Genomic DNA, 71,514 nt, shown 5'->3' with positions numbered 1-71,514 from the left:
GAAATCCTGCCGTGGTGCAGGTGTCTTCTCTCTACCCCCGAGCCGCAGCCACAGGTGGCTCTCCAGCACTGAATGTGACGGTGTGATTGAGGAACTGCCTTCCTTCATGTCAGCTAAACTTGGGCGGCTATCAAATCGAGCAGTACAGACTTATCCGCTAGTGAGCCTACCTGCCTGACTTCAGTGGGCATTGCCACTGGACCCTGAGGGATAGGATGGAGATAGGCAGACGTCGAGATGAACATTTTGAGGGCTTGTCCTGTGCCAGAATGCAGAAGCAGCAGGTTGTCGCTGAATAAACTTGGACACGGTTTGGGATTGGGGTCAGTAGATGCTGGATGCAGCATTTTTTCTAGGCTTTGTTTTATATGATGATTAATCTTTGATAAAAATGGATAAGGAACAGCAACGACAAACTAATGAAGACTTGACCATTACTTGGCTGTGGAATTACAAGAAAGACGCCAGGCATGACCTTAAGCTTCGAACCTCTGGCTGGGAACTGGTGCAACCATGCCATGGTAGTGAGGGACAAAGCTTGTGCAGGTGGCAGATTAGGAGTGGTGTGTTGGATTTCCATTGGGATACCTGGTTAGGTTTTGTAGGTAAGCTAGAGATGCAGAACTCAGAATTTGTGTGGGATCTCTTTATGTAGGATGAGGGGAGTGGTGGCGTCTCTCTAGCTGCCTGCTGTGCACCCAGAGAGAACCAGGACAAGGAGACACAGCACGTAAGTCCACTTTTCCATCCGAGCTCACACCTAGGAATCCGGACGAGGCATGTCAGAAGAAGCAACTGTAAGAAAGATGTAGCACTGGAGGAGTGGACAGACCAGGACTCCGTGAGCAGAGAGTCCAAAGGAGGGTCAGAGCAAGGGCGTGCCTGTCACTTGGCCTACAGGGGGAAAGCCATACTTAAGTGAATGCAGTTGTGGAGAGGATGAGCATAATAAGAAATGAGAAATAGATTCTCATACTCCTGCTAGTCCCCTATTTTTTTTTTTAAATATGAGACTTTACATGGAAAGGTTGAAGAGACGAAGGGACAGCAATTAAAGACGGTGCGCTCATGATCTGCAGCCCGGATGACAAAGTGCTGGCCGCTGTACTGTCTGAGTGGGAATCAGGTTGTAGAGGAAAGCAAGCGCCTCGGCGGCAGAGTGCACACCAGCCTGTGCTGACCCTCCCCGCGTTGCAGGGAGCTGGTTACCTGTGTTTAAGATCATACCCCAAACTTGCTCACACCGTAAATTTTGGAAAACTACCGTGACCTCGTGGTTCTTCCTCCCTAGGAGGAAAATGGCGCTGACAGCACAGCCAAGGATTGCTGTGAACATGAAAGAGGCGTGCTTTTGTATTTCATCCAGTTTAAGGTGTTACTTCATGTTCTACTGCAAGAAAAACGCCTGTCTCGTTAAACACGGTGGCCTAGGAATCACGCTCTGTGTGGCTTTAGAGATATTACACTAGTGTTACAATGTAGGAGTTGCATCTTTCTTCTTTGTGGGACCAGCCGCCCGGTGAGCATTATCCAGCTGTGCTGACTGTTCACACAAATCAGTGTGTTTTACAGGAGAGAATGTCGGGCAGTGAGGGCAGTGCTGCGTCTCGTCCAGATAAAGGGGTGCCGCTGGGATGAGGGGCTAAAGGACTGAGTGGTTGCAGAAGAGCGAGCAGAGGAATCTTGAAGAAAAGCCGTGTGACCGCCAATTCTAAAGCACTTCCCGGGCACTTGTTGTTGATGGCAGTGTTTAGAAAGTATGGTCACTGAACTCGGGCGAATCCCTTTAAAGACCTAGGTACGATTTTTAATTGTTCAGAGCCTTTAAAAATCGGTATTCTGAATTTATCCGTGCCCTTTCCCGTTGACCTCCCGCCCCAGTACAGGGATTAATATCCGCATCTTCGGTCTTTTGCGTCGTTCCTTAGGGTTAATTTCTGTCCCGCTCTGACAACATGTACTTAGGTGCTAGCAAGGGTCCTTACCACGTTTAGATGGAAAGGTTGGTGTGTGACAGCCTGGAGGAACTGCAGAGCCTCCAGATGTGGCTCCACGGGACAAAAAGAAAAGCTTCATAGATATGACGAACACCACGTCCGTAGTGTGTACCAAATATTCCGGCAGCCTGACAGCGGGTCTCGGCAGGGTTACTGTGGCCTGCAGGAACCTTCCCAGTGCAGCAGGAGGCAATGCCCCGAGAGAAGAATTTAGGGAAAACTGAGCAGCAAGCACTTCACAAACAGATGAAACACCGGCCAATGAAGGGGTCCTGCACCGTCTCGTCCCTGGGAGGGAGGGGAACGGTGTCTTGTCTTGGGCCTTAGTGAGTTTCTCACTGAGATCGGAATGCATCTGTCTGGCAACACTGGGAACGAAGAAAAGGGGTCCAGTATTTCAGAGCAACCTGTGAGAACCAGGAGTTGCAGGGGGTGTGAGACAGATACATGTAAACTCCGCGTGTTTCCTCCACATTAGCCTGCTTCCCTCCACCCCTCCACGACAAGATCGGGGTCAGGGGTCACCGAAGTAGAACTTAGCATTTCTGGCCCTGTTAGGGCTCTGGCACATGCGCCTTGCCGTCAGCTGGCAGGACTAATGAGCCTTGAAGATGCTGGTCTTCCCTAGGACACTGAAATCCCCTCCCCCATCTCCTGCCTGCCCTGTATTAGATCCACAGTGGCGTTTGCTCGTGTATATGAGATACAGTGTTGGCTTGGAATATGCCTTTGATTATCCAGACAAACTGGCTTACGGAGAAGAATCAAAGTGAGAAAAGTTGGCCCTGTGCAGTAAAACCTCTTCTAAAGTTAAAAAGGCATTCAGAGTTAATCCCCCTGATTTTCTGTTAGGGATAGTAGTTAGTGGTCAGGGGTTTTAAAAAAGACTTTCCGTACACTGCGCAGAGGAGGTTTGCTGATGGTGGGTGAGATTCTGACCCAGCTGAATCAAATTCCGTCTTGCTCAGCATTCGGTGCAAGTCTGTCTGAAAGCTGCTGGACCGACTTTGTCTGTTTTCTCAGCCTCGCCTGTCCTCTGAGTTGCCTGAAAATACTTTCGAGGTGGAGGGGAATCGCACATCTCACCTGTAGGCTCCATGGTGGCCTGCAGTCATCCCTCAGCATCCTTTAGGTTTCCTCTGAATGGTGAGTAACCAGGAGGAGGGCCCCTGAGTGGGCATGCCCTTGGTCACATGTGCCACTCAGACACTCTGAGCTAAGTTGGACAGGAAGAATGAATGTCGAGATGTTAATTTTATTAAATGTAGTGGCTTTTTAAAGTGTGTGTGCGCGCGCGTGTGTGTGTGTGTGTGTGTCGGGGAGAGTTGGGGGAGGGCCTGTGGACAGCTTTTGGGAATCAGCCCTCACCTCCACCTTCTTTGAGGCACTGCTGTTTCTGGTTTTGCACTACTTACTCTAATATAGCCTGCGAGCCTCCAGGCAATTCTGTCTCCGCTCTCACCTCACCCTCTGAGTGCTGGGATTATAGGTGCACACTGCCACATCTGACTTCTTTACTTGGTTCTGGGGATCGGACTCAAATCATCAAGCCTGCCAGGCAAGCACTTTTACCCACTGAGCCATCTCCCTGGCCCAGTGACTTTTCTTGATGGGAAATAAAATAGCTTTGTAGAAATCAGGCATGACCCCTTTTAAAAGCTCAGGACAGTTGGTGTGTGCTTGAACTCTCGTGTGTTAGAGCTTCCTGTTTTGTTGCTGGCTCTTGCTGGCTCTGCAGTCCCTAGTGATTAATAACAACCTCGTTGTGTTCCCTGTTGTGTTTAGTTTCTGTTTAGTTTGTTCAAGCTTGAGAGAACGTTTGATAGGTTTTTAATGGTTTTGCTCCCTGAAAAAATTGAGCCTATCATCTAGATGATTGGCACAAAAACTTGATGGCATTTATTTGTGCTTAAACAGGGAGTCATCAGACTGTAGGAGGCGAGATGTTTGTGTTCCAGGAAAGCCTCCTCCTCAGAGGGCACATCTGCTGTTGGGATTTTGGGATTGAAGTTAGTATTAGCCAACTCAACAAACACTCTGGGCATCCTGCACAGGACTGTGTGGCTTGCGAGGGAAGGAAGTGTGTCGTTTGTACCTAAGCGGGCAATCTAGTTGGCACGTAGTAGTACGGAGCTTGTTAGCCAACCTCGGGTAGCCGAGTTTAAAGGCAGTTCACGCATGCTTGGGGTGATCTCTCAAAATCAAGGGATTGGGACGGAAGTTTGATACAATTAGTAAGGCGTTCTAGATTTATTATTTAGTGTGTGTGTGTGTGTGTGTGTGTGTATTTTCATGCATGTGTGCATACCATGCTGTGCCTATGTCAGAGGACAACATGGTCTCTCCTTCAACTGTCTGGCTCCGGTCTTCTGGTGCTGAGGCAAGCACCTAACCCATTTGAGCTCTCTTGCCTGTCTGGGAAAGTGGCTCCTGCCAGCCTCCTTTTCTCCCTTAGCTGATTCTCCAGCAAGTTTCTGAATGCTCCAAATGTATATTTATACTTAGTGCATATCTTATACAGTTTGATAAAGTTGGGATAAAGGATCATAAATATAGGACTTGGACTAAGGAGCTTGTAACCCTGCGGAACAGCGCAAACCTGCTTGTCTGGTCTGGCTTCTGTTGTAATGCCTAACATGAACTCAGTTATCATGTTAACTGAGTTCCTTGAGGGTGTGCAGGGTGTCTTCATGATCTCTGTGTGAAAGCACACTAGTTCCCACCTGGCCTGTTCCTCAGAGTCCCATTCACATCAAGAGCACAGAAAACCTGGCCGTCCAGGGAACACTATGATAATCAGAGTAGGCCTGGCACACTGCACGTGTGCTGAGTGCATTTTTCTGTGTTGATGTTTTTGAAAACATGTTAGGAAATCTGCCATGTTATGTTGTAAGTGCCTTGTGGGTATGGACCGTGAGTGGCTTTTGTGCTTGGGGGTCTGTGGTAGGATGTGGGACCGGTTTAAGTGTTGAAGCACACCAGTGAAACACGCAGGACTATTGCTCTGTTTTTCTTGGAGGAGAGAAGAGCTGGGTGTGAGCTGGAGAGATGGTTCAGCTGTTAAGAGCACTTACTGCTCTTGCAGAGGATTTACATTTGGTTCTAGCACCTGCAATCAGGTAATTCAGTCCCATGTAACTTGTACTCCAGGGGATCCAGTGCCCCGCCCTCTACTGGCCTATTCAGGGAGTGCACTCATTGTGTACATACACACACACACACACACACACACACACAAAGAGAAAGGGTATGTGTTTTGGACATCATTCCTTCTATCCTGGCAGGAACCAGAGACTCCTCACGTTGAAGAGTTAGCAATGCAGCAAAACAAAGCCGCTGAGACCTGAGGTGCTGCTGGCCGAGAGAAAAGGAGGCAAGGTGCAGTAGAACAGCGTGGTCACCTGGCAGTGTCCTTAGTTGTCACAGTCTGGAGGCCAAGCATGGGGACAACAGCTGGCTTAGGGGAGCCAGAGGCCGCGGTGCATCTGTGTCACTGTCAGGCTGCTGAGGCGGGGAAGGGAGGGTCAGGAAGCAACAGGATAACAGAAGTGATGTCACCCACATGCGTCTGCCACACCTGCTTTGTCTTTCCCGCCACGCTGCCCCCCACCACTTCTTCAGAGTCCAGACAGCGCTGGGACTTGCAGCTGTGTGCTAGGTCGTACAGTGACTGTTGTAGTATTTTTATCTCTATTAAAATAAGATGTCTGAAGAGTTCTTGGCTAAATCTTCATTACCTCTATGCTTGCTCAGTTGGAAAAGTATTGTCCCAAGAATGGGGAATGAGCCTCGTAGTTTGTTTTTGCACTGTTTTATATTTTTAATAAAAACGTTGAAAATAAAAAAAAATCTTTAATCGCATGTATTCGTTTATGTGTGCATATGTGTGTCCGTGGGTAGGTGCATTGTGCCATGGTGCACATTTGGAGGTCAGAGGACAACTGTCAGGAGCCCGTTTTCTCCTTCTACCGTGTGGGTCCTAGGGATGGAACTCAGGCCCACATAATTGGCTGCAAGCCCCTCTACCTGCCGACTCATACTGTCAGTCTGGAAAATGAATTTCTAAAGGGGATGTTAGTATTCCACAGACAGCTAAGAAAGGGGTACCAAGAGTGGAGCCTCTGTGTGGGCTGTTGGTGTGACGTCCTGCTCCACTTTATTCAAAGCTCTGTAGGGTCAAGTGAACCGAATTTTGTTACGGCCACCCTGATAAAACTTATGATTTGTCCATGTTCTAAGATGGGGACATACCAAGAAGGAAAACAATAGCAACAGAAGTAAATTAGAAGGGAAAGAGGCGGAGGAATCGAAATGCTAAACAAATCCTTACGCTTTCTGCTTCAAACAAAAAGGGGGTATCGTTCAGAAAGCAGGGGGTGGCTGGGTAGACTCTGTGAGTTCCGTTGGCTCACTGGCCATTTTTGGGTCTTGGTTTTACAGCTTCTGAAGTAATGCAGACCTTACAAGATTCCCACTGGGGTGAAGGGCATGGTGCCTGTGGCTGGTTCGGGGTTCGTTGACTTCCTGTGGCTTTCCATTGTAAGGGAGCCACATAGCCTAGGATACACAGGAGGGGTATGACAACGAAGACAGTGTGGGCCATTCGGCTTGCACGTGTGTGTTCCTTAGCAGGTAAATAGACAATGCCCGGTGCCCGTCTCTAGTCTCCTATGGTGTGTGGCTCACTCTTCCTTCCCTCTGCACATCCTTGCAAGCTCGGTGGAGGTGGGAACTCTCGTGCATACTTGTTTCCTTTCTTTTGTGTTTTTGGGGTGCTGATGAGACCTTCAGGAATTTGTTCTGGAATAGTGGGCACTAAAGCTGTCCGGTAATTGAGCAGGTACTAGAGGGGAAATGGGTTCTCAAGCCTTCTGAGAGCATTGCCTTGACTCTTGTCTTTCTGATGGGTAAGTTTTTCAGGGGTTACTGGGTAGGACCGGATATGATCCGAGGCAGAAGGTCCTCGATTGTGGGACAGGCAGACCTTTTGGTCTATGCTTGCCTTTATCTACAGCTTAGTTTTTCTAAATATAGTGGGAAAAGGTTTCTTTCAGCTCTCAGGTAGAGGGAACTCTTACTGACTGGACAAAAGCTACCACTCTGATTTCTCCAAAGCAGCTACAAGTGCAATGGGTCAGTCCATCCATGGTCAAAGGGTTGCCTGTGGGCTGCCATTGGTTCTGTGGGAGAAGGGTTCTGTCTGGCTCGCTCAGCACTGGTTTCAGGGGTTCTCCAAAGTTCCTCTCCACAAACTGGTTCTCTCAACTCACCTTTAGTCCAGAAAAGAGGCAGAGACAGTTTGCTGTTGGGAGATGTTCAGGTAATAGAGAACATTCCCCCCTTCCCTTGGTAATACTGCATGTGTTGAAATACTGGTGTTGATAGGCTGCTGATGGAAAGGGGACTCTTACGGGAAACAAATGTACTTTCCATAATAGGATACCATTTCGTAAAATTGAATTTTTGATCATTTAGCCGGATTGCTTAAAAAAAAAAAAAAAGAATTCATTTGTGCCCGTGTTCTGTTTCTCTAGGCAAGTCCTTGTTTCTAAACTGGGCACAGGGATGCAGTGTGCTCCCCTGAAGATGCCCATTAGTGGTTCCCGTCTGCACAAATGCTCCCTTGGTCGTTTTCCCTTTTCTATATGTAAAAAGGCAATTGTAACACCTGTTGGTCACAAATGCTGCCTTTTGAAGCTATGCAGAATGAACCTGGCACCTACTTTCAGCTTTTATTGTTGGGATTTTAGACCCGAAAACAAGAATCTGTTTTTTTTTTTTTTTTTTTTTTTTTTTTTTTTTTTTTTTTTAAAAGTGGTTGACTCCAGCACCCCCAGCTCCCAGCTCATTCCTGAAGGTGACTGGCCACCAGCATTCAGTTTTATTTGGTTCTGATGAGGTTTGCAAAACACCTGGTAAAGAACGCTATTGTGCAAATAGAGAAGACAGTTAAACAGAGGGTGGAGAAACCTGCCTCTGCACAGAGACAGGCTTTTGTTTCTTTCAGAGGTTTGAAGAGGGTTCATGGGAGAGACACTGGTTTGTAGCATCTTTTAATTGAAAACCGAAGGTTTATTTCATGTGAGTCTTGAATGTCTCTCTTCTTGCTGCACGTTTAGCAATAGCCATGTTACCCTGCAGGCTTGTGTGTGGTATTGTTAGATGTGTGCACTCTGGAGCCGGATAGGAGCAGGTATCCCAGTCTCCTGTCTATGTGGGGACATTACTCTCCTCCAGCTCTCTCTACTCCCGGCTGATCGCTCCCTCGCTCTCTGCACCCTCCCGTTCTTTGCTGCCCCAAGCCAAGTCTCCTGGAAGGCACTGGTTTTGAAGGCTGTCCCTTCCCTCCCCTGTCAGCCTTCTGTGGTCTCACTGCACGCTGGTCACCTCCCTCCTGTCTGAGATCTGAGACTACCCCTCCAGTACTCAGTCTCGGTCACCATAACACTGGGTTTCATACTTCTGAAAATGAAGTAGGTTTCTCGATCCTATATGTAACCGTTTTCTCTGCACAAGTAGTGTTATCTACTCATGGCTTTCTTATCAGGATACAGCTGGAATCTGAGCACCTCTGCTATACCATGCTGACCTAGGCCTTTAACACCTATGTTCTAGTGGCCGCCACCTTTCCCACTCAGAATCCCTCCTTGGGCCCCTTCAGTCTGTCACAGCCCAGCAGGCTGCAGTAATCCTGTTAACTGCAAGTCAGATGCGTTTCCATTGAGATCCAGTCTTCAGCAGTTTCCGCCTCAGCCTGGTTCCCTGCTTGCCTCTGTCCCCTTGCCCAGGCTCCACACCAGCCAAACTGGACTCCCAGCTTCCCCGGAACATGCGGGCACTTCTGGACAGTGGCCTTTGCTCTTGCTTCTCTGTTTACCGTGCTTCCTGGGTCTCTGTTCAGGGCGTGTTCTCGGTGAGGTTTCCTGCACGCCAGAATGCAGGTCCATAGGTGTCAGGGCACTGCCTTTATCTCAGTACTTACAACAGCTCTTGGCATGTCCTTGGTGTTTGTTGAATGAATTAAATAACTGGCAGTTACCTTCTTTTTTTTTTTTTGAAGTATGAAAGAATAATGTTAGAAGTTAATTAAACAAAAATAAAACGAACAAGTTTCATTTTACATATATAAGCAGTATCCAGAGAGCATCTATCACTTGGCAAATTGCTCTGTTAATGGAATATGTTCAAATGTTTTAGCGTGTACTGTTTCCGGACCGATCTTACTATAGGTGCCCATTTAATCCTTGTAACAACCCAGTCAGGGTGGTGGTGGCATCAGCATGCTGTTGTAAAGTCGCTGAGGATCAGAAGTCGCAGCAGGCATTCATTGGGGAGCAGCAGCTGAAGCCTTTCCAATTAAGGGTTCTTGTTTTTTTTTTTATCTAAAAATTATCATAAAATAGCAACAAAAAAAGATTTTATTTAACAGCCTGAAAAAACAGGCTCTGGCTAATTTTGGTTTTAGTCCGCCTTTTGTTTCCATTTTGAAAACATAAAGTAAATGGTTAATGTTAAAATCCCTGACAATGTCAAAGCAACAAGTTTTATTTCTCTCACCTGTGGAGGAAGTGGCCTCCACCCAGCTTGAATGAATTAGGAGGGAAGTGATTTTTTCAAGTGATAAAAAGAAATAGAATTCCATGCTCTTCCCACAGGAGGGGCTCAACAATCGGGAGAGAGGCGTGAGACCATATGTTGGTTTGCAAAAGGATATAACTCGTAAAGATGTTTCCTTTGATGCCCGTGATGGACATGGATGTGTTTCCCTTCTAGAGGGTCCTGATTAAATTAAGCAATTAAGAGCAGGGCTAAAGGATCTAAATATAGAGGGCGAGTTCACGTTGTCCTGCTCCGGGTACAGCAGCACGCCCCACAGATGTGGCTGTTCTTACAAACAGCACCTGCACGTTCAGAGAAACAGACAAGCGCATTCTGAAAGATGCTAGGCAGCCGGAGCTGGTGGGGGGGGGGGGGGCGGGCGGAGGCTCTTCCTCCTGTGCTCAAGTCCCTTTGCATCTGTGGGCTTGCTGTTTGAATGACTTGTTTTTTTAAAGCCTGATTCATAAACTTTTTTTTTTCTTGTATCCCCTGGTTGGCTTGTGGCTTGGAACTTGCCAGGGAGATCAGGCTGGCCTTGAACTCACAGAGATTCTGCCTCTGTCTGCTTCCACACATTGGCACATTGGGATTAAAGCTGTGCACCACAAACCCGCCTGCTAACTGGACTTTTGTATCAATCAATGCAGGCTAAGGTGTAGGTCAAACTGTTGGTAAAATTAAGACAGTCGTAGATGTGAGAGGGTCTGTGAGACGCAGCCACTGTCCCCCAGGCTCAGCACTGCTTCTGTTAGTGACCGGCAGGCATTCCAGGGCACCAACGGGAATTGTTCCGTTTAGCCTTCACTGCTGTTCAAGACAAGGATTCCCAGAGAACAGCAGCCTGGTCTGTTTGTTGTCGTTGCCGGGATGACTGAGGGTCTTGCTCTCCTGCACTTCAGGAACGAGGACCCTGGTGAGCTTCTTCAGGGAAGGTTGTGGGGACCTGGATCTGCCCAAGGTCCCTTCAAGCTGATGGAAGAACACGCACCCAGCAGGGTTTAGGGGAAATGTCGAGAAGAAAAACCAAGTGTGGTGGTTGACGTTGGGGGCGGTAAGGAGACTGAAATGGCATCAGTTCCCTCGTTCTAAGAGATTAAAAAAAAGAATAAAAAGATCCTGAAACTTGCTGCTGCTCAGGGAATCAGAGTGTGAGCCAGCACCCGCTAGGGCCACGATGTTTTGGAGGCCAAGAACGCATACCCGATCATCTGAATGTAGAAACTACAGTTGTATCCCGAGAAGCCCTGTTGTTGTGACATCCATAGATTCTTTGATTCTTCTTCATCCAGGGGGCACTGTTTTTGAAGAGCCCTCGGTAGGTTTGTAAGTGGTAATCTGGGGTTCGCATTCCTGCTGATTTCTAGGTCTTCCTCCTAATCAACATTGTTCAGAGGCCATATGGCACCCGCTGGCCCCTAACCTGTGCCGAGACTGGAAAGGGCTGTTAATGCTGGCACCTTCAAGGCACCTGGTGCAGCTGAGCTCGCCTCCGGGGCTCGCCTTTCACTGCCTGCCACCCCTACTAAGTGAACTAGATACTCTACCTGGTCAGTCCCATGAGTGCCTAGCACCAGTGATCTCTGAGCGTTTTCATTATTGTTTTCTTACATAGGAATTTTGTAAAAATATTTTTTTTCTGGTACTTGACTATGAATTCATTTTAGCCAAACTTTCTGGCAATGAAATAAAGTCTTTAAAACATACGTGGGGGCGGGGGCAGAGAAGGGGCTCACTGCCCAGCCTGGCCGCCAGAATCCCAACCCGTAGCGGAAGGAGGGAGCTGACTCCTAGCTAAAAGTTGTTCTCTGACCTCTGCATAAGCAAAGTGGGGCGTGCGTGTGCACACACCATAAATAAACGTAACTTTAACAAATAGAAGAAATATTGAGAGGTTGTATAACCTCCAACGTCCTCTTTTTAAGATTTTATTGTTGTGGGTTTTGTGTGTGTGTGTGTGTGTGTGTGTGTGTGTGTGTTTTGTTGTTTTGTTTTTCTAAGACAGGGTTTCTCTGTGTAGCTTTGGAGCCTTTCCTGGAACTTGCTCTGTAGGCCAGGCTAACTTTGAACGCACAGAGATCCACATGCCTCTGCCTCCCAAGTGCTGGGAGTAAACACGTGCACTACCACTACCTGGCCCAATTTTCTCCTGTTCTGGGATTTTTCTTTCTTATTTTGGTTGCGGAAAGTCTTACCTACCTGCGTTTTGACCCTCGCTCTGACGGGGATGCTGAGAGCTTAAGTTGGAGCGATGAGCTGGTAGTGCGCCTGCGCACAGAGTGGACACCCCCCCCTCCGATCACGTGCAGCCAGTTCTTAGCGTTTCAGTTACGAGTTCTTTTCTGAGACTAGTGAGGCCCGCCTTCATTTTTATGTTTGTGTCATGACATTGAATTGTTTAGCAAATTTAACTTGTCTTTCCTCCTGCCTGCCTTACTTATGAGAGTATGAACCTTCCCCACTTGACAGCTTTCTTCTGCTTGTCGGAGAAGGGGGATAAATTCCCCAGACTTTGCCAGACTTTAATATACTTCACCCCTTTTTTGAGATACAATGTAGCCTTATTTCAAACTCAATATGTAGACTGGGTTTGCCCTCAGAGATTCACATACTTCGGCCTGCCAGGGTGCTGAGATGAAAGGGTGCATTCCTCTGTCCCAGCATTGCTTCGCTCCTTTAATCCATCTGGGGCCTCAGCTCCAACCTGAAGGGCCGCCCACAGTCAGGGCGGGGCTTCTGCCACCCTCCGTTTATCTCCTCTGGAAAACTCGCCGACTGGCCCAGAGGTGTGGATAGCTAATTTAGGTACTTCTTAACACAATCAAGTTGATAATCAAGATTGATTTACCAAAGCCAGTGTCTCTCTTTGTCAGGCGATGGGGGTGTGGCCATTCCTGGGAAGTCCTTGTTTGTGACCATTCCATGGGAATTCTGCCGTCTGGCTTCTAAAGTAAGAAACTTGACGTTATTGAAAGTTTTGAGCCCTTTGGTCTTCTGAATTCTGGTTAATCCAATAGCCTAATTTCATGTAGGCCAAATGATTATAGCCATATTTTTTGACTTCTCCGTCTTATTCTTACCAAAAAAGCCTCACTGTACTTTACTGAATTATAGGGTTTTTCTTATGTTTTATAATATATTACTGTCTGTAAAATATCCTTACAGCCTTTGTCTTCTGACCCTGCAGCATTTAGTCTTTTGTTAGCGTGTTGTTTCTGCGAGTGTGAGGAATTAAATATTTTTAAATCCATTTTAGAATAATGAAAGTTTCATTATAGGCCCTGGTGTGCTCGTCTTTGTCTCCTCATTCTAGTTACGTATTTCAGTGTAAGCAAGAATTCCCCTCCTCAGGCCATGGATTGGATACTAGGGTAGGATAGCTGCACCTTTCTCTGATGGCTGGTTCCCCCCTGAGGACTTTAGACCTGTGGTTCTAACCCCTGAACGAATGACCCTTACTCAGGAGACTGTCAGAAAACACAGATACTCACATCACAACTCAACGGTAGAAATTACAGTTATGACGTAGCAGTGAAATAGCTTTATGCCTGGAGTCACACAACATGAGGGACTGTCTTAAAGGGTCACAGCATCAGGAAGGTTGAGAGCCACTGTACAGTGGTCTATACAGTGCATCTCTCAGGCATGTTTGCTGCTGTGGTGTCCAGAATCTAGAACAAGATGGTTTTCTATTTTAAAAATAACAAATGGCACAGGCCTAAAAGCCTCTCCACAGGTCTTGTTATTCTGTGTGTCCACGGGTTCAGTCCATCTGTGTAATATGATGGGCACGATGTAGTCTGGAAACAGACCCCAGTTGATTTATTTATGGAGTTACTAGAAAATGCTTTCCTTAAAAATGTAGATCAAACAAAATCTTTTTAAAGTTTTTTTTTTCTTGAATTATCTACCCAGCTGTTAGGCGGTTTCAAAGTAAAGTTAATTAATACCCTGTGCTTTTGTTTGGCTCAGCCCTCTTGATCGTTAGGCCCTGATATTGTGCCATTAGTTAGGAGCGAAGGAATGAATGGATCAGAGGGTGAGAAGTGGGGGAGGAGTGGGCGGCCTCCTGAGCCGAGCACTTACTGGTCAGTAACTTTTTAAAGGTAGTGTGAGCCTTCGATTTTATTTTTCTCAGTCACTCTCTGGCGCTATCTTACTAGGAAATTTAATTACTCCCTCAGGACAAGTGGAATCATGCTTTTGTCTAGTTCCCACACCAGGGTCAGGCCTGCGCACCAGTCTCTACGTGTCTCATTTCTTTCTTCTTAGAAGGCCCACCAGGCTTTCCTGCTCGTGGAGGTGGAGTCCAGGGCGTCCTCCTGTGCCGCTCACACCATGGGTTACTTACAGCACCTCACTCAGTAGGGCCGCTGGGTAAAGGGTTCTGCTCTGTTGTTTAAGGAAAGTGGAGATGTCACATGCCGGTGCAGTTTAAGAATGAATGTGTGCATCTATGCACGATGTGTGTGTATTGGACACGCGTGCCATGGTGCGTGCATGGAAGTCAGAGGACATCTGTGTGGAGTAGGTTTTCCTCTTCCGCCTCTTCATGAGTTCCAGGACTCGGGGCCAGGACTTTTACCCACAGAGCCATCTTGCCTGCCCAGGTCCATTTCCTTAAAATGTCAGCTGTTGGTTGAAGCCACAGATACAGAACTCAAAAGCTGTGGAGGGTCAACTGTGTCTCCAGGTACAAGCTAGTATGACTTAGAACTTTCTGATGGAGTTCAAGGCATTGAACGTGGAGACTGCGGTTGGCCTCTGTTTACACAGTTGGGTAATTACATGTTTCTTTACTGGATGAGGTGGAGATAAGGGAACTGTGCGTTGAACAATCGGCTGATTCTATTTCCTCTAATACAAAGCAAATTATGCAGCCGTCAAGAGTAGTTTAAATTTCACCCTTTTAATGATAAAGAATATCCCATAAATTTCAAAGTTAGCCATTGGAAAAATAATGAATATTCTAATGTCCGACTTGGCTACCAGTCAGTGGTACTAGTTGAAATCCTTCTTGTGACCGAGAGTTTATTAGAGAAGTTCTGAATTGAGAACCGTTTGTAAGTTATCCTTTCGTTATTTCTGGGGCTGGGTCACACTAACAATCCAGTTGTGAAGGGGGGGGGGGGAGGCATGCAAGCGCTGAAACCCACAGAGGCTTGAGGCCAGAGACGCGGATCCCCTGGAGATGGGGTTGTCAGCTGTGAGCCATTGGCTGCGGGTGTTGGGAACCAAACTCTGGGTTGTCAAAAATAATCCCATCTCTTAACTGCTGAGCCATGTCTCCTGCTCCTCACCTCATCCGACTTCTTGAGCGCATAACACAGGCCGCTTCAGCTCCTGAAGTGTGTGGTGTGTGGTGTGGGGGGGGTGTGGGTGTGTGGGTTGTGTGTTTCAGTTGTTGTTTAATTGACAAACATTTGCATAATGAAGCTCAAAATCTTTTATAATTTTTTCAGTAAAGAGTACTTGGAAAGTTTGGGGAGTGGGGGACGTTTCTGTCTCTAACCCTGGCCGCTGTGGGCTGCCTGGGGTACTGGCACAGTGCACTCAGCCCGTTTGCTCTCAGAGTGCTGTTTTTTCACAGAGGCTGTGGGCAGAGCTGATACAGTCCACACAGTGGATGTGTGTTAAAGTTAATTATTTTTTCTGGTTATAAATATTCTGGTGAAAATCTTGTGTGAAATTTTTTTTTCCCTTCCCAGTTTAGAATAGTCTCTGCTAGTTAAGTGCAAAACTTCTGATGAGGTAGCTGAGCCACTGGCGGCGGCAGGGGAAGATGGTGGCAGGGGTGTTCCTCACGGAATGATTTGGGGATTTTTTGTTTTGTTTTCTTGGTCAGTGTGAAATGTTTGTGTTTGCTCAGGAGGGAAGGAAACCTCTGTATGCTGACTCATGTTTTTATGTTACCCTTTAAATTGATAAGCCACTTAGCTTCAGACATAAACCAAGGCAGGAAGTACAAAAAGGGACAGAAAAAACCTGGTTGTGTGGCTCCATCTGTAGAACTCATTTTTGAGTTCTTCATGTAAGCTGAATTCCCTGTTGGACCTGGACCTGGAAAAGCCTTAACTCCCAGAAGCCTAAGTTGTCAATATGTATTTTTTTATGGCTATCATGCGCCATATTCCCGGGTTTTTGTGATCTTTTTAGTTTAATTATGTAAGTGTCATCCAGACCTTGACTGCGGGTGACCACCCAGTTGCTCCCTTTGTGCTGTGGCAGAAAACCCCCTGCTTTCTTGAATGGTACTGCCTTCCCTGTGAATCTGCGTCACCTCACGCTGTCCACAGGCTAAGACACAGAAGATGCAGCAGTACTGTCCTCCCCCAGTCTCGCTGCTGCTGTGCTTTAGCTGTGGTCACCTCTGCGTGGGTTGACCCTTAGGGTTCCTATCCCACCTCCAAGTATGGAGATTTAGGACTGGGGTTTAACAGCCTGTACAGTAAGTAGGGGTTCAGACCTCGATTTTGTCTCTCACAGATAGACATGGAGTATGGAACAAAACATTTAACTTTTCACAATTCTACTTCTTCATGTCTAAAGTGAAGAAAATGGAAGCCTTGTCAGAGTTTGCTGGTGAGATTAGAGTGGGCGATCGGAAGTGCTCTGGACATCCCTTGTGCTTTGCAGGGGTCCACATATCGTTCCCGGACTGACTGTCTGAGGCTTCCTCTTTGGAAGAGCTTCCTGGAGTTAATTCTTCACTCCTTTTCGTCTTTTCTATTCTGTAGTGGATCTTGGCTTCATTTATTCAAGCCTCCGCACCAGGCAGTACCCTAGCCGGTGACACCCCAGATCAAGACCGAGAGCATCTTGTTGCTGCACCCTCCAAAGGAAAATGGTTGGGGACTCGCTGGGAGAATTCTGAGGCTTTGTCCTGTGGCCCAACCCCCTCCCAGAGGCCATGCCCAATACTGTGAGGAGTTAGGACACACACACAAGTATCAGCCTTGCTTGTGTGTTTGACAACTGTTACCACATGGTGCTGTTATCCTAGGTCAGCATTCCTTCTGGGTGAGGCCTGGAGTGGCCGAAGAGGGCAGCGCAGTCCTGTGGGGCTGGCCCTGGATCAGCCATCTGCTCCGTGGAGTTACTTAGATGTTTGCAGTCTGGTTCTTCCCTTAAACGTCCGTCCGAGTTCTTCAGGGTGTTGGTCACCACCCAACCCCACTGCCCTAGTTCCAGGCACTTGGGATAACTGTTTTGGGGAATAAACATCCAGAATGGTGGTTCTTAGGCAGTCCCCCTCACTCATCAGAAAATAACCCTCAAGAGATTTTGAGATAAATAAGCCCTCCTGTTTGAAAGTCAGTGGTTAAAATATTAAAAATCTTTTTGGGGAGTAAAAGAAAAGGGCTGGTAAATCAGGGTCTCTCTACCTTGCTTCTGGAGGCTGGGAAAGAAACAGTCTTTCCAGTTCAGGGAGCCGAGTGCCCCCCTGCTTTACTGAAGAGTGAATTACCATATCAATAGGTGCGTGCTAACTGCCTGTGACTTCTGCTAAGGGCCTAACTTTGTTTTCTCTTTTCATTTCCTGTTAAAAGAAAACTTCAAAATAACCAATAAATTAGGGCTAAGCTCTAGTGAAAGGACAGAGCCCTCTGTTGGGTGATTGAGCCTTTACCCTTGGAGAGCTAAGGGAATGTGCAGTCTCTTCATCTTAGTGTAACTTCTTCTGGAGCCTGGTCATCCAGCGTTTGCCGAGAGGCTGTCCTGTGCCAGGTACACGATACGATACGGAGTGGCCAGGTCATTTCCTCTAGTAAGGAGACAGAGCGCACACCATCCCAGTTCTCTCCAGTTACCGTTCATGATCAGCATCGGTTTAAGACTGAGGATCAGGAAGATTGTCCATAATTTATTCCTGCCATTGCTTATTTATGATTTTTTTCTAAGAGATTATACAATTTTATTAGTGTTTTGCTTTTATAGGTTTTCTTTAATATGCTTTAAAAAATAATTTCTCAATTTCTTGTATTTTCTTTGGGCTTAAATCACTGCCTACATTCCCAGACTTCCCCCCCCTCCAATAAATGCATTTAAGCTATAAATTTCCATATGATTACAGCTTGTCACTTTTTTTTGAGGCAGGGTTTCTCTGTTTAGACCTGGCTATCCTCTGTAGACCAGGCTGGCCTCAAACTCAGAGATTTGCCTACTTCTGCCCAGAATTAAAGACGTGCGCCACTACCGCCCAGCTATAGCTTATTATTTTTGATGTCATATTTCTATAATCATTCAATTAAAATATTTCATCTCCACTGTAATCTCTTCCTGACTCACAGTTAATATGTGGTTATTTTCAGTAATGATATTATTGTTGATTTCTTAGTTATACTGAGACGGAGAGGTCTTTTTCATTATTGTTTGTTGCGTGTGGTTGTTTGCACGTGTTGCGGTTGTCAGGAGTTTTCCATTGTGTTGTTTGTTCGTTTTCAAGACCTGGAGCTTGCCCCCTGGTCTAAGCAGGGCAGCCAGCAAGTTCATAGACACCCCCCGGCCCCCGGCCCCCGGCCCCATCCCCTGTCCTGTCCTGTCTGGCTTTCAGCGTGGCCTGAGGACCTATGCGAGGCGAGCACTTGAGGCACACAGATAGCTCTTGGCCCACATATCTCATATTCCACATGGCTTTACTCCTCTGCGTGTTGGTTTTCATATAAATCGGGTCACACATTTACCCTTTGCTCTTCCATCTGTCAGTTCTTCCTCATCAGTTAATGTCGGTCTCCCACAGGACTGTGGGTTGGAATAGCTGTTCTGATTCTTTGCAGTCTTCTGCTTGGTGTCTGCTGAGGCTTGTCACTTGCCTGTACGTTTGAGGTGGCGATAGGCAAATCTCCTGAGTGGCTAGCTGTGCCGGAAACACTCCCATGACCTTTGTCCTGGGCCTGGTGTGGCTGTGAGCCTTCTGTTCTCTTCCTCTTGTAAAACCGCCAATCCTGTTGCTTTAAGGTCCCACCCTTATAATCTAATTTAACCCTAGTGAGTTCCTTAGCGGCTCCAGGCCCAAATACTGTCGGTCGCAGTGGGCTTTGGGCTTTGAATTTTTGGAGAACACAGTTCAGCTCCTGGCAGCATAGAATACAAAAGCTGACGAGCTTAGCATGGGGTCGCATCTCTAACAAAGCCACCAAATGGGGAAGCTGAACAGTACAAGCCAGGGCCACCTGTACAGGGAAAGACCTAAGGAATTAGTACCTGGCATTTAATAATTAGTTGACGGTGATGTGTCTCGAGCTAATTTTAAAGCCAGTTTCCTATCCTGTCTTCTGCAGGTGCTAACTTTGGGTCCCTTCTTGGAACAGAGCAACCCAGCGAGTAGCTAAAGAGAATCTATGTAAACAAACTGAAATCTCTTCTGACCGCGCCCTCTGGAGACCTCCCCACTTCACCCGGTGTGAGGAGCGGTGTGAGGAGCGTGAGGAGCTAGACCAGTCGCTATGAACGTGACCAGCTTGTTTTCATTCACGAGTCCGGCTGTGAAGAGACTTCTAGGGTGGAAACAGGGTGACGAGGAAGAAAAATGGGCAGAGAAAGCCGTGGATGCTTTGGTGAAAAAACTGAAGAAGAAGAAAGGGGCCATGGAAGAGTTGGAGAAAGCCCTGAGCTGCCCGGGGCAGCCGAGCAGCTGCGTCACCATTCCCCGCTCCCTGGACGGCAGGCTGCAGGTGTCCCACCGCAAGGGACTGCCTCATGTCATTTATTGCCGCGTGTGGCGCTGGCCTGACCTCCAGAGCCACCATGAACTGAAGCCTCTGGAGTGTTGTGAGTTTCCTTTCGGTTCCAAGCAGAAGGAGGTCTGCATCAACCCCTACCACTACAAGCGAGTGGAGAGCCCTGGTGAGTTGGGACGCACTTTGTGTGCTCCGTGAGTTCTGTCGAGAGCAGAGCAACAACAGCTTTCTGTTGTGGGGTGCAAATCCAAAATATTGTGGGGGAAGTGTTGTGTGGACTCGTACATGTGTGTGCAAAAGAGAAAGAGCACAGGAACACTTGTACGCCACTCAGCCTTCGCTCACTGTAACAAGCACCTCTAATGATCACTTTAGAAAGAGGCAGGTGATTTGGAAAGTATCAGTACCTGGTCCCCATGGCTCCAGGCTCTCTGTCCTGTAGCACTGTAGCATCCTGTGGTGGAACGGTGGTGGGAGCAGAGCTCATGTCAAAAGAAGCAAAAAGCTGGAGCCCCACTGTCCTCTTTGGTGACTAGGAGACTTCCCACTAGGCTTGGGGACAAGCCTTAGTGTCTGAACATTGGGGGGCATTGCCGTCCAAATTTTAGCAACCCCGGACTATTTCATCCATGCTAACAGCCTCCTTCTCTCTGTGTGACTTCATTTCTTGGAATCGGGCTCTGAAAATTGAGCTTTGTGCCTGAATCTGCTTTGTATGGTTTCACATTGTTCTGTGTGTCTTTCTAGCAAGTTCCGCCGTGCGGTACGTCAGCGGTTCAGCTGAAGCACAGGCTATCGCCGTTGTGCCCCGAAGGAAGGGCAGTGTGGGCACTCCATGTTTCTGGAGCGCAGCGCTTTTTGTCATCTGTGTTGAGGTGTGCTGTCGTGTGTTCCCTGTGGGACGACGTTCTGCTGTGGGAGGATCTGACATGTTTCTTTACAATATCCGTCTTTCCACGTGTGGCGCTGGGCTGTGGGAAAGGCTGCAGTTGGCCTCTCGCATCTTTGGATCCATCCCCATACTCAGCTGCAGATGCAAATACTTAGGAAAGGAACTCTCTCTATGGAGCAGGCCGTCTCTTCCTTCCAGGTACTTTCTCTTTCGGTTCTGGTGGTTGAAAAAGTCAGTGGACTCCATTCTTTCTGGGGCGCAGGGTTCCGGAGCTCTTGGTGGGTGAGTCTGCTTCCTCTTCGACACCCCAGGCCTCCGACTAGCCACCACGTGGAGGTCAGGGCAGGACTGTACCCTGATGCTGCTGAGTGTTACCAGGGCTGGAGGTCTTCATGTAGGTTGACTTTTCATTGGCCAGTCTCAGCTCGGGACTGGCATAGCTCTGCCTGGCTGGCCAGTGGGCGCCACTCCCATAGTCTCGGTGAGCCTGCCCATTGTGCTGGAAGGAGTCCACGGCCTTGAGAGGTGACCGGGCTAGGCGCTATATGACTGCTTATTCCTCTTGACCAGGAACCTGGAGCAGGGCAGCCCGCGTGACTAACCATTGCCGATGCCTACGCTCAGTGAGAGCAGCTAGGGAAGGACAGAAGCCCCTCTCACTCTCTAAACAATAGGGTGACTATCTTCACAGCACTTATATCTTTAGGCATCGTAAGAGGCTCAGAGCTGATTTAAAGTGTAGGGCAGACAGGTGCATGCCCCACGCCAATTCGGAGCCCTGTTACATAAGGGCTTGAGTGGCTGCAGATGAGGGCGTCCAGAGCAGCTCTGGGCTGCAGTCCCATAGATACAGACCACTACATTTTGAATTTATGTAGTTTTTGCCCTTGCGTTTGTTTCCCCATCCGGACAGGTGGATCAATTGATCAGTGCTTCTGTATCGAAGCATTGAAATGCCACATTGTCATTCTGGGGTGATTTTGTTGATGGACTGGTTCACTTAGCTGGTGGCTTCTGAGGATCCGCAAATATGAATGGCGTCAGATTCATGCGGCTTCCCTCCCTGTTCCTGCTCCTGGGATGGCCAGGTGATCTTTCTCTCACAGGAGCTTCAGACCGCAGGGTAGAGGTTCGCCTCAGTGGCTGCAAACTTCCAGCTCGGTCGTGCAATTATCTGTTGTTTGTCTCCAAAGGCATTTTTGTATATTTGCAGAACATTTAAGTCACGTAAAAGACTAGGGAAAGATTTACAAAGGCTTTTTTTTGTTCACTGCCTCTTTAAGAAAGAGAGAATATAAACTAAAATCATGTGTTTCCTTCTGTTATATTTCTGTTAATAACCACCATTCTGAATTTGACATTTGTCACCGTGTATATTTTACACTAATACATTTGTCCATAGGAACACATTGCTTTGTGTATTTTAAAATATTACACAGTGGCAGTAGATTTTCCTGGAACTGATTGTCGTGTTCATTCCATATTACGCTGTGTGTCTCTAGAACATACATTTTTACGAATACCTTGTCCAGTGCTATGCGAGACCCTCTCTTCTGTTGGAATTTCATTTGGGAACAATTGCTAGAATTAGGCCATCACACATAATATTATTTAGTATTCATCCATTTTCACTATACTCTCTACTTACACAGCTTCTAGCTTCCTTTCCGGGTGACTTTTTATCAGGGCCCTTTGAAAATGACACTGTTACAAGTTGTTCCGGGCTAAGGCTCTGTGTCCCCTTTCCCTAGCAGCCTTGCTGGGTTCTCTTTGTTTTAGTATTAATACTCTTTACTGTTTGTCAGACCAGATAGGACGTAGGTTTTATTGCTATTTGTTTTTAGGAACAGCTCATATAAAGACACAGGGTTTTCTTCAGGTAGAAACTGAAACGGAGATGGGAGTCTTAGAGAATGAGAAGGTCTGTGCAAGGCGGGTCCGTGGGTTTCGGCTCACAGAGTCCACGGGGAAAATTTTAATGTAACTCAGGTAATGAAAGTGAATCCAGACCCCTGGAAAGCAGATGGGTGTGAACACAGGAAGTGCTCTCCCACCTGAGGTCACTGATGGGAACATTGAAGGTGTGTGTCCATGCCCTGCCCTGCTGCAGCCCCGCCTGGTCAGCTCTGTCCCCTCTACAGCTCGTGAGTATGAAGATGTGGCCCTAAGGGTCCTCTTTCCCGGTGCTCTTTAGCCGAGCCCTGCCGCCTCTCCTACTTCCTTCTCCGTTTTCCACTGGCTCTGTGCTTGCATTCTCGGCAGGCACCCAAGGCCTTTTCCTCGGTAACGGGGTCCAGCTCACTTCCCTTTCTCCTTCAGATCTGAAGGTAGTAGAGATCTGTGAGGCTGGGACTCATCCTTGATCCCACCGTTTTCCTACCCCAGAGAGAGTGTGCCTTTCCCATAGCAACCCCAGCTTCTTCAGAACCTACGGCCCAGCCCATTGCTGGTCAGCTACTCTCTGAGTTAAGAAAGCATATAGGGCGGGCCCCTGCGTGCTAACATCTCTGTCTCGGCAGCTTCCACAGCAGCAGGGATTGTTGATCCCTGGAAAGCCGCCGTGACTAGTGTATTCATACAGCCGTCTGTCTTTCTAGGATGGGTTTTCAGTTTGTCTGCAGCCTTTGGAAACCGTCTTCCTCTCTTTGGTCATTTCCTTGCTGATGTAAGATAAAAAGGAAGCCCACTCCTGGTGCAGTTCTGTTACTTAGTAACTTGCTGAGGTGGGGAGTGTAAGCTTGACTCTCTTTCTCCTCCACGAGTCTCAGGAGCCGCCTACGGGACAGCCCTAGAGGTCCTTTGAGGCCAAGGCTGAGATGTATTTGGTGTAAATATACCAGGCTCTTGACTTGGGTCTTTCATGCTGCGAAGTGGTATTGTGTCCTCTTAGAGTCCACGTGTGTGATCACATGACAGCCACTCACTGCCCCACTGTCCTGGAGAGTTTGCCCATTCACAAGGTGCCCGTGAGTTGCTCTTTGAAGTCGTTCAGCGTTGGGGGGACGGGGGTTTCTGTTCTGATGCAGATAGGAAATTGGCTGGCTCTTTCTAGACTTTTCCTTCAGGTAGTCGTCAAGGTTGAGACTGAGAGAAAGACAATCAACTGTTTTCGTTTGTCTCATGCAGATTTTGTCATTGTTCCTTTGAGTATCTTTGCTTTTATATTTCTTTGCCCCAAAATAATTTCATCAATTTAAGTAACTACAGTTTCTTCTTAACCCGTGGCTTGTATTTTGTTACAAATAAAAATAGTGTAGAAACTATGGTCGGGAAACAGCCGCACTTTCAGAGACACTGCCTCTCCTGTTCACTCTAGCTTTGGCAGGGGTTGGGGGGGCTAGAGGGGTGGAGGCTGGGGGGTGGAGGCCGGGGGGGGCGGGAGGGCGGTACACACAAAGCGGAGACCCTTCTTTCTGTGGAGAGGCTGTACTCTGGCCATTATTGAAACGTACATCTCTCAAGGACATGTTGATTGTTCTTCCTCACACATGTAGACGCTCACAGGAAACAGAGTTCCCAGACTTCTGAGACTGGCCCTGCCGCTGCTGTAGCTGTCCACTGTCTGCCGGACTTTTACTAGCCTTCCGAGTGGAGGCTGCTTATTAGTGGTCGGATTAAATAGTGCTTCTCTTTTTCTTTTCCCAAAGTATCTGCTGACCAAGGCTGAGTAAGTCACCTAATTGCGGTACTGAGACGACCATGCGGCTCCTGTCCGCTGCTCTCAAAGTGCCTTAATGGGGGTTTCCTGGCTGCTGGCCTTTCTTCTTTTTCCTCATGTGGTTCTTTAAAATTATTTTTTTGCACTTTGAACTCCACTATGAAAGTCCTTATCAAACCTGAGCCTTAAATCCTGAGATTGATGTCAGGTGTGCCAGCACATAGCTATAGTCCCAGCCCTCAGGAGGTGAGGCAAAAAGTTGTGAGTTTGGGACTACAGAGTAAGAGCCTGTCTCATAAGACACCATCCCCCTAAATAAATGGAGTCTGAGATTTCTATTTTAATTGTTGGAGAATGCTGCTGGCTGCTGAAAATGGAAATAACACTGAAAATCCTCCTCACCTGTTGGCTAAATATGGGCTTCGGCTCCAGCTGTCCATTCATCCTGTAATTTGTGGCTTGGTAAGTTTTACCTGGAAGAGAATGTTTTAAATGTTATAGAACTGGAGAAAGATCCGTTATTGCCAAGCAGGATTGGGGCAGAGGAAATCGATGCCAAGGAAGGAAGCAAACTAAGTGGTCCTGAGGATGCCACAGTTTGTTTTAATTTGACAGTATCCTTTCAGACTCTAGGGGTTGCATAGGGCTGAATCTGTAGTGGTCTCAAAAAGTATTCTGTGAGCCGGGTGGTGGTGGTGGTGGTGGTGGTGCACGCCTTTAATCCTAGCAATCGGGAACCAGAAACAAGCAGTTCTCTGTGAATTTGAGGCTAGCCTGGTCTACAGAACTAGTTCCAGGACAGTCAGAGCTACACAGAGAAGCCCTGTCTTGAAGGAAAAAAAAAAAAAAATCCCAGCGCGCCTGTGCAGTACGTTTGCTGCGGCGGGGGTGGGGGCAGTATTGACCTTGCTTGAAGGTTGTTATAAGTCAGATACCAAGACGTGTTCATTACAGAGATGAAAATTGGAGGTAAATTAACAATACTAACTATAAAAATTAAAACAAGACAGCATGCGCTGTGTTCCAGTACACCCAAATTTCTGTCCCTTCTGACATTTTAATAAACATAAGGCTCTACAGGAACTGTGCCCCCCAAAAAGACGGGCACGGAATTTTCGTAGTGTATGCTGAATTGAATGGCAGGTGTGGATGGAGGATGAACTCAACTCCTAAACCTCAGACCAGCACTGACAGGACGTCCTCAATTGTTAACACACCTGCACACCCATGTTCCACCTAACGCTGGCCCGTGGTACAACGCAGAGAAAGTTCACGTGTCTGTCATCCCAGGGATTTTTTTTTTTTTTTTTATGTGTATGTGTGCATTTGGAGGCCAGAGCACAACCTTGGGTGTCATTCTCAGGAGCAGAGTCCACTTTCCTTTGCAATAGTCTCTTAGCAAGGCTGATAATCACCGGGCTTGATTCTCTGGCCTGTGAGCTTCGGGGTCCTCCCGTCTCTGCCTCCCCAGTGTGTGTGGGGAGAGTTATGAGTCATCGTGCCTGGTGTTCTGTGGATTCCCGGATGGAATCAGGTCTTCAGGCTCGCAAGCCATCCCGCAGCCCTGCACAAAGGACTGGAATCAGTTTTTAGGTAGAGAAAGAATAAAGGAAATGAACACTGTTAATGAAACGGGCCAAGAAAAATAGATGAATGGCTAAGACCAGGGGAAATTAGCAAGTATGGCGTTGGCATCACGCAGAAGCAAGGCCTTGTCGGTCTGGTGGTGCCTCGTGGAAGGTAGGCCACTGAGGAGGCAGCTTTGGTCCACTGTGTGCTCCGGCTGTACTGTGCTGTGTCACCACAGGTCCACAGAACCAAGCCAGCCGCCGAGAAACTGCTGGAAACCCCGTGAGCCAAATAAGTGAACAAACGAATGAATGAAACTATTTCCCTCTTTTCAGCTGATTTTCTCCTAAGTTTGTGTTAGCAAAAGAATCCTAACAAACCATTAGATGACACAGAGACCTCCCGCTCCACCCCACCTCTGAAAGCTTCAGTCAGAACAAGGCATGGGAAGAAAATATGACGGAGTCTCATCTGTTTTGTGGGAGGAGCACAGGGTTGGCCCGGGTTACGGCGTCCATGCAGAGGTCAGAGGATGACGTCTCACCAGTCGCCTTTCTCCTCCCACCTTGCTTCTGAGGCAGGGTCTTCCTTACTGTTTCTGCAGCTGGAACCCATGGGGTGTTTTGTTTTGCTTTGTTTCTTCTTTAAAGCTAAATTCTTTCAAGAAGCCCCTAAAAAGCCCACGTCTGTAATCCCAGGGGTACTGCGACCACATAGGAAGGGCAAATAGGTCAGAAGCTTATGTACACAGAAGCAAGAGAGACAGCCACTTGATCAAGAAAGTCCTTAAAACAGAACTAGATTCTAAACCATTGGTGGTGATGGCTCAGAAATCCTGAAACCTCACATGTAATATCAGTGAGAGGGGATCGGCCCATGTAGACCAATAGCGTGGAAGCCCTTGGGAATTAGGACGGGGAAAAGGCCACGTAGAAGATACCAATTTCCTGTAGAAATGATGTAAAAACATGATAGAGGATGAGCCGGCTTAGGTGTCCACTCAGCCTGGGCAGTTTGACCATGGGCTACTTGCTTGTCTTCCGGGGGTCACTCACATGTCTTCTAGGGGCCACTCCCGTGTCTTCTGGGGGCCACTCGTGTCTTTGAGGGCCACTCACGTGTCTTCCGAGGGCCGCTCATGTGTCTTCCTTGAGGGTCTCTAGCTTCTGACCAGTTGGAGAAGGCAAGGGTTGAGACTGACCAGATCTTCAGAGTTGGCATGAAGTTCTTTTAATCACAGTGTGTGATGAGGCCCCTCTGCACAGGACATTCTTGAGAGCAAAGCAGCCTCTGCAAGCTGAGGAGAGATCTCCACACCGTGCATAGAATAGAATGAAGTTTGTGACCAGGTCTCTGTGAGGCAAGTCCTCCGAAGACTAGCGGTGACGGGCACGATAGTGACAGCGAGTCTCGTTGCTCACGACCTGCCCTGCCCGGTTCACCACCGCACATGTATTTTCATGTATTTCTGACTTAGGCAGCAGGTGCCAAGGACTGCTGAGATGTAGAGGCGGGGTCATGAACAACTTGAAGCTGCAGAGCTAGAATCCAAGTTCAAATCCACGCCACTGGGGCTGGAGAGATGGCTCCTCGGTTAAGAGCATTGCCTGCTCCTGAGTTCAATTCCCAGCAACCACATGGTGGCTCACAACCATCTGTAATGGGGTCTGGTGCCCTCTTCTGGCCTGCAGGCATACACACAGACAGAATATTGTATACATAATAAATAAATGAATATTTTTAAAAAAATCCACGCCACTTAACCCCGCGTGGGACTGCTTCGCAAAAACCAGGAAGCAGTTGGCAGTTGGCTTCTCTTTAGCAAAGGAGCCAGACACCCAGAGTTATAAGTGTTGCGGAATGTACCTAAAATGCCTGCGGTAGGCAGCCTGTGGACTGGCCGAACGCGGACAGTAGGGAGCCTCGGCGCCTACGGCTTGGGTGCTGAGGAAGTTGTGTTTACGTTTATTTCCCGTTCAGCAGTAATCATCATTAGAAAACCAGTGTCCTAGTGTCACAGAGCATATCTGCTGGGATCCAATTTGAACTCAAAATAAGTGAGTTAATTAATTGAACTGTGATTGTGAAAGCTGCTTGGGGTCATTGTGAACGTGTCAGTGGATTGTGAGGTAGCTGAGCCAACTGTTCAGAAACTTCCTTAAGACCAAGGTGGTCCAGAGCTTCACTGCGGAGCCAAACTGCCCAGGCTTGAACCCTGATCCACTGGATATTAGCTGTATGATCACAGGTAACCGAACCCATTGGGTGTTGGTTCTGTATTCGTAGGTAAATTACTAACTCTCCCTATACCTCCAGTTCCACTTTCATTTAAGATTTATTTTTATCCTTCTTCATTACCTGTTTGATGTATGTCTGCATGTGCACATGTGCATAGGAGTGCAGTTGCCCATGGAGACCAAATGCATTGGATCCCCGCTAGGTGAGCCACCAGATCAGGGTGTTGGGAGCCAAACTCCACAGTCCTCTGCAAGGACGCCAGGTCTCCAGACCCTCGGGTTTTCTTTTCTGTGTGGCATGGGTTAACACGGGAATGTGTGAGAGCAGGGTTGTTGGGGGGGTTTGCTGAGTTAACACATGATACAGCAGTTAACATGTAAGTGCTGTGTTAACACATGATACAGCAGTTAGCATGTAAGTGCTGTGTGTTGGAAAGAAGTGCCCTTGTTCCATTTATGCTGTGGCTGTAATCCCAGTGCGGGGGTGGGGGGGCAGAGACAGGCAATCATGGGGGCTCGTTGGCCCAGCCAGTCTAGACAAAACAGCGAACTCCAGGTTGTGGAGTTCGAAAAGTAGAGAAACAGTTGAGGAAAACAAGCCAGGCTCTCTCTTTCTCCCTTCCTTCACACACACACACACACACACACACAAACACACACACAATCAGAAACTGGAAAGAGAATTTTTGAAGCAGCTTTTCAACTCCCTCTCAGTTTTAAAGGACTAAGGAGTAAAGCCTGGCTTTGAACAGGCTTGGATCAGGCCCGAGATCCGGAATGAGTCCCTTAGCTAGGCTGAGCCTGCTTCCCTAGATCCGGAATGAGTCCCTTAGCTAGGCTGAGCCTGCTTCCCTGCACACCCCAGAAGTCAGTGTAAAGCACTCTGTGGTGCAGCCCTGTTCTCCTGTTGGCTTTTATTGCCATAGCTCTGGGGACCTTATCAGATATTTCAAACCCTGTTCACCCTCAGCTCACCAGCAGTGAGCAGGCAGACAGATAAAGGGTTTTTCCACTGTTGCTTATTGCTGTTAAAATTTAACCTTGATTAAGATTCAGAGAACCATTTCTTCAGTTCCCAAGACGTATCTTGAAGTAAGGAATTTTATTTTATAAACAAACATACTATTAACTTGAAAACCATCTTTCACACCTCCCTCTTTACACGGAAGGTTTCTGCCCACAGGGTCACCCAGTATACTCTATCAGGGATGTCTGTCTTAGCTACTCAGGCAACTCACCCTTTTGATAAGAACTGCTGCAGGGTGGGACGGGCCACCTCTCTGCTCTCAGACAACCCCAGTGCTGTGTCCTGAGATGTTACTTGTGCGGAGCTTTGCACGGCATACTGTTAGAATTAGGTGTCCACAAGCCATGGCCAAGATGTACGAATCTAGAATGGGGGTGCCGGAGTAAAGCAATGCTCTTTTTCTGGGAGGTAAGGAGTGTGAAAGCCCAGAAGTCAGGTGAGTTGCTCCAAGTCCCGAAGGTAGTCACCCTGCTCAGGTCACCTAGCTAAACTCCTCCTCCACTCCTGCAGAACCAAGCGGGAAGTATTTCAGTAGCTTGATTGCCATTCTGTCTCCGTGGACAGACATAGGGAACAGGCTGGCAATCTCATCAGAACTCTCTTGTGTTAAAGCGGAAGCCAGCTGCCTTTTGGAGAACATTTGGAGGGTCCCGGCACAGCTGAAGACCGGTCAGGTTGGACTAGCACATGTTGCCAGTGACCATTCGGTGTAGAGTTTCAAGCCATGCTTGAATCTCTGGACAACGCTCCAATCTGGGGTGTACAGGAATGCTGTTGAGCTCGGCTGTATAATTTTAGCTGTTCTTGGTCGTTCCTTTCCCATGTGTCTTGGCAACACAGAAAAGCAGAGTCCAACAGCAGAATCACAAATGCCTCCCCGGACTTGAGCATCCTGCAGTGTTATTCTTAGTTTGGTTTTCTGTTGGTGGGAAAGGGGATTTTGATTTTCATTTTTCAAGGGAAGAGATACAGAGTTTGAAAAGCAGCGAGGAAGGGAAGACTCTGACTTTGTCTTTCCAGAGGTCCAGAGGAGAGCACATCCTCAGACTTAAGCCAGCGGGCTGAAGAGATGGCTCAGGGGCTAAGAGCACACACTGTTCTTACAGCGAATCCACCCACACTGGGCAGCTTACAACTGCTTGTAACTCCAGCTTCAGGGGATCTGATACCTCTGGCCTTAGAGGGCATTGGCACTAACATACATGTACAGATAGATGTTCACAGATATACACATAGACATATACATAATTAAATCATTAAAATAGACTTGGCAGAGAGATGGTGTCTCCCCTTCCTTAGTTGGCAAAGTGCTCCCTGCACCAGCCTGCAGACCTGCGTTTAGATCCCCAGCACCCCACACAAAGCAGACTTCCCAGGCAGCATACCTGGAATCCCAGTGCCAGGGAGGTAGAGAGAGGAGGACCCTATAATTTAAGGTCCAGCCAGTCCAGCCAGATGGGTGAGGTCCAGGTTAAGCAAGAGATCTTGTCTCAAAAGGCAAAACGGGAAAGCAATTCAGGAAGAGAGTGGATATCAAGTTCTGGCCTCCGCATGCATGTGTCCCTTAACCTACACACACACACACACGCACACACACACACACAGAGAGAGAGAGAGAGAGAGAGAGAGAGAGAGAGAGAGAGAGAGACAGACTCCAGGCAATTGTCAGCTAGGTGAGAAGGTGGGGAGAAAGGCCCCACTCATCCAAGCAGACAGGGTTCTCTGAACACATGACCCGATCAGCTCAGGGACGAAGTAAAACCATTAGGCTCCACATCCAAAGATAAGCCTCAGGGCTGAAGCAAAAAGTACAGGTTGCTGACAGTGTTTAGGAAGCAGGTTTGGGATCTGGCTTCTCAAAAGTGTCTTACATCAAGAAACGTTTCCAGAAATGCAAGGGTTGCAGTTCCAAACCACACACGCTGCCCTTCAGTGAAGTTTGGGGTGTGAGAACCTGTTGACTGGGTTGAGTGTGTCCCTAAATTCATGTTGAAGCTCTAACCCCAAGGACCACCGAATGTGAGTTGTAGAGACGGGGCCTTTAAGGAAAAGATAAACTGAGATGAGGGCACTGTGGGGAACCCGGATGTAGTCTGCTACCATCCTTACAAGACAGGGTTAGGTTGTGCACAGAAACACTGGGCTGGAAGGCCATTGGTAGCCGAGGACAGAGGTCTCAGCTGAAGCCAGCCCACCAGTACCTTCATCTCACGTTTTCCCTCCAGGGCCACAGGAAAATGCATTTCTCTTTTCCAGTCACCAGTCTCTGGTGTTTATTCCTGCTGCCCTGGGAAACTAATGCAGACAGTGTCTACAAACCACAGAGCCACCGGAGACGTCAACAGACCTTCGTAGTGCTCCTGTTTTCCCAGTCCTGGGGATGAAGCTGGGCCCTCGTGTATGCTAAGCTGTACCCTTGGCTTTCTCTTTAACTGTGCACATGCATGCAGGAGACCACGGAGTCCAGGAGAGGAGCCCTTGGAGATGGAGTTATCCGTGTCCAATGTCCATGCTAGGAACTGGAAGAGCAGTGTACACTCTTAACCACTGGGCCGGTTTGTTTGTGTGTTTTTGTTTGTTTGTTTGTTTGTTTTTGAGCAGAGTTTCACTCAGTTGTCCACGCTGGCCTAGCACTCATTCTGTAGTCCAGACTAGCTTTGCACTCCCATCCCCCTGCCTCCACCTCTTGTCTGGACTAGCTTTGCACTCCCATCCCCCTGCCTCCACCTCTTGTCCGGCTCTTCTTATTCTGAAGAGGGCATTTCCGCAGCAAGGTACTGGTCTTCCCGTTGACTTGTCACTGTGGTGGCATCTCAATAAGGACTCAAGAACTTCGTTGTTTCCAAAGGCATACAGGGTGGTGGCTAAAGCTCTTAGGAAAGAGAAGCCTGCAGCTGAACTCTGAGGCGAAGCTGGGCCTGCCAGACATGGAAACCCCTTTCATTAATACAGTGGTGTGGCCAGGAGGTGGTGGCTCACGCCTTAAATTCCAGCACTTGGCAGGGCAGAGAGAGGCAGATGATCCCTTTGAGTTCAAGGCCAGCCTGGTCTACAGAATGAGTTCTAGGACAGCCAGGCTTACACAGAGAAACCCTGTCTTGAAAAACCAAACATCAACATACACAATTACCAAAATGTAATTAAAAAACAGTAACAACAGCAGAAAACAGTGGCATGGACACAGGACTAGAGCAGAAAAAAGTCTGAAAACGTACAGCATACACAGGAGATTACAGAAAAGGTAGCAGCTCAGTCTGCAGGACAGAGATGGCCTCTTGATCAGTGGCATCTAAGGTGGCCTGCTCACCAGCCATTCAGAAAGAGATAAAGTTAGATACATTCCTCATACCACAAGTAAAACCAGTGCCTCAGAACGTGAATAAATTGGGAAACTCTGCACACCCCAGAAGGGTGCACGGGTGAGCTCTTCCATTCAGCAAGGGCATACAAGACTTTCTAACCTCAAATTCATAACGTACACGAACAAGAAGAATGAGGAAATAACAACCCGGTAGCTGCCCTGTGAGGAGGTTAGAAGAATGAGGGAAAGGAACAGAAGGGATGGGAGAGGGATTATTCTGACCTCCAGAACCCCCTTGGTGTTTTCTAGATTTGCAAAGAATTGGGGAAGTCAGTGAGCGCCGACAACAGACTATGCAGATAAGCTCAACACTGAAGGTGGGAGTCAGACCCAGACAAACTTTGAGCAAATGGAAATGAATCCAAGTATTTTACACATAAAAAAATTAAAAAGAAAATAAGTCCCTAGGTGTAGTTCATAAGATGATATGAATATATAGTTTTGAAAAAAAATTAGTAAATTTAAGGGATTAATGAATATATGGGAACTGGGGCAGGAAGGTTGACTCATATCTATAATAATCTCTGTGTGTAAGAAGTGGAGGCAGGAGGACCAGGAGTTCAGTCATCTTCAGCTACAAAGTTGAGGCTAACGGTCTACATGAGATCTTGTTTTAAAATTCCAAAAGATTAATACAGATAAATATATAATAATGAAGGAAGGCAAATAAAAAGTTGGTGGACATGGGTTGGGCTTAGGGGGAGCATCGCAATGTGTTCCTGGCCCCCAGGGATGAGGAGGGAGAAGTGAGGCAGAAGCCAGGAACGCTTTGAAAAGCTGGAGAAAGAAATGCCTCGAGTGGCAGGCAGCGTGCTTGGAAAGGCGTGAAGAGCAAACTGGCCAGTGGTGGGACACGGTGCACCACAACAATAGACAAGAGCAGGAAGGTGTCAGCCGCTTCTCAGGAACTCACAGACCGGTGTCGGTGGCTGTCATAGAGGAGCAGGAGGCAGGAGATGGGGAAGCCCTCCTCATGGAAGAATTCTGACGAGAAGCAAGGACAGTAGAAGGAAAGAACCATCTGAGCAAACGCTGATTCAAGCAAAATCTACGTTCAGAGTTGGTGAAGTCTGGTGAGAAGTGGAAGGTTTCCTCAGTTGGAGGATTAGCTGCGGATGGTGAGTGAACTGGGTAATAGTCTAACCAAGCAGTCGAAAGGAAGCAGGCATATGTCGTTGGCCTCTAGGTTTGTACCCAGAGAAGGGCATAATGTCACCTGCATAGTGTGGTAGCCAAGAATCGCGGGGTTTGATTATAAAGGACTGTCAGAGGAACCCACCTTGAGGGGGAGGCAGTCTGTAAAATCACTCCTATGTGATTCCATCAAGGGTTACCGGGTCAGTAATGGTCGCGTGTATGTGTGGAAGTTCGTCCTGCTGTGTAGCAGTTTCTCTTGACCACTGTGGAGTTCAGGGGCATACAGCATCCACCACCTGCTCTCAGAGTATCCCTGGGGTGGGGTGGGAAGTGTTTGGAGCAGGAGGAGGGAAGAGAATGAGGAATTTTAATACTTCCCAATCTGTTTTACCAACAGTTCGCAGCTAAATCAGTGATAATCCACGTGTGACGAATGCCTTCCCGTAGAAGCACTCACCGTCAGGCAGGAAGAGGGTTCCTGGAAAGCCCCAAAGTCGACTCCATTTCCAGTGTCACTGAGCATTTCTCTAGGGAAATGCACAGGGTCCTGGTCACCATTCACAGTAGCCAGTTCAAATCACCTCCTCCTCTTGCTCAGTTTTAATACATGTCGCTTTTCTCTCATTTCGAGACCACAAGGACAGGAGGGCTTCCGAAGGTCTTTGCCACTAAGGGGAGCCCCCTGGTGACCTTGGAGAAGATCTGGGGTCTAATGGCAATCTCCAGGGTAGGGTTCTGTAATCAGCATTAGGCAGCCCATTCCTCCCGGGTTCCCATATGGTGGTGGCTCTGCCAGGGTTTTTCTGGAGTTAGCTGTGCTGGTTTCCATCACCTCAGGCTCTTGGCTTTCAGTAGGCAACTCTTTTTGTCTGGGTACCGACCTCTTAGACCCCCTGTCTTGGGGTTTTTAGTTGGCAAATGTAACTAGCTTCTGCGTCCTCCTTGGCCCTCTCGTGTGGTGTTGAAGACCATGGAGAAGTGAGTACATACATCCAGGTCCTTGCAGAAAGGATGCTTCTAAGTATGGCTTCCAGGACATCCCCGAACCTCAGAGGCCACGTAACTAACCTCCTTCTCTGGCCTTCAGGTGTCACGTGATCACTGCTTTTTATTTTAAAGAAGTTAATGTGTCGATTAGAACACTTAATGGTAATAATATCATTTAATACATATTAACTCAGATTTTAACAGACCATTAAGCGAAAGTATCAGTGGCAATATGTACATATGTAAACGGAGTGGCCCAGGCTGGACTCCAAGCTCTGATCCCTTTGCCTTAGCTGCCCGCTTGAGTACAGTGACAGGAGTGTGTGTGTAAGAGAGAGGGGGGAGAGGTGCTTGGAGGGGTGCACATGTGGAGGTCAGACCAGCTTTGTGGAATCAACTCTGACCTTCCACCTTTACTTGAATCCCAAGGATCAAACTCAGGTCTTTCAGGTGTATGACAAACCCTTTTAACCATGAAGCCATATGGCTAGCTGGTGATGTATAGTGTTAATTATGCTTTAGGTTTTTTGTGAATAGAAAAATTAAAAATGGAATAAAGCAATTAACTTTAATCTGAAACTGTGTCTTGAGGCTTCCCTGGGTCAGCAGGCCAGAGGCTAGGGTCCTGTGATCTAGGCTGTACTCTGGAGCAGAGAGTCACTATCCCTCTGATGGCAGGATGGAGTTCAGGTCATCCGACCTCGCTTGCTGTGAGGTAATTACCGATTTTCACCTTTCTCGTTTGTCTCTCTGTTCCCAGTCCTGCCTCCCGTGCTGGTTCCCAGGCACAGTGAGTATAACCCTCAGCACAGCCTCCTGGCGCAGTTCCGCAACCTGGGACAAAATGAGCCGCACATGCCGCTGAACGCTACGTTTCCGGACTCCTTCCAGCAGCCCAGCAGCCACCCGTTCCCCCACTCGCCCACCAGCAGCTACCCCAACTCCCCAGGCAGCAGCAGCAGCACCTACCCTCACTCGCCCACCAGCTCAGACCCGGGCAGCCCTTTCCAGATGCCAGGTAGGAAGGGGTGTTCTGGGACCCTGCCTTGGGGAGATGGTGGGCGTGGCCTGCGGTGGAGGGGGGGATGGAACCCTGTGAGCCAGTACTTCAGAATATCCGTACAGCGGGCCGCAGAAGAGGATGAGGATGGCATGTTGGTTCCTGCTGTCCCTTCCCGAGACAGCTGCATCCTCCTGAGTGAGTGGCACGATTGTTCCAGTCCCTGCTCTCCATAAAGAAAGGGGAAAATGTGCTACGCACAGTGCTGCTCCGGGAAGCGGCTTCAGCGAGCATTTCCGACTCTGAAGAACGCTTGCTGTCAGTGCAGCCGCAGAAGCACTATTTCCCAAAGGATCACACACCCCCACCCCCCACCCCCGTTTAATTAGATTCATTTAGCCGGTGATGTCATCCCAAGAAACATGTACTTTTAACAACAAGGAATTGCAACAGAAGTGCTGGAGACCATCTGCTTGTTTAATTTAGCAAAGACAAAAACCAGTTATTTTCCTGTTTTAGTCATAACGGATGGTGTAATAGTTATCAAAACAAGTGATTAATTAGAAGATTGTATTTTTCAAATTAGAGGTTAGTAAACAATCATCTCAAATATTAGTGCCAGATTAAATTTTACTTCAACATCCATGTTGAACCTTCAGAAGTTGGAATACTTTATTGCTTCTTTTTTTCTTTTGAAAGAGTTATTTTTCATCCTGTTTATTATGTTTTTTTTTGTTTGGGATGAAGATGGGAGAAAGATTATTTTAATAGCCAAACTTATAACATCCGGTCTTCCATCTCCTGGCGAGCCCATTGGGTCTGGTGGACCAGTTAGTAGTGAAAAGGTCCGTTTCAAAGGACTTTCGAGCAGGGGCAACCCCAGGTGAGCTCCAGTAGGAGTCAAAGACAATCGCTAGAATTCCTTCTTGTCCTTGACTGCCAGGGATTAGTGTACAGCCACAGAGAGGGAAGAGGAATGGGCTGTGTTCTGGCAGGGACAGTAGAACACCTCAGCAGTGATCTGGCCCCGTGAGCCCTGGTGGTGCAGTGAGGTTTTCACAAGGCCTGTTGGTGTATATTCAGTGGGTTCTGCTGAGAAGAGGCTTCCCCTACGCCCCTGGCTTGAGGGATGCAGGATTAACCTCACTGATGCAGCAAGAGGCTGGAGTGAGAGGAGAGACAGTCTGAGAAGGGCCCAAGAGACTGGCTGGCTTGCTTTTCAGCACCTGGGTTAAGATTCTGCCTGGGTCAGAGGTGGGAGGAGTTGCCAGGGAGCCCTGAAGGAGTGGAGTTTGTTATTAGGGTTCCACGGTTGCCCCTAAGAATTTATGCAAGCATTCCTGGATCCCTCCAGTAAATTTTGTTCTCGAGGCTCTGCTGTGCTTGCTGGGTAGACTTTCAAACCAACGAGGAACTTGGTTTTCGAGTGCAGGAGAACGAATGCCCTGTGTTTCACAGTGGGAAAATGCCAGGCTTGCGTTCATGCGTGTGCTTTCTGTAATCATATTTGCTGGAAACTCCTCAGAAGAGTGTGATGTAAATTCTGAAACAGAAGAGAGCTGAGATAAGCTGATTTATTGCCTCATATTCTGTTACTGGAGAATTTTAAGCTTGTCATTGCTTAAATGGTTGGGGCAAAGGTAGTCCAAGGAGACTGCCTAAAGTCATGGGAAATCAAATCTGAATTAGTGGGTCCTAGCAAGTCCAGAGAGCAGATTCCCTGCCCATAGGTTTACTGTCGGGCCTGGGAGAGTTCCTTATCAAGCCTTGTCCAGCAGTTTTACACCAGTGAAACCACACACATGAGCAGGCACACACATGAGCAGGCACACGCATGAGCAGGCACGCACATGAACAGGCACGCACATGAACAGGCACGCACATGAACAGGCAAACACACACACAATCTGTCAGAGAGATGAGTATATATGCCTGAAGCATGTACCTTTCTTTCCCTCTTTGTAGCTGACACCCCTCCACCTGCTTACCTGCCTCCTGAAGACCCCATGGCCCAGGATGGCTCTCAGCCAATGGACACGAACATGATGGCCCCTTCGCTGCCCTCAGAAGTCAACCGAGGAGGTAACATGAGTTGCTGCGTACTCGCTTCTTAGCGTTCTTGTCTGTGTGTCCAAATGTTACTTTCGCTCATGTAGACCTTAAAAACGGCAGCTATTGGAGAGACATGGAAAACAGGTTTGCTGTTGTTGTTTGGAGCCCAGTGGAACCCATGGAGATCTCAGGATTGAGTGTGGCCGTCTCCAGCAGTCACTGGTCTCTGAAATGGCCTCAGGCAGTATCCTGCCGTTTTGTACATTCTATACAGTTAGGTGGAGTGAGTTTTCAGTGTTAGTGGTCAGAAAACCGGACTGTCAGTCAGCTCTGAAGACAACTGAAGATGTCTGTTTATCCGCCAGTGTTGAAGCAGCCAAGATTCAGTGTTTATGTAAAAAAAAAAAAGAAAGAAAGAAAGAAAGAAAGAAAGAAAGAAAGCATATCTATGTCCTTGGCATGCTAATTTGTTTTCACCTTCAGTAAATGGTTAAGTGATATAGGGAGATATATAGATATATATGTGATATATAATCATATATACATTCATATATACATATATATATCAAATAACTATTTAAAACTGTATTTATCTATGATTACCAATCAATATGGTTTTGTGTAGCTGTTTCACATACCTATAAACACATGAGGTTGTTAGCGATCTCTTGAGCATGCAGAGACAGTGGGGAGGAAGCGGCTGAGTCCTGTTGTACATAACAAATGTCTGTTATTTAGATAGTCGCGTGTTCAGGTCTTCGGTAGTTAACGAGATGCATGCTGCCAGAAGTGTCTGTAATGGGCCAAGAGGAACAGGCCATCCGCAGTAGCACAAAGCAGCCTCCCATGGGTGATCACAGCAGAAATCCATACAGTTGGGTTTCCTAACAGTCGTCTGTGTATCAGAATAGACACGCATAGCCTCATCTGTTTTATGGTCCTTATCTGCCATTGAAACAAGTGATGACATCCGTTTCCTTCTTTCTGTACTTGTGCCTAACTTCATTACAAAAAATAAAAAATAAACAGATGAATGAATGAAGGAAGGACAGGATTTTACCCTTCTCCCTCAAAGCACTTACAAGCAGAACTGAAGTTCGTGGTCCCTCTCTGGGAGGAGGGACTGATCTTTACGGCCAGGTCATTTCAGCCCCGGACGGGAATAACATGGTGTATGGCCCAACCTGCTTCCCTGGGCCGCCGTGGCAAGCTGAGTAGGCTTAAGGGAGCAAAGAATGAGATCCTGGAATCACTGTCACCCCATCACCAACACCAAACACACACCACCTCCTACCATGAGGTGCCATGCTACTCCGGCAAGTCAGCTCCCAGTCAGTAACTTCTGACATAGTGTGTGGAGCACAATGAAATTACAGGGCAGTGTTCCTGCTGAATTTGTCTATTATGTGCCTAACCCCAGTTTTCGTGAATGAGAGGTGGCTCAGGCATTGGCAGGCTGCTGATGCTTGTTAAGGATTTAGACGCTCTGCTGCCTGCATGCCAGTGTAGTAACAATGGCAGCATGCCCTGCGCCATGTGTGACTGGAGCACCAAGCGCAAGCCCTACTGCCCACTCTGTTCGGCTGCTAAGGTAGTCATCTCGGTCCTTGGGTGATACTGAATGTGTAACTCTGGCAGATCTTGTGGGAAGTCCTGTGTGACCCCAACTGCTCCAAAAATAAATTTGAAAAATGACGGTAATCTGAAGGAAGCTTAGTTGTGATTTTGTTCGGAGTTTCTTTATAGGCTTTCTATGTTTTATGGCTCTTGGTCATCATTGGATGTGGGGAGTCGACATGTAAAGGAGTCCGATTGAGAATAGCCCCTCTCTGACCCACTTTTGGAAGTTTTTTATTTGAGGAGTGAGATCCTCCGTAACAGTACTAATGAGATGAGCTCAGTGGCCACAGAGAGAGACTTACTTTTAAGATCTTTTTCCTTTTGAAAAGCTTTAAAAATGTTCCCCCATTTAAATCACCAATTAAATTAAGCCAATTTAAAATTCACCTGGTGTTTTCAAAGGAAAAAAAAAAAACATTGACTTTTCTGCTGTTGTTACCTATGATGGTTTTTCCAGAGCATGGGTCAGCAAATTACAGCCCATAGACAGACTGACCAGCTCACTGTCTGATTTATTTATTTATAAATAAAGCTTTATTAGAACACAGCTGTGCCCATTTGTTACATATTACCTATGGCTGGGTTTTCTTTTCTTTTTCATTGTTGTTGTTGCAAGCGCAGAATGGAATAGTTGTGATAAAGACCACAAAATCCTCCTGACCTTTTGTAGGAAAAAAAAATGTGTCCACATGTACGCTATGTGAGCAGCATTTTTGACAATGCCAGTAGCTGACGACATGCCTCCTCCTCTATGATCGGTGGCACAACCTTCTTTGGGGTTCGGCACTTTGCTCCTTGAAGGACATCTGAGTGACAGGGGAAGAGCTGTGTAGAAGAGAAGGGGATGGGATATCTTCAGCTAACCTACCTAAGCATATAAAACAAATAACGGGCCAGTTATATGAAGAACGTGGAAGCCCTCCTTTTCCCCCTCGTGGTGGACTTTCTTTCCATTTATTATTACACGTATACACCGAGGCCCCGTGAGGCTCAGCTCAGTAATAATGAAGTTGGCAATGGTGTGCTCTGTGTCCCTGGGCTCTCAAAGGCGTGCATAGGAGGCTTGCTGCAGAAAGGCCTCGTTTCCGAGCCTTTTGGTGGAAAGCGTTTAGAAGCGTTTTCTGTTTGGAGATTCATCAGTCTTAAGAGATTGGGCCTAACAAGCTGCATCCTGTCCGTAAAGCTGGGTAGTTTCCATTGTTGGCCCATTCTGGGAAGGGAGAGACAAACACACCTGCTCGGCATGACTTGAAGCAAATAGAAGGAAGTTAGCATGGAGTCTGGATGAGAGAGATATGATTCATTCGGAGGGAATGGCCAGCTGGCACGGTTTCTTCCCGAGCTGTAGTGAAACTGGAGCTGCGGCCATCACCAGCTCTTGTGAAGCCAAGCAGCGTCTTCAGGATAGGGAGACGTTAATTTTCAGTGCTTCGGGAAAGCAGCGATCTCCCAAGGCTTTGCGAAAGGCAGTCCCTTTCTTCTCCAGCCCCGTTGGCACATCTCCGGGCCCCTCTTGTTCTGGTGCCACTTGCTTTTTCACTGGTCACTTGTATTCTCATAGGTAGTGTGCCAGCAGGAGCAATTTCTTTTATTTCTCTATGTTAATGAGCAAGTAATAGGTCGTTAGTATTCAGCAAATGCTGTTACCAGGCTTGCTTGGCTGGTATTTCGGATTTCTGCCAGTCACTGGAGAAGACCGCTCCCCAATTAAAGGAGAATGCCACCCTTACTCAGAAGTTCTTCAGCTCTCCTAGAAAATGGTCCTCGTGACCATCGTCGCTGCCCCTCCCTGTCTTCATTCCACGGTGCTCACCCAGTTGTACAGCGTGGTTTCAGGTTGGGGGTGCTGCAGGCGCAACCCATGAGCAATAGAGCCTTTTCTTTCCTTCCCGCAGACGTTCAGGCTGTTGCTTACGAGGAACCAAAACACTGGTGCTCTATTGTGTACTATGAGCTCAACAACCGCGTGGGCGAGGCGTTCCACGCATCCTCCACAAGTGTGTTGGTTGACGGTTTCACTGATCCTTCCAACAATAAGAACCGCTTCTGCCTTGGGCTGCTCTCCAACGTTAACCGGAACTCCACTATTGAGAACACCAGGCGACACATTGGGAAAGGTGAGCCTCGCTTCACCCCCTTGCGCGTGTCCATCACTGCTTCCTCTAGAAGCGACTGTCAGTCCTGTGGCAGAGGCCAGATGTCCAGATGCTGCTCTTTGAAGTATTTTCCAAATTCATGTTATCTGAATATAGTACCAATCATCGGAGGTTTTCTAACTTAGTGGTTTTCCAATTCTCATGATATTGATACATATCAGCTGACAGTGACTTGTTATTGTGGGGCACTATGCCATCTTACATTTTGTTAGAAGTGAAATATCTTTTATAACAATTTTCACATTGATTGCATGCACACGCCTGTGTGCATAAGTGCCATGATCGGGGGACAGCTGTGGGAATCAGTTCTCTCCCTCCACCGTGTGGCTACTCAGAGTCGAACCCAAGCCAACAGGCTTGGTGGCAAGCACCTCTATCCATCTCTCCATCCCAAATACCTCTCTTAATAGACTTAACTATGTATCAGTGGCAGATTGAAACAGTTCCGTCACATTTACATGTATGTATTATATGATTATGTCAGTGACTAAGTGTGTGGGTAGTGCTCAGGGGTTAAGCTTTCCCTGCGGAGTAGGGACCATACAATCAAGAAGGGGTGTGGCATTCCTTGGAAGTGTCCGTGTAAAATCATAATTTAATGACATGGTGTGTGTTTATATGCTCTTGTGCATATGTCTGCATGCGACCCTATCTCTATACCCTCTGAATATGCATGTAGTTTCTACCCTGTCTACTGAGAAGGCAAAGATACAAAGTAGCAATAGCATCTAGTGTTCAGATCCTGTCACGTGCACACCCCCTTCCTTATATAAAACTGTGTAGTGTGTCCTGTCATGTGCACACCCCCCTCCTTATATAAAACCGTGTAGTGTGTCCTGTCACGTGCACACCTCCCCTTTCAAATGTCCTGAGTCCCAGCTACTGCAGAGTCCCTGTCACTGGTGAGCGACTCCCGAGAAGGCAAAGCCAGTGCATGTTAATGGTGGTGCTATTAAAAAGTAATTTTTGATCTGTGTGTAGTTGAAACTGGATTCCAGATCCAGAGACAGTGATGAGCAGCTGTAATTAACTGCAGTAGTGGATCTGAAGACACCGCTGGGGGTGGTCGTGTGCTGAACTCCTGAATTCTATCATTCAGAAGGCCCGAGGCAGAAAATCAGGAGTTCAAAGCCAGGTTGGACCATATACATTGTGAGATTCTGTCCAATAAGTAAATTCTAATTGATACAGCCGTACTAATAGAGAAATTAATAATAGCGAATTAGACAGTGAGTGCTAGGATACAAGCATCATCATTTTGTAACTGCTACAGTAAGGATCACGTAAGAGTCATCTGTATAGGGCTGGTGAGGTGGCTCAGTGGGGAAAGGGGCTTGCACCACGCCTGACAAACTTAGTTCAATCCCCAGGACCACATGGTAGGAGAAAGGCAGCACGTTGTCCTCTGACCTGCACACAAGCAAACACACACACATGACAGCCCTTAGCATATGCCTCACACAATCATACATACACATAGAATGAGTAAACGTAATAGAAACAAAGGATCATCGATGTGTGCGAAATACAAAGAAAAGTTTCATGAGACTCGAGGTCTTTGCATGTTTTAAAGTGTTTCTCCACGAACTGTTTTAGGCAAATAAAAACAGTTGCAGAGCAAAAATTAATTCTTCCATGGATAAATCTGCAGGCAGTAAGTTGGTTGATCCCCGTTCTTGACATCGCCACTGAGAGCTGTATGGGTAGCTGATGCAGGGGACCCAGAGGCAGGCAGATCTCTTGATTCCAGGCCAGCCAGAGCGACATAGTGAGACCCTGTCTCTAAATAGTGAAAAATGAAAGAATCAACATCTACAGCAGTGGATCAGGTAAAACAGCTATTTTAATATTGAGAAGATTTTTAAGATTGATTCTTAGATCCAAAGAGGAAACCTAACAACTGTTGAACTCGGTGAACATTTCCTTGGTCTGACCAAAGGGAGCGGAGACAGAAATGACAACCCAAGGTGAAGTGGTAGAACTTAGGTTCGTAGCACAGATGCCTGGACGCCGCTGACATTTTCTGTCAATACATTTAGAATGGAAGACTGTATATTTCATTAAATTTTAATGTGACTATTCCCCCCAAAGTAGTAAAAAGCCAAATGGTAGAATTTCCTCTTTGAGAAGTTAGGAGGAAGTAAGGGTTCTGGGAATGCACTTAACGTCACTCCAGATGCCCGACTGGTAGGCTCTGTCTCTTCGAGATGATGAAGAAGCCAAGGTTATCGTTAAGGAAGCTAAGACATTACGTAGACATCTTGACCCATGATAATATTCTTGGGATGTATTCTCAGAAGGAAGCTGACAGGCCAGCAACTGTCGGTTATATACGTTTGAGAAAGTCCTTACTAATCTGTCCCTCCCATTAGACATAGGCATGTACTGTTTCCTTTCACGCTGGACAGGGCACGAGAGGACGTCACATCTGTCCGTGTCATTCTGTTTATCTGGACAGTTGTATGACTGCATTCCCTGACCTGTCGCCATGACAACACACCACACGCAAGGCAACTTAAAGAAGAAAGGCCCATTTCTGCTCATGGTTCCATCCTGGCAGGGAAGCATGGTGACAGGAGGCATGGTGGCTGGGGCAAAAGCAGAGGACCCACATTTGAACCACAAGTACAAAGCAGAGAGAGTGGATTGCAGATGGCACAAGACTTTAACCCTCAAAGTTCTCTAGTGACATTGCCTCCCACGGGGCTATACAGGAGAGAGAAACTGCATATACAAACAGCCTTTGTTCATTAAAGGGGTGGCTTAGTACTGTGAAAACATTTCAGGCAGATAGTAATTCTTCCTGTATTATTTTGTGACTTAAAACGAATTAGGTTACAATATGATTTTTTTTGTGTGCAGGCTGCATAATATGATGCCAGTATTACTTGAAAGGGTAAATAAGAATAGTTAAAAATTGTAATAGACACCAACAAAAAATGTGACATTAGGACTAAAATAACACTGTAAAACTACAAGTAACCAGCCTGGTCTACAAGAGCTAGCTCCAGGACAGGCTCTAAAGCTGCAGAGAAACCCTGTCTCAAAAAACCAAAAAAAAAAAAAAAAAACTACAAGTAAAACCAATCAGTGTGTAGACAAAACAGTGAAGTACAGTTGGACTCATACTGTACTGATATGAGAGGGTAAGGTTAGGTGACAACACGGGCCAGTAGCCTCGCCGTGGTCCTGAGTGTGCACACTCGTGAGAGTGATAAACAGCAAACAGTTCCAAAGCTTGATGAAAATATATTTATATGAAAGGTAGTTTTCTCCCTCAGCAAAAATCATAAATTCAACTAAGAAATTTTAAACTTCTCTAGGCTGAAACATATATCTAGATCTATTTATGTGTCTGTCTATGTATCTGTCTACACATATACACACATATATAAAATGTCTAAAATTGAAAGACAAAGGAGGAACAGGAAAATACAAAATAAATTATTTATATCTAGCCCTAAATGCACAACTCATAAAAGATGATTAAAACCCTACAACCCCAGTGGGCTGAGTCGTCAAGACAGTGAGTTCACAAGAGACACTCAGATGGCCACTAAACGGAGAGTTTGCCCAGCACCGTGTGCAAATTAAAATAATTCTATTATTTTCCAGCTAGGAACACTTTGCTTTTGTTTAAGCTCAGGATCAGGAAGGGCTGGTGTGGGCCAGATGATCACGGCACTCACACAGTGCTGGTATCGTCGTAAACCAACCCAAGCATTCTGGAAAGTCGTTTGGCAAAGTGATTCAAAGGCCTTCCATCCAGGCTTTTAACTTCAGGAATCTCTGTCACGGATATTGGTAAAAGCTGTCCGGTGACATCTGTCCTGACTGCTGTGATAGAAAGTGAATGTCACCGCTGCTCTGCTGGGGGAGCCTGGTAGCAGTTCCGGCAGCAAAGCCATACAGAAATGTGAACGTTTACACCAGAAGCTTCAGTGACTGCAGAACCGGACACAGTGCTGCAGACTATTAATTAACAAGCATTTTCCCTACCACTGAAGGACTCTTAATATCTTCCACATCTTTATATTTTCATATATTGTCTTAATTTTCTAAAATGAAAGTCATCTTTATTATGGGGGGAGATAGGGTTTTTTTTCTTAAGTAGTTTTCTCTCTATTTTTTCTCTTAAATACATTTCTCAGTATCACTAAACAAAAGGGATTTCTGCCACAGTGGGTAGAGCTGACACTGCAGTCTTAGCCCTGTGTGTCTGTAGAAATGCCACAGACAGTCACAGTAGCCTTTGCTACTACGCCATTCCAGAGTCACCTGCAGGGCTTAGCCAGAGGGTCCTTCTTCCTTCTAAAGATTTGTCTTTGTCTATTTCGCGTGTGTGTATGTAGTGGGGGCACGTAGCAGTCAGAGGACAGCCTTGAAGAGTTTGTTCTCTCCCCTGCCAGCTTCACTAGGAGGGGATCCAGGTCTCTGCCCCTTCTCTTGTGAGGGCGGGGTGTTGCCTAGACTCCGAGCATTCTACGTTGTAAGAAGTTTCCAGTTATTATTTTTAGTAGTTTAGTGAGCTCTTACTTCACACAGTACATTTTTTTTTCTATTTAAAAGGCTTTTGTTTTTAACTAGACCTCAAGTCTTACAGCTACCAGTGGTAATTCTTCACCCCGGGTTTCATTCCTCCATGTTTACTAATCATCCCTTCTCTCTCTGAAGTTTTCTGAACAATTTAGCTCTGTCCTAAATGCAGAAGATTTTAAACGTGCAGGATACCCCAGTCAACTGCAGCTTTTATTGCGCTCTATTTTTAGAGTGCAAATATACTTTTAACTCCGGCCAAGTGGGACATTAAGTACTTACAAAATGAAAGTGTTATGCTTTATTATTTTTGAGGGACGTTGTTATTGCTTGAACACACTGGTTGACACAAGGGTAACATAGTTCCCGAAGTGTGTGTGTGTGTTTGTGTGTGTGTGTGTGTGTGTGTGTGAGAGAGAGAGAGAGAGAGAGAGAGAGAGAATGCCTGTGTGCAGAGCCACGTTGCCTCGGCTGACACGCTTTGTCCTGTCGCAGGGGTCCACCTGTACTACGTTGGCGGAGAGGTGTATGCCGAATGCCTCAGCGACAGCAGCATCTTCGTGCAGAGTCGGAACTGCAACTACCATCATGGCTTTCACCCCACTACTGTCTGCAAGATCCCCAGTGGGTGTAGCTTGAAAATTTTCAACAACCAAGAGTTTGCTCAGCTGCTGGCACAGTCTGTGAACCATGGCTTCGAGACAGTGTATGAACTCACCAAAATGTGCACTATTCGAATGAGCTTCGTGAAGGTGAGCGGTGCCCACCCGTCTCATTCGTACTTTCTCACAGTCCACAAGCCTGTGCCTGCCTGGTATACATTCCTAACACATCTAACAAGAGTGTCAGTGCCCAAGAGGTTGTCATGGAAACATATAGTCCTCTCCTCCCACCATGCAACTCCCAGAGATAGAACTCCAGTCTCCTGGCTTGGTGGCAGGCACCTTTATCCTCCCCGGAACCATCTTGCTATTCTTGGGCACACTGAGGGTCTAATGTAGTGCAGGTGGCCTTTAGCTGGCTGAGGCTGTGGATGGATTTGAGACCCTGACCTGTCAGCTCCACATTGGGCGTAGCTAGGATTCTAGGACTGTGTCCACCACTACCCCATCGCAGGGTCTCTGGTGTGCTAGGCCAGCCTCACACCCGCTGTGCTGGGTCGCTGGCCCCATAGCTGTTATGATGCTGTAAAAAAATGGTGTGTATTTAACACGTGCCTTAAGTACATGATCATCCTGTGAGGCCAACTGAATAAATGCATCTCCGTTCTCCTCCTTTGCTGTTGGTGCTGCCGGGATGCCAGCGCTAACTGGTTGTAGTTCAGTAGCCAGCGTATGATCGTTTAGGACCTCGGGGGTGCCTGTGGCACTTTGATTCCTGGACTCATGTGATACAGAGACAGAAGCAACTCCCTTGAGTTGTTCTCTGACCTCCACGTGTGTTATACACACACATACACACACACACACACGCACGCACGCACACACATGCACGCACGCACGCACACAGGGTGGGGAGGGGAACAACTGTAACTAAGTAAGTGGAGAAGCTCATCACACTGGAAACTGGTTTTAATTGGTCATTTTAAAAAGTATTTCTAGTAAATCTTGTGTCTTGCATATAATTCAGAAGTTAGCGAGGCCCTTGCCGTTCACTCTGAGTGTTCTGTAGTCTCAAAGAGAGGAGACTATCCAAGTCATTGCTGTGTCTGTCCTCTTCTGCCACTAAGAAATGAAAGTTTTTAAGGTGCCATTGAAAAAGAATCTAAATGTGTACCTGGTGCCAGCACAGTCTAGAAACCGACTTGTCTCTGGAGTCGGAAAGATACATTTTTAGCCCACTTTACCTTGAGGAAGAGCGCTAATTACAACCCGGGGTGAGGCAGTCACCTCCCGGGCGCTGCCTTCAAAAGCTCCCGGACTTCTTGTTGGGCCTGTTTAGTGATGTGCTCATCACTGGGGGTGATTCCAGAGCCTTGCTTTGTTCATCCTCGTCCAGATCAAAGGTTCCTTCCCTCCTTCTGGCCGAACGTGGCACCTCTTTAACACTGAAGGAGGCCTTTCTTCACCCCGTAAAGAAGTTGGCCTCTATGTTGTGCGCAGATGTGACCACAGAGTTCTCCTTGTTCATTATTCACAAGCGCCATTTAATTTTTGACTTAGCTTTTTGGCTCAAGACAGTTTTCAAAATGAGGCCAGCAACTTGCCAAAGTGCTTTTTATTCGGAAGGAACGATTGTTTTAACTGGTTGAGGTGCAGGGGCTTTCTAGACCTGATCTTGATCTGCAAAACGGGGCTGGGTGGAATCGGGGCCTTGGTAATTATTTTCGAGATTACTCGATGGGGCTTTGAGTATAGAATTTTTGAGGATGCTTTGGCTCCTGTGCATCCATTTCCTACTGATATATAACTTAACAGGTACCATTACTTTTATATAGCGAAAAACAACCTTTAATATAAGGTATTTAAGGATTTCTTCTTTTATCAGTGTGTGTGTGTGTACCCATGGAGACCAGAAGAGGGTGTCACATCTCTTGTAGCAGGAGTTACAACAGTTGTGAGCACTTGTGGGTTCCTGGAACCAAACTCAGGTCCTTTGGAACAGCAACAAGTACCCTTAACTGACAAACCATCTCTTCAGTCCAAAGCTACAGATTTCAAAGTCCGTTGACATCATTCTTTCAGCAAGTACTTTACTACTATTCCGAAAAGACAATACAAAAAGAAAAAGAAAAACAAAAAACAAAACAAAACAAAAAAAACGCATCTAAAGTCCCTGGCTTCAAGATGCATGCATACGGTTCCCAGTGGGTTTGGTCTTTGTTAGCATGGAGGACTGTCCAGGTTGTGACGGACATGGCTGGGGGTTGGGATAGACAAATCCTACTAAAAACGTGGCAGTGGCCTAGAAATGGCTCAGCAGTTAAGAGCATTTGCTGCTCTTACAGAGGACCGGAGTCCTGTTTTCAGCACCCACATCAGGCAGCTTGTAATTACCTATAACTCCATTTCCAAAATTCTGACACCTTCTGTCCTCCATGGGTACCTGCATACACATACGCATTATATATAATAAATGTTTTTAAAGCTCGGTAACTGTAACACAACCCGTCATCACACAGCAGGAAATTGTGTGTTGACAGCAGAGCTTTGCAGACTTTCTGTAGCTCTGTGCTGCCGTGAGGGAGCCTGGCTCTGCCTGGCCTCCCAGTCTCCTGGAGAAATGATGCATAGCATCTTACTAACGTCAATAGGCCACTTCATGTTGTTTTTGAGATGACTTTTGGTGTTAATAAAAAATTAAACTTTATGAATGTTAAAATACCAGTTCCTCCCTATCTGAAAAACCCCAATCAGTTTGGCTCAGAGAGCGTAGAGCTTCTGCCTCATACTGTTGGCTGTCCTGGATGTCAGAGGTCAGATGGTAAGCACCTGCCTTCAGAGACCCCAGTGTCTGCAAGACAGACCTGTATGGTAACTGTTGTCGTTGACTCTCCAAGCCCAGGGACCTACAAGCACATACATATATGGGCAGAATTCATGTGCCCCGGTTTTGTCTTCAGAGTTCTCTTATTCAGACGTAATCTTCAAAACTGCTGAAGAAGGTACATAGCAGAGGTCAGGAGACCCTGGTAGCTACTGTTCTTTACAAGCAAGAATAAAGTGGAAATCTTTGAGTTTCTTATCACTCACACCAACACCACTATTCGTTTTTCAACGTAAGACAGAGTCTCACTGTGTAATCCAGTTAGCCACAAGCTTAGTGCAGTCCAGACTGACCCTGAAGTCGCCATCCTCCTGCCTCCACCTCCCACTAGTGCTAAGATTACGGGATTACGGTACATCCTGTCACCTGGTTTCCATGGTGACATCTGTGGAGCATTACTGTCCTAACTAGTCCTTCTGAAGCTGTGGAGCAAACCACCTTCTTGGCTAAATGAATGACAGAACCCGCTGCTTCAAGGCAGTGGCCGGGTCTCAGAAGAACTTTGGGGGTGTGTAACTGTTCTCCCGTCGGTTTCACTTGAGACTGGAAGATCAGGAGGTCTGTGTTGTTGACAGGTAGAAATTTATCTGCCAGAGTGGGGAAGAAATATCAGTCTGTCTGACGTCACCTTTACCGTATTTGTTAAGGGTAAAGGGAGAATTTAATGATAGCTTTAACAGGGCTGGGGATGTCAGTGGTAATGTGTGTTGCTTAGCTTGTGACAGGCCTTGGGTTTCATTCCCTATGTCACAGAAATGGTTAGAAGGGAACCAAACATGGAAGCCTACTCCTGTAATCCCAGCACATGGGAGGTTGAGGCCCAAGGAGCCACAGATTTTCAGCCAGCTGGGACTATGTAGTGAATTTCAGGCCCTGTCTGAAAGAAAGATAGAGGGGGGCCAAGGAGATGGTTCAGTCAGTGAAATGCTTCCCATGCAACTGTAAGGACCTGAATTTGGATCCCCAGCATCCATTTCAAAAATTAAAAACTGCCGAGGTGAGGTGACTTGGTGGGTAGAGGCACTCACTGCACAGCTTGGCCACCTGAGTTCAGTCTCCTTGAAGCATGTTGTATGACATTGTTCTTGGGGAGACAAAACAAACACCTGCTCACCCTAGATGGGACCAATGACAGACCAAAGTATGGATGGATACCTCTGAAGTCCACGAATAAACGTCTGCTCACCCCAGATAGGGAACCAATACAGACCAAAGTATGGATAGATACCTCTGAAGTCCAGCTTGTGAGCCATTGAGTTTTATTGTGGTTACTTAGAGAAATAGAAATGACTCAAAGACAGCTAAGTCACTATGTAATATGCAGACAGCTCAACAGACTGGAGTGTGTCTTTTCCCAACTCAGTAGGTCTGCGCCTCTTCTAGACAGTTTGCCTAGCCTGTCTTCCAGGCAGCCCAGCTGGTCTGAGTGTCTCAGCAGTCCTTACTGCTCATATCAGCTTGGGGAGGAAGGGGACTCGTGAATCTCATCAGTTTCAGGGACTTTCTCAAGCTTTTGAGTTGTTTGCTTCCTGAGTTTTAAGGAGTTTGCCTAAGTAGGGTGGAATGTTTCACTTCCCCTTGGAACACTGGGCATTTACAGAGTTTCCCTCTAAGAAAAAATTGCTACATAACATGTATAAAGGGAAGAAGAGAAGCCCAGCTTCCCAGAGCGGGTCTCTGAGCCCCACATGCACACGCATACATGCAACAACAACACAAGCTGGGTGCAGTCCTGTGTGGAATCCAGTAGGAGTCTGGCCAGTCTAGCCTGATTGGAAAAAGCCCTAGGCTCAGCAAGAGACCTCATCTCAGAAAATACAGTGGGCGTGGTTGAAAAAGAGCCAGTGTTGATCTGTGTCCTCTCCAGGCATGACAGACAGATAGAGGGGCAAGAGATTGCTCAGTTAAGGGTGCAGTGCTCTTACAGGGGTTCTGGGTTCAGTTCCCAGCATCCAGCTGAGGTGGCTCACAGCAGCCTGTAACTTCAGCCCTAGGGAATCCAACTCCTTTCTGGACTCCACAGCTATCACATTCATACATAAAGCCATACTCAAGTACATACATATATACACAAATTTTAAAATAGTAAGAAAAATAAAACCAGGTTTGATAGCACATCCCTTTAATTCCAGTGCCCGGGAATCAGACAGGTAAGCTCTGAGTTTGAGGCCAGCCTGGGCTACATAGGGAGTTCAGGCCGTCCAGGGCTACATGGTAAGAACATGTTTTAAAAGTATAAGTAAATAAAGTATTAACACAACAATGTAGTGGGAAATATTTAAAATATCTTTATTCAAACAACTATTGAATATAGTTAAATTTTTTTGATTACCCAAGACTAGTGGGTTTTTATTTATTTATTTGATACAAGGCTCATTCTGGCCTGGAACTCACAGAGATCTGCCTGATTCTGCCTCCCAAATGCTGGATTAAAGATGTGTGCCACCCCACTAGACAAAATGGGTGGTCTGGGGTCCTTTGGATAGACTTTCAGTGGTCAATGTCCATCACCAAAAATTACCCACCAAATTACCCGTTCATTTGTGGTGTGTTTGTTTTCCTTGTGGGCCATAGCCACGAGTCCAGACAGAATTCCATGAACTGACTATGTGATCTTTTTACTTAGTAGGCTGAGTCACCCAGATAAGGGAGTTAATGACTCTGTGTTTTCCTTTTCCTAGGGTTGGGGAGCTGAATACCACAGGCAGGATGTTACTAGCACCCCCTGCTGGATTGAGATACACCTGCATGGCCCTCTCCAGTGGCTGGATAAAGTTCTTACCCAGATGGGTTCGCCCCACAATCCTATTTCATCGGTGTCTTAAAGGGCCTCGGGCTCTGTGTCTTGCAAACTGTTGAGCCTTGCATGTACTTGAAGGATGGATATGTCAGACGGGATAAAGACCTGACAAGGAGCCGTGATAATACTTGACCTCTGTGACCAACTGTTGGCTTGAGAAAGTGACAGACCTTGGTAATGTGCTGTTGACATCAAGAATCAAGTTTACATCATGTCACCCTGTTGTGTAATCAACTGAAATGATGACTTTTAGCAGGACTTTTGTCTATAGTTGAAAAAGGGATGGCCAAGCCAGGGACAAATTATCTACTAGAAGAAGAAGAAAAAGAATGCTCCTATGCAGTCCTTTCATTTGGAGTGCTTGGCAGAACGTTACGTGACTAGTCAGCCTTTCTGAAGTGTGCTTTTCGTCAGGTTCCGAGCCCACACCGAATCATCTTCCCGTGGGCTTTCGTCATATTTTAAAACTATTTGTTTAGAAATGAATGGGGTTGTGTTTGTTTTTAAAGTAACGGTTAATCTATGACATACACAGTAGTCTTTCTAAAACTGTATGCTCACTACTGCTGCCAGGATGTCGTCGGGTGTGTGCTCTTTGCTAAATGTGTGTACAAAGTATTTGGAGGTTATGAATAGTCTAAATGGCTAGTGGATCTAGAAAGTCTTGGAGGGGCGGGGTGGGGGGGGAGGAAATGACAGCTGCAAATATAGACTACACCATAGAGTTCAGTTTGTCGCCTTAAATGAACAAACTGGTGTCTGAATTTGCTGTGTTTCAGTTTTTTTAGAGTTTTATCTGACTTTTTTCTTCTATCTGCTCCACACGGCAGTTAAGCAGCTGGTTAATTCCTGTAACCGTGAGAGCAAATGAATAATTCCTTCTGTTTGCAGATCTGCTGGCTTTGTGTCTCAGTACCCAGGACATGGGAAGCTTGAACTTACTGAGCAGTTTTCATGGAGTTCACAATACAGACATAGGCTTTAATTTCCAGATAAATTGTTTGCCAAACCTAATAGCACTCTTCACTCTGCACAGGTTTAAAGAAGGTCCCTATTGGAATCCATTTCAAACGTTTTAATTTTGTTTTTTGTTTTTTTTTTTTTTTTTTTTTTGTACTGTTTGGTTTAGTTTTCTTCTGCTAATTTTTCTATTCTCCTCTGCTCTTACCCATTGAGTACCTTTTATTCCAGCTCTAGCGGGTTTTCTCTACTGGAAAATTTTAAATAAACCTGTCATTATTGCTTACTTTGATTAAAAATGTGTCACTTTCTTTTCTTTGCATGTTAAAATTTTGGATCAGTAAGACCAGGTGATCTTTTGAGTACTGTCTGCCAGATACAAAAAGCTCAGTTAGTATCGTGAAGACATGGAACATGACTTCCTAAAAAAGCAGAATGATTTAAAATCAGAAAAGAAAGGGACCATAAAACTGGTGTGTGGGGGGGAATTAAAAAAAAAACAAAATCTAAATGTGTAAACTTGAACATTTTTTTGAGGGAGGGGTATGTACCATGGTGCGACCATTCAGGTTAGAAGGTAGCTGGTGGGGCTGGTCCCTCCTCCATGGAATTTCAAAGGTCAAACAGGTCCCTGGGCTGGACAGCAAACACGATTACCCACTGAGCCATCTCACCAGCCCACAGATGGGTAAGCTGTTTATTGTAAGGAACTTCCGCAGCACCGTTACTGATGGATGCCCTTAGTTAACCGGAAGTGTAGATTCCGAACTGAAGGCACACGTGTAGGGTGACCCTGGGAGAACAGAGCCAGTGTGGGCTGAGAACCAAGACTGCACAGGGGAGCATGATGGTCTTTGTGATGTTTTATTGAGATAAGGTGTTGATCTCTCTCCCACTGAGGGAATTTTTAAAAAATTGTTTGAAAAAGCAACAGTTTGAGGTTAAGTTTTCTAGCCACATAAATGGCACTGTTTTACTTCACATTCTCTCCTGGACTTGGTACACAACCCCAAAATTTTAGGATCTGTTGCCCCTCACCACCTGAAGTCTACTTGAGGATGTCTCACTCCCCACCCACTGAAACTGCAAAACGTATCCCCATAAACAATGACCAGGCCCAATTTTCTGCTTCTTTTCGTTGCCTCTAACACCATCAGTGGCAAGCAGAGAAAGCCTGGGCCAGGAGGCCTACACTGCGACTGCTTCCTGTCTGTCCTTGCTGGGCCACTTAGCTTCCGTGGGCCTCTCCATGCTTGTTGATTAAGTCACACACTTGAGCCAGGGATCATTCAGCTAAAGTTATGAATACCCTAAAAATGTGCCACACATACAGGAGAGGCCTTTTCTTGAACCTTCTGTAGTCTGTGTTTTCCATTGGCCTGTATCTTTCCTTGTGCCAGTGTCCAGGATCAATGGGTGACAAGATAGATTTTTGGTTTATTATTATTATTATTATCATTGTTGTTGTTATTATTATTATTATTATTAAACTGGACTGGGGAGAGGGCCCAGCAGGTAGAGGCCAGATGAGAGGATCAGAGTTTACACCTCTATCACCCAAGCCCACCTGAGAAGGCAGAGACAGGCTCCCTTGAGCACTAGCTATATCCGTGAGCTCTAGGTTTGGCTGAGAGACCCTGCCTCAAAGAATAAGTTAAAAGATCCATCAGAAATGATCCCTACCATCAGTCTTGGGTCTCCACATGGATGCGTGCACACATATACCACATCCACACACCATATACCTGTGAAAAATGCAAATGGGAATAAATAAAAATTGCCATTAAGAATGATTTATAACTGGAGATTGAAAATAGAGAACTCAGTTCAAGAGTTCTCCCCTTTTCTGGTGGAAAAGCCTCTTTCTCTGTCCTCGAGTTCTTTTGGTGGTTGTTGGGCAGTTAGTTAGTTGGTGTTACACCATTGGTGCCTTGAAAATGTGCTGGATCAAACACAAAGATCATCCCATCCATTGAGACCTACTAGATGAAGACGCTGGGTGTGCCATGTGGTATAAAAAGGCCTTTCTTGCTTAAGGAAAATTATACAGAATTCTGGTAAAATCTTAATGAAAAAACATTCTCACCTGCCATAGGGGGTTCATGAGCAAGTCTTCTGGGAATCTCGTTAAAGGAATGAGAAAAATCAAAGCAACTGTTTGTCTAGATAACAAGAAAACAGATGAAGCTCAAGACAATGACAAAGGGGATGTGAAATGTTTTCTGATACTCGGTAGCCGAGATGAGGAGCAGTGAGAGTCCTGGCCCTGCCACCTCCGGCATTTGACAGAATTGGAGCTCAATCCCTGGCCTCACCAGCGGAGTCCCTGCCCTTCGTGCCCGAGCTCCCTCGTCTATAAGATGGAAATGATAACACTCACCTCACTGGGTCATCCAGAGATTAATGGAACATATGCAAAGCGCTAGAACTCCTCAGTAAATGATCAAATCTGCCTGGGAAAGAGCCTCGATTCAGCTGCTTTGCCTTTAAAGGAGTAAGAGTCAGATCCTGTCCACAGGTGCCTGTGGACTACCGGGAGGATGCTGGCAGGTTACACATACCCAGGTCTCTGTTGTGGGCATCGGACCAGGGGCATCCCCACCTCAGTTCTCTTCCTCACAACAACATAGGAGATTCTGCTCCACCCCCAGCTCTTGCTGTCCTTTGCTGAAATAAATGATTACGATGGCCGGTGTGTAAAGAGAAGCAGCTTATTCTTAGCTCACTGCGTAGAGGTGATTCATGACTTGATGAGGCAGACCTATTGCCTTCAGACCTCTGTCAGGGACAGAGAGGGAGCAGCATGTCATTACAGGAGCATGGGGCAGAAATGAACTAACCGCTCACCTCGTGGCTGAGCAGCAAGGGAGATGTGGGATTGGTGTCGCCCACTATCCCTTTGAAAGCACGCCCAATGACCCGAAGATCTCCAACTAATTCCCACCTCTCAAAGTCTTCCCCATCTCCTGATAGCACAATTCTGCAAGCTAAGCCTTTGCCCCAATAGACCACTGAGTGGCTGTTCTGAAATGCTGTCCTCTGAGCGTAACAGCCATTACCACCTTAAGCAGAACAGCCCTGACTGCCTGCAAGAAACTCCCAAAGTCAGGTCTGTGATGTTCTCTCTTAGGGAGTGAAGAGTCCTCAGACCTTTCTCCTGAGATTTTGGCCACTCCTTCCTGACCCTCCATCCCAGCTTTAGGTAATTCTGCCCAAGTTGTACATGCTCTGGGTTGCTGCTTGAGTAGGGATAGAGTGTGGAAGGCTACTGAAGTCAAGCAACCCCATCTATGCAGCCATGGGAGTCATCCACCATGGAGTGAGGCTTCAGCGATGTAACTGTTTACTGGTTACCTGTGATCCTCTAAGTACCCTCTCATGGCGTTCTATAAATAAGCACAGTGGACTCACTGCTTCCCCATACTTGATGTGACTAGAGTCATTCTGCCTGTCGCTGGTTCCCTCGCTGAGGTAAGGAGACGTGTGTGCACACCTCCCCGGGAAAAGATGTTTAAGATCAAAACTACGCATCATTTTTTTAAAATATAAATAGACAAGCTCAGAGCTATCTTGTCCAAAGTCACCTGGTGTAAACATAAACTTACTGCAAAATAAGAAGATCACAAGAGAAGAAATCAGGTTGGATTTTGCTGAAGGGAGGAAGATAAAGGTTTTACAGAGGAAGTGGCATTTAAGAAGTTGAACATTTGGATAACCGGAGAAACGTCTAGGTAGAAGAGTCAGATCAGAAGTGCCTGTGGTGCGCTTATTGTTTGGTTTGACCCCTGAAAAATGCACTCTAGTCCTTGGAGATGCCACTGCACTGTCTGCATGCTAGCTAGAGACACTATACAGGCGAGGGAAAGCATGGATACAAGGCAAACAATGGCCGGGTACAAGTAGGAGATGGAGGTGCATTTGGGGCCAGTAAGTGTAGTGTAGGTAGACAGGAGCCATGTCATTCATGATCTTGGGAACATTAGGCTAAAGGATGGGAATTTTTTTACCTCTGATGATTCTAGCCCCAAGATTGATGAGATCACTTGAGGATCAGACGTGCGCCCACTATGCAGCTCCACAGAAGGACCCCAGAAAGGAACAGAGAAGAACCACAGAAAGCAGGGTTTCTGGGAACATGGTTTGGTTTACAAAAGGGCCAATACAAGACAGAAGGGCAAGACCTGAGAATAAACAGGAATTGCAAAGCCATTGCTGACCTGTGAGTTTGGGGCATCTGTTTGCTTCTTTTCCAGTTACTGTGATGGAATACAGAGATGAAATAACTTATGTGAGAAAGGTCTTATTTTAACTCACAGTCCAGGGAATCCATCCTCACGAGAAAGTCAAGGCAGTAGCTTGTAGCCACTGGTTACCTGGCACTCACAACCAGGAACAGAGGCCATGCAGGCAATGCTGTAGCTCAGCTCCCCTTTCTCTGTTCATATAATCCAGGCTCCCAGCCAGGGAATGAAGCCACCCACAGTGGGTGTCCCTTTTATCCAGCTACCACAGACTCGGAGAGTCAGGTGAGAGGCAGAGCAGACTCCACAATTATCACAGGTGTTAGGAGATCTTTATACGCCCTCCCAGGACCCGGGAGACGCAATCATCTGGACCGCTGTGCTGTCTCTCCTTCATTGGCTCCAGTCATCTGATGTCATGGTACCATCAGTCTCTGGGTTCCAAGGCAGGCTCCCGATTGGCTCAAGGGGAAGTTACCAAGCGGGTTCCTCCCAGGCAGTCACAACCAGTTTTAGATGGTTGTTGGCCTCCTCTTACAAGTGGGCATGTCTTTCCACCTCAATGAACATAATCCCCCACAGACATGTTCATGTGCCCACCTCCCAGGTAATTTTAGATTTTGTGAGGTTGACAATTAACCAAGCACTGGGGACAGGGCAGCTGTGGTACATAATCAATGTGTAAAGGTTTGGAGTCTGAGCTGAAAGGAGTAGAAGCTGTATATTTGAGTTCCAGGTTTTGGTGAGGAGGAGACAAAGATGGGGAAGAGAATGGTGGCGGGAAGATGAGTCGACAGAAGAAAGGTGCTTCTGGGACAGGCACTGTGAGCACAGCTGTGGGCCGTCTGTCTCCCTGGCGAGCCGTCCACAGGAACAGGTGAAGGCTGAGCTGAAGGCGGGCAAGTCAGAGCAGCTGCGGCAGGAGGAAGGCGCCCACTAGTGAGCAAACCACGCAGTCTCAGGAAGTGGTGTGTGCATCGCTGAGGTGGGCACTTGGACTACTGCTGATTCGTTTCCACAGCTGAAACCAAGCATCGGAGGATAAGAATGTGGCCAAGTGCCTAGAGCTGTGACCTGAGGGCCTGCTTGTTGAGGTTTCTGTCCTGCCCAGTTCCCACAGTCAGTAAACCCCAAAGAAAATTCACACAGAGAGTCTATATTAATGATAAACGGATTGGCCCATTAGCTCAGGCTTCATATTAGCTCTTATAACTTATATTAACCCATTATTCTTATGTATGTTAGCCACATGGCTCGGTAACTTTTTTGGCAGGGTAGATCACATCTTCCTTCTTCCGTGTCTGGGCAGGACTGGGGAGGAATGGGCTTCCTCCTTCCCAGAATTCCCCTATTCTCATTGCCCCACCTCTGCTTCCTGTCTGGTTATCCCGCCTATACTTCCTGCCTGGCTACTGGCCAGTCAACATTTATTTAAAACATAATTGACATAATACAGAATTGTCCCACACCATAGAGCTGAGGTTGATAAAGCAGTCCTGGGGAAATTCGAGCAAATAAAGACCCTGACCCTCGTAGGGAGGATGCCTGTGTAGCTATATTGCTTGTCTTCATCATACTGTGACCATGCCTGACTTAGTCTCATTGCTGTGGCCAACGACCTGCTGAAAGCAGATTGAGAAAAGAGGACTTGTGGCTCATAGCTCCAAGTCATAGTCCACCATGGTGGGCAAGGCCTGGTGACAGGAGCCCGAGGCAGCTGGTCACACACCCTGCATCTGCAGGCAGAAAGCAGAGAGCAATGAATTCTGGTGCTCAGACCCCAGCCCAGGGATGCTGCTGTTCACATTTAGGGTGGGTCTCCCAATTAACCTAATAAGATAACCTTCACAGGCATGCCCAAAGATTCGTTGTCATGGTGATTCTAAATCCCATTAAGCTGAAAGTGAAGACTAAGTATTAACAACTCCCAAAATAATTTTTTTAAAAAACAGTGAGTTACATATTGCAGAAGACTGGCCACAAACTCACTGTGTGGCCAAGGATGACCTTGAATTTCTGATCCTCCTGTCTCCACCTTCCGAATGCTGGGGTTACAGATGTGGGCCACCATTCCCTGGTTACATGGTTTGGGGGATGAAACAGCAGCCTCGTGGATGCTAGGAAGAACGCCTGGATCAATCCTGAGCAGAGACACCCCACTACACCCCATGCTAGCAGCTGCCACCGTCGGCTTCAGAGTCGATCAGCCAAACCCCCAGAACTGCAGTCTCTCAGGCTCCGCTCATCTCTCCCCTCGCCGAATTTGCAGTGTGCAGCCTGTGCGTGTTGCCTTCACCATCCCTTAAGCCATTCGCCCCTCTGTAGTTCTACGTCCCAAATTCTCACTCTCCCTTTGTAGGCAAGGATTTATTTTGGTTGTGTAATCTGACCTCCTCTGGTCAGGACATGGAAGTCTTCTATTCTGCTTCTGGAAGTGTAGGATCCGTAACTAGGTGACCTGGCAGCTGCTTTGCCATGGGTGGCTGCCTAAACACACACCACATTCTACTGCCACCAGTCATCACATATAAATAACCCACTTGTATCTGGTAAGATCTATTAACTGGTCCCTACCAACGCTCTTTATCCCGTCCTGGACTTGGCTCTTGCCTAAATAGAGCTAGAAACTTAAGTCAGCGTAGGACCTGCTTTTCTGGAGGAAGGAGACAGTGTAAGTGGATTTAACATTTATAGGCTGTGTAATTCTGCTTTAGTGTAAGCATTAAGTGTACATTACTCAGGCATTTCTTTAAAGCTAATTCGCGTATGACAGTAAAGTGCTTTAAAGTTCAAACCAGCACAACTCCAGTATCAATGAATTGTGACATTAATCTGTCTTCAAAGTGGGGGAAGGGTTCTATATTTATTCCAGACTCCAGCTTCTGTCTCTTAGGAGACTGCACTGAGTGTGGAAGAGGAGGGGAAAAGGTTCTGAGTCCTGCATCAGATCCCCGCTCCTGCACTTCCTCCTGAGTGCTTTCTGGAAAGCTCTCCAGATCTATTGCACTATCGCAGCTGTTTTCTATATGAAAAAAGGACACCCCCCCCTTTGTGAATGTTGTGAAGATTAGGAATAATTAAATCCTGTTGACCTTACCTATCACCTGCTCAACAGCTTTTAAATAGTTGCTACATTTATTATACCTGGAGCTCTCTCTCTCTCTCTCTCTCTCTCTCTCTCTCTCTCTCTCTCTCTCTCTCTTTCTCTCTCTCTCTCTCTCTCTTCCTCTCTCTCTCTCTGAAAATTTCCTGTAGTCACCTTCGAGTTCAGATATTAAGGTTGTGCGTACAGCACGGCAGTTATACCTAGGTTTAACTTTGTGAATTTTCTTTGACTTAGAAAATGGTATCAAATTCCTTAGAAAATATGAAAGTGTCTTTTGAACTGAGAAACGCCAGTCCTGTGCTGTAAGTGACCAATAAATATTGACTACTGAACCTCACCTGTCAGCTTTCATGAGAACACGAGCCCAGACCTTCTGTCTGCAGCCGCCCTTAATGCAAACATTAATTACTACTTTATAGCACACTATTATTATTATATCCATACTCTGCACTGGGAAATAGTTTGAAATACATAAAGGAATACATCCTCGTGCTTTGATAAATGAGTATAATTAGTTCCAAAATTTTTACCCATAAGCCAAAACTAGTGTCATCAATCATTAAATATTCCTATTAAAATTAATGTGTGAAATGTCAGTGCTCCTCTTAATGGAATAATTAATAGAGAAGTGGTTTGTTTAATAGTATAGGGTCCCCAAGGCTCTGTCCTGCCTGCCCTTCTCCTCTCCATCCTCTCACTCTTCCAATGTGACCTGCAATCTTCAATCCCAGGGCTCAAAATGCCTCCTCCCATGGACTGCTGGTCCCTGGATGACTCTCCGGCTGCACCTTTCAGGAACCTGTGGATCCACGTTCACATTTCTCTCCTGACCTGTGTCGTCTCAAACCTTAACGTGGGTCCAGCTGAACTCCCACATCGCTCTCACCCACGTGATCTTCCCTTTCCTGGTCACTACAAGTCAGTGTCATTTACCAGCTGATAAAGAAACTCATCCCATGTTGGGGGCTGTGGACCCCCCAGACCCTGAATTTCCTGTAAACAACTTGTTTGCCGCTGCTCCGAACAAAACAACTTGTTTTCCTGTGTTTGAAGCCGCTCTGAGGACGAGACAGGGGAGTGGTTTCTGGTGGCTGCAGCTGAAAGATCCTGAGAACTGGGGCGTGGCCAGAGCTGGGGCGTGGCCAGAGCACTACATAAACTGCCCCTGAGCACAATAAAGCACATAGAACAGACTCTGTGCTTTGCAATCCGACATCAAAACCATTGAAAGTCCCTCTGCCTCCACCCTTCGCCCATCCTCCGCAGTACATCCATTTCTTTTCCCATCTACTTCTGCCACCTTAACTGAGGTGGCATCGTCTCTTGCCCCCACCACGGCTTCTTAAATCATAGGTATCAACCATATACAGGTGGTCACACAACGAATGTGCGGATTACAAGAACTTGGCATCAGTAAAGGGTTTGTAAATGTGCAGTGACCAAAAATTAATTCAAAGTCGAAGGCTTAATGAATCAAGGCATCACGTGACTTCACTTCACTGCAGCCTTGGTTCAGACCACAAAACGTTCACGCTTTACTTAGCACATGCCACTGTGCTGCTACCAACAAATACCACCCGCAACACCTCAGTTCGTGTTCAAAGCGACTGTACGGTATTATTAATTGCCTTGTTTTTACTCTACGGTTTTCTGCTCTTACAGAAACATAATGGTTTAATTACAGAAAACAAACATTAAATATTTTCATTCTTCCATTAAATCTAAGTATCTTTGGGATGTATTGTATAAGAATGTTTGATTTTAAAATTGCTGTTTGAGATGCTAACTAAGCCCCATAGAAATAATTGTTTAATAAATTTTGGCCTGAGGTTATGATAGGATTTACAACTTCCAGAATGCTCTAAATATATCCCTACATCTTGTACTATGTAGTTATACAAAATGGCTCTCAGACTTTGCTATTATAAAAGCAAAATATTGATCAACTCTGAAAACCTTTGGAGATATCCCACATCCAACAATATCAAATATTCTGCCACATTTAATTTTTTATGTAAAAATAAATAACCGCATTTCTCATTAGTATGCGAATTTGTTTTGTCGTTCATAAACAGTAAAAATACCACAGTAAAGAATGGCTTTACCATGAATCTCTCTTATCAGTGAATATTTGATTTGCCGGCCTTATTTCATATATCTGCTTACCGAGGCTACCATGAAATTTCTCTGGCACAAAGGATGTGAGCACAAAAGCTGAAGTCCTGGCCTGAACCCTCACTGGAATCTGGGCTGCTTCCCTCTGCGCTTCCCTCAACTACACTTAAATCTTCACGTGAAGTCATTGTGTGTGTGGTGCACACCTTTAATTCAGCGCTTGGGAGCCAGAGACAGGCGGATCTCTGAGTTCCACCCTGGGCTACAGAGTGAGTTCCTGGACAGCCAGAGCTACACAGTAAGACCCTACCTCAAAAAAAAAAAAAAAAAAAGCAAACAAAAGCAAACATACAAACTCCTCACATGGTCTCCAGGGCGATGTGGAAAATGAAGGTCAGGGCTTGGGGAAGGCTCAGCAGTTCAAGTGATTACAGCTCCAGAGAGTAGGTGGGAGTTCTCGTCCTCCAATCCCACAGCAGTGCTGGAGGCATGCGGTAGCTGGCCAGAAATTTCAGTATAGGAAGGGAGAGACAAGGGCTCCCCGAAACAAACCGGCTAGTGAGGTTAGCCATTTTGGTGAGCTTTGCATTTGACAAGGAGATAAAAAAGTGATTCAGAGTGTCAACTTCTGGCCATTGAGCCCCCCCCACACACACACACGGAAACGGAATATTACTTTAATTAGGCAAAGATGTGTTACATTTGTTTATGCTACAGAATATGACTTTAACTGTGTAAAGCTGTGTTACAGTTGTTTTGCTGCATTTGTTTAATTATATAAAGATGCATTGCATTTGTTTCACCTTGCCTGCCTAAGGCACCTGATTGGTCTAATAATAAGCTGGACGGCCAATAGCTAGGCAGGAGAGGGATAGGCCCGGCTGGTGGGCAGAGAGAATAAATAGGAGGAGAAATCTAGACTTGATAAAAAAGTTTCTCAGCCAGGCATGAGAAACAGTGAAAGTAAGGTAGAAAGAAAGAAGGGGGGGGGGGGGGTAAAAAGCCCCAAGTCAAAAAATGTAGATGACAAGAAACGGGTAAAGTTATAAGAGCTAGCAAGAAACAAGCCTAAGCTAAGGCTGAGCATGTATAAAAAAATAATAAGTCTCCATGTCATGATTTGGGAATTGTCGGTGGCCCCAAAGAAAAAGCCTGCTGCACATACATATATATACACACACATAAACACACATATACATACACGCACATCCCACACACTATACACACACTTACACACACACACTCACATACCAAACACACCACACAAACTCACACAGTATACACACCACACACAATACACACATAGTCACACACCATACACACAGCACACACACACAGAGACACATAAACACATACCATACACACACACTCACACAACACACATGCTCACACACCATACACACCACACACATGCACTCACACACCACACACACACACTCACACACCATACACACCACACACACACACTCACACACCATACACACCACACACAGAGAGACACATACACATCATACACACACCACACACACACACACATGAAAATGAAGAAAAGGGAAGTGAATTCTTTATTTTTTCTTCCCAGAATTAAAGCTCCCTGTGACTTTCCAGGGCACTTAGAACAAAATTCCAAACTCTTTCCCAAGATGCACAGAGTCTTCCCCCAGAGCTTCTCACTCCTAGGAGAGCATGAAATCTTAGGGGAGCATTTCCTAGTAGGGTCATGATTGGGATGGGATGAGTGAAGTGGGGTGGGGAGAGGGGTACTGGGGTGGAGGGGGAACTGGGATGGGGTGGGGGACTCTGATGGGGTAGGATGGGGAGGGATGGGTGTGTTTCTAACATTTAGCAGGCAGAGCTGATCACTGGGAAAGCCGGGGCCCTGCTCAGTGTTTTATAGCAAAGCCAGTAGCATATGATCTTCGAAGATTCAACTACTGTGTCCATGTACAAATAGATATAGTCAGTTTTGTTCCAAACTTTATATAGACATAGTTAGCATTTCAGAAAATCACTCCCCCTTACAGAAGCCACAAACTGTCACACACACACACACACACACACACACACACACACACACACACACACTGGGTCTCCCTAAATGGCCAATCATATGCTGGAGTGAGATAGAGAACTTGGTACCTATTCAGTCCATGAGGTCAGATGGCTTAGCATTTTCAACCTGGTGATGAAGCCTACGAGAATTTTTGGAGAACTGTGGGCCTTTAGTGCTTGTAGGAAGGCCAGAGAAACTAGGGTTTCTATGTCAATTAAGGGCGACAGCATCAGAGTAGATGCACCCACCAGCAGTGAGGAAAGGCAGGCAAGCAAAACCAATAGCACTTGCCTTGAACCTCCTTATATCTGTGCCTCCTTTGGAAGGTATCTGCTTCTCTGGAGAAGAGGTGCATCTCTAAGTTGATCCAATCAAGTCACAACCAAAATTAATCATTACAGAGAATAACACTATCTCTGGCAATAAATATCTGCAGTGTGATTTCCTAGTGCCAGTCCCCGACTCTACTCTTTAATTTGAATGAAGGACCATATCTCCCCTCAGGGTTCCTGAGCTTGAAGACGACAAATCCTCTCGATAAATGCCTGTGTAAACAGACAACTGAACCAGCCAATGCTTGACAGTGCTTCCACAGAGGAACTCACTGTGGTGGTTAATCTTTGTGTCAGCTTGGCTAGAGTTGGAGTCACCTACAAAACCCAACTCTAGATGAGTCTGTATGGGTTGTATAGAGAGGTTCAACTAAGAAAGGAAGTCCTTCCTCTAATATGAATAGCACCACACTATGGCCTGGGGTCCTAGACATCTGAAGGACAAAAGCAAAAAGAGGGACTGGGTACCGGCATCTATCACTCTTTCTCCTAACTGTGAGCAGGGGGAGCAGCCACCTTGCTCTCCTACTGCTGCCCTGCTTCCCGGCCACAGTGAGCATGCCCCTCCAAACCCTGAGCCCAGATGACCCTCCGTTGACCCTGTCGGGAATTTGGTCACAGTGTTGAAGAAACTATCTAGGACAAAAGACCACTTTGAGTATGGTCTTTTACCTTTTAGAAGTTGACCATGGCTAGAGAGGTGACTCAGTGGCTAAGGGTGTTTCACAACCCTTCCAGGGGAACCAAGTTTAGTCCCAGTACTGGCGAAGGCCAGGAAGCTCGTTAGCACATGCATGTCCAGCTCCCAGGGATCTGGAGCCTTCTTCGGGTCTGTTTTAAAGACAGACCTTACTTCCTCTTCCACAGGCAGAACTCGTGCAGCTTGAACATACAGCTATAACCTCCCCTTGGATTAACGGGCTCTACCTCTTCAGAGTGTTGTTTGATAAAACCATGGTGGTGGGAAGGCAGGTGAAGGGTATGAACCTTAGAGACAGCAAGACGTGGTTGAAGACAACTGTGAACATACCATTGTAATGGGGTTTCCAAAGAGAGGAGAATGGAGCCCCACCTGGATCACTATTAAATGGAGACAGCCCAACTTTGGGCACAGGAGACCAAGGGACCAGGGAGGTGTGCTCTTGGACGGTCTACAGGCAGGGTTAGACTCCAAGGAGGATGTGGGTTATATAATGCTTCCGCTAAGTACCAATATGTGTTTCCCCCCGAAAATGTGGGGCAGATAGGCCCATTGCTTTCATTGGATCCTCAAAACCATCTATGGCTGGCAAAAGCTCACACTCATTCTCACAGTAGTCCGCACCAATCAGGGTGTTTGCCGAGCCCCACAGTGCCTCAGCGACTCAGGTGAGTCGGTTCGCTCCAGCCACAGGTGCTTTGAGAGCAGCATCTTCTCTGCAGCTTACGCTACTCCTGCTCCTGGCCTCAGCAACCACATGTTTATCTTTTTGTGCCATTTCTGTGCTCTACTTTGTGCTTGGAATCCATATAAAACCAACTAAAGGCCGTGAAGAATAACCACGCCAGAGCTGGCTTGCTGTGCTGTCTGGAAATTTATTCTGCTAAACAAATTAGTCCGTCGCTGTTGATTCAACCTCATTAGAATTCAGGGCAATAGTGAGATGTGACTGGGAGGTAGCAAAATGGCTAGGTTAATGTTCGCTCTGGAGCCTCATGCGTTTCCGTGCTTACTACCCGCATTTCCGTAGGCAGTCTGGTTTGTCACATTCCCACTGTTTGACGGTTCAGTTCTGCCCGCAGCTTGCTAGGACTTCTTTAGACAACACCTCTGACTGTTCCACATTCTTCCCAGAAACCAACATGATCAGCAAATCATAGAAACAGCTGTTCCTCGGTACCAATATTCCGTGTTTGCTACTTTCCTATCATTGCAACCAAGTACCAGACAAGAAGTGAGCCGGGCGGTGGTGGAGCACGCCTTTAATGCCAGCACTCAGGAGGCAGAGGCGGGTGGATTTCTGTGAGTTTCAGGCCAGCCTGGTCTACACCAAAAAGGCACCAAAGCTACAGAAAAACCTGTCTCGAGAAAACAAACAAACAAAAAGTGCTTCCAGTAGAAAGGGTTCCATTGGTTCATGCTCCGAGCGTGCATTTATCATGGGGAGAAAAGTGCTGTGGTGGCAGATGCAGCTTGCATTGAGATGGCAAGAGCTTGGCTGCATTTATTTATCTCAACAGAGAGAGCGGGACTATGAATCTTAAAACCCCATCCTTAGAGACTCACTTCCTCAGATAGGTCCCTGCCTCCCAATGTTTCCACAACTTCTGAAGACAGTGCTGCTAGCTGGAGAGAAGTCATTAAATACGTGAATTTGTGGAGGACAGTTCACATCCAGAGCATAAGTACTTTGTAAACTGTTGGCAGTCTTCTATGTATCCTAAATTAAATATAATATTTAAAACAGGGGTGAACAATATGCTTATTACATTTGATGTCCATTTCACACCAGATAATGTAAGTACGCTATAATACTTTGATTTTTCTCCCCCCGCAATGCTGTGGGTATTCTTTCTAATTCCACTTACATTGTCAAAATGCAAAATGTGTAATGAAATTACTGGGCTGTGTTTGAGCTTTTAAAATCGTAGTTGCATAGGCTCTTAGTTTCTGAAATAAATATGACTTGTTTTATTTATGCGCTAGCCAAGCTATTTTAACTCCTAACAGGTCTGTGCATTTTATTATTGGTTTGCTCTGTAGGAAGCGACAATCCAAAGTTCTTGGAATTCTTCTCTCAGTTCCACCTGTTTATGTTTGGGAACAGAAGTGTCCTGTGTTTTAGTCTGATACAGAAAAAGAGGAAACTGTATGTTTCTGTGGCTGGTGACTAAGGCCTCTTTAGTGCCATGACTTGGTACACTTGCTGTCTTCATGGTATTTATTTATGTGTCTATGTGCTGGTGTGTACATGCATGTATGTGTGGAGGTGCGCATGCATGTGTGTGTGGAGGTTGTGCGCATGCATGTGTGTGTGGAGGTGTGCATGCATGAGTGTGTGAAGGTGTGCATGCATGTGTGTGTGGAGGTGTGCATGTATGTGTGTGGAGCCTAGAGGTTGACACTGAGGGCCTTTCTCAGTTACTTCTTGACTTTTGGAGTCCTCCCCGCACTGCAGGGTTTCTCACTCAATCTGCACTCATTGATTATTGATTCGGTAGGACCAGTTGACCCGAGTCCCACAGGGCTTCCTTCCTCATCTGTTCAGGGCTGGGATTGCAGTCAAGCACTGTAGCACCTAACTTCTTACATGTGTCTAGGGATCTGAACTCAGGTCCTCCGGCTATGCCGCAAGCACTCTCCTGACTGAACCATCCCCGGGTCCTACTTTCTTGGCTTTTTGGATAATACTGTAGGGTAATAGGAAGCTCTTCCCGGCTATGCACCTCTACAGGGAAGCTGTGGCCTGTTTTGAAAGCTGGGGAGAGAATACGCAGAGTGGGACGTTCAGATTAAGATCTCTGCCTGGTGTTTTAGGCTTTTGCCAAAGAAAGAATTCAGAGACAAAGCAGGAAACTGGGAGGAAGTTTTATTCCAGAGTAGACGCGCAGCAGGGGATGCTAGGCAGTAGGGAAGAGCACGAGAAGGGCCATTTGCAGGCAGCTGTTTCCCAGTGCCACTTGGGGCCCATGAGTATCTATGTCAGCTCCCTCTGGTACAAACAGCGTGGACCATGGTTACTAACATCCTTCCTGATGTAGGCAGCAGGTGCCTCCCATAGTGGGGCCCCTTGGGGACAGAGGAATATCAACATCCTCTGGCCTGAATAGCCTAGTGGATGATCAGAAAACCCCTTTCCAAATGGCTTGGTTAGTGGCCCGAGAATACCCTTTTGATGTGGGCAGCAGGTGCTTCCCTTGGCCAGACCTTTGGTGAGAAACAAATCCTGTTTTACAACCTATGACCAGCTTAAAGCCAGAATTTGGAAAGAAACATGACGCACCTGCGTACACGACAAGAAAACAGGATGCGTTAACTAACCCCTTAAATAAGATATGTGCTTGCACACTCCAGAAGCCCCCCTTCCCCCTCCCCTTGCCGTTGCATGCAAATTGGCTGGAAAACTTCAAAATTCTGAGTTCTAGCTTAGAAAGTGTTTCTCCCCCTCTTTGTTCTCTTCTCCTCACACTAGCCAACATCCTGCGCCTGCTTGCCTGAGAGGCTTCCTGGCATGCTGGGCATTCTCACGCTCCCCAAATGCTCCCTCACCATGCAATGGCATGCACAGACGTGCCTTAATGTAGCTGCCAGCTTTATTGACCTCCAGCTCAGAGAGCTTTCTTTTTCTCTTCTTATCCAGACAGCTGTGGGATCTCTAACTGGCTTGTGCTGCTGTGTCCTCTCCCCAGCCCCCAAGGAAGCCCTTCAGTTCCTCTCGGAGTCCATTCTTCAATTCTTCCTTCTCTGAGACCATGGAACCATCTGTCTGCCGATGGCGAAAGCTGGCACCCTCGCCAGGAAATGGACCGTCTATCTCGTGGGCAATCTTAATGACGGGAGCATTATTTATGAGCTAAGTTGGGGGAGGGGGAGGAAATCTGGGAAGAGTCACGTTTATCCAGAACTCTTTCTGTCCTTGTGTGGGGTTTGTGGCGTCACGGCCCCAGAGCGTGATGGAGCCGGCCAGTTCTGTGAGGCCGGCAGCATGGAGATGCCATGACAGTGAAGCCGAGAACATCTCCCTGTGGGTCATCCTGGTGGGGCATGCTGGTCCCATCTCCTTGAGGTCGTCTGACTTTCAGCGTTTGAGTGATCATGTTCAGCCTGCCTCAGTTCTTCCCACAGTGGCTTTACTGCTGAAAACTTGCTCGGATGGGGCAAAGGAAGAGAAAGCGCCCAATTTTTGAAAAATTCTGTTAATATGAAAAGACCGCTGGGGCAGCGGGGGAGAGGCATTCATTCCTCTTCTCCAAGAATTCTTTTTCTTATTATTTATTTATTTATTTATTTATTTATTTATTTATTTATTATGTATACAAGATTCTGTCTGTGTGTATGTCTGCAGCCCAGAAGAGGGCGCCAGATCTCATTACAGATGGCTGTGAGCCACCATGTGGTTGCTGGGAATTGAACTCAGGACCTTTGGAAGAGCAGGCAGTGCTCTTAACCACTGAGCCATCTCTCCAGCCCCTCTCCAAGAATTCTTTTTTTTTTTTTATTTATTTATTATGTATACAATATTCTGTCTGTGTGCATGTCTGCAAGCCAGAAGAGGGCACCAGACCTCTTTACAGATGGTTGTGAGCCACCATGTGGTTGCCGGGAACTGAACTCAGGACCTTTGGAAGAGCAGGCAATGCTCTTAACCACTGAGCCATCTCTCCGGCCCCTCCAAGAATTCTTTACGCGAAAGATTATGAAGAAACAAAAGCCAGAAGAAAGGTGGAGCTGAGCATTCTGCAAATGTGGTAAAGGAGAGCATCAGTGTTGTTAGACGTGCTCATTCATGTACATGAGGGACAAATGCATGCAAATTGCAAATGCAGAAGAGGGCAGCAGACGAGCCAGCCGTGGCCAGGCAAAACCCCAATCCGGAAGAAATGAGGGAGGAAGAAGATGGGGGTGGGGGAGGGAGGATGCAGGAAGCCTGGACGGATGAGGAGGAGAAGAGGCCATTCTTGTTATCACTTGCATGTAGAAGTCTTTCTTTGGTGCAGCCATTCGGAGACCCTCTGCCAAGAGGAAAGATTTCGTTTAACGTTAGAGCAGGGCTGCCGGGAAATTGCGGGGAGGAAGTGAAGCCTGGAAAAAGTCCAGCAAGAGCCTTGCTCACCTGCAGCGTGCAGCCCTATTCAGATAGAGCCGGGGTCCCTGGTAAATTGATCCGTCTCACTTGGGGTTCCTCACACATCTGTCCCACTGTAGGGTGGTGGTCAAAGGCACAAGTGGGCCCTGACTAGGGGTCAAATGCTTTTGTTATCACCAGATCCCTGAAAAGCTAGCTAGTGTCCTTCCCAGGGCCAGACGTGCTGTGCCATGCCCGACTGACCTGCTCCACTGGTCTCCAAGCAGGACCCTTGGGACTCACCGCAGACAGAGCGAGGTGGTAAGAAACCGACCACCGTGGACTCCTCTGTTAATCAGATAACCATCCCATGTGTGCTTATGACTCACTTCATCTTCTATGCATCTTGTGTGACTCTGGTTTTGTTTAGTACTTTTTAGTTTTTAAAATACATTTGTTTAAAATTTTATTGGGGTGACATTTACTTGACTAATTAGAAACTAAATATTACAGAAAGACATCATTCTGTACAACCGTGTCCCCCGCCATCCCGTCCTCCCCCCTCCCCACACCCGGCTTTAAATTGTGCTTCCCTGGGGCGAGCCATGGCCAGCATTTGTTATTGTTTTCCTCTGGGTTGCTAGTTCCTCGGCTCTAGATAATAAGCTTCTCCATCTATTTCTGGTTTATTAACTCCAGACCTTACTTACTGATTTCCGCCTGTGGCAGAGGACTTAGCTGACTTCCACAGCCCCCACATCCTCTTCCTGCCTCTCCTAGCATAGCAATGTCATGGTTCTTCCTTCCTTCCTGGCCTGCGTGTCTTCAAAATGTACTGCACCCTTTCTCCTGCCACCCACTGTGTGTGGCTCCTTTTACCTGGCTCCACTGTGAGACGAAGATGCAGAGTTCCCCCTGGCGTGGGTACCAGAGCTTTCTACCTAAGTGGCATCAAGACTGATGGCATTAAGCCGGGCGGTGGTGGCGCACGCCTTTAATCCCAGCACTCGGGAGGCAGAGGCAGGCGGATCTCTGTGAGTTCAAGACCAGCCTGGTCTACAAGAGCTAGTTCCAGGACAGGCTCCAAAGCTACAGAGAAACCCTGTCTCGAAAAACCAAAAAAAAAAAAAAAAAAAAAAAAAAACTGATGG

The 71,514-nt window shown here is 46.8% G+C and overlaps 1 protein-coding gene across 1 annotated transcript; it reads left to right on the top strand.

Annotated features, from left to right (window-relative positions):
- The first annotated feature begins 19,010 nt into the window (after nucleotides 1-19,010).
- Smad1 (SMAD family member 1) lies at nucleotides 19,011-52,985 on the top strand. Its single transcript, XM_038312281.1, has 6 exons — nucleotides 19,011-19,439; nucleotides 34,902-35,159; nucleotides 37,107-37,223; nucleotides 40,709-40,930; nucleotides 46,001-46,257; nucleotides 51,673-52,985. Exons 1-6 carry the CDS (start codon nucleotides 19,040-19,042, stop codon nucleotides 51,814-51,816), a joined length of 1,398 nt encoding a protein of 465 aa, XP_038168209.1. The 5' UTR covers nucleotides 19,011-19,039; the 3' UTR covers nucleotides 51,817-52,985.
- The last annotated feature ends 18,529 nt before the right edge of the window (nucleotides 52,986-71,514 follow it).

The sequence above is a fragment of the Arvicola amphibius genome, chromosome 15, assembly GCF_903992535.2.
Source record: "Arvicola amphibius chromosome 15, mArvAmp1.2, whole genome shotgun sequence".
NCBI lineage: Eukaryota > Metazoa > Chordata > Mammalia > Rodentia > Cricetidae > Arvicola > Arvicola amphibius.
Note: the sequence above shows the minus strand (reverse complement) of the source record. Positions and strands in the feature narration are given on the sequence as shown.

Bases quoted from the DNA above. Each gene is read 5' to 3' on its own strand.
- Smad1 (XM_038312281.1), top strand. From the start codon at position 19,040: ATGAACGTGACCAGCTTGTTTTCATTCACGAGTCCGGCTGTGAAGAGA. The intron at 19,440-34,901 runs GTGAGTTGGGAC...CTCTGTTCCCAG, and splicing joins CAAGCGAGTGGAGAGCCCTG to TCCTGCCTCCCGTGCTGGTT. The intron at 46,258-51,672 runs GTGAGCGGTGCC...TCCTTTTCCTAG, and splicing joins TTCGAATGAGCTTCGTGAAG to GGTTGGGGAGCTGAATACCA.